A 71,048-nucleotide genomic window follows, 5' to 3' on the forward strand; every position below is an offset into this window, starting at 1 on the left:
GGGACTAATGGACAAATATTTGTGGGGGGAAAAACTTAATGGGACTTTATTTTTACATATGATAGCAGCAAGACATTTTTATGCACACAACGATCGAAAGATTTGACATCACTTACAATGGGAAGACTTGAGGGTGAAGTTGATAGAGCTGGATGAGATAGTGAAAGTAACACCTTTGATTAGAGAAAAGACAGTAATGCTGATCAAAAACCCCTTTGGGACATTTTGCATGAAACAGGAAAAAAATGAGAATGGATTTGATAATTAGATAAAATGGTAGATCAAGTGGGTCTCAAACCTTCTCTTCACCACAGAACCCCTATAAATACCTTTTGTGGCCACGGACCCCCAAGACTTAACTCAATATTTAAATCATAACATTTCTTCAAGCCTTCACGGACTCCCTGTGATGACATTGTGATTCCTCAGGGGTCTGTGGACCACAGGCTGAGAACCACTGTGGTAGATCATAAAGAAACAAAAGCTGTGTTGTAAAGACTTTTAATGTGAATTTATATTCATAGCTGCTGCAACGAAAAAGTCAGAATCACTCTTTTTGCATTTCCTTTTCTCTCTTTTTCTTTCTGCACTTTTGGCTTTGCATTCTTTTTCTCATTCTTTACCTGTTTCTTTCTTCTACCTTAATTGTTGCCAGTGTTTATCTCTATATCTGAAACCTCTCATAAAATTATCTTTTAAAAAGAGGCAACTCGATCATCCAAATGGCTTCTCTCACTCATCAACAGCTCGAAGGTATCGAGGTTTTCTGTCAGATTCCAAAGGCAAAGAGCACCAATGGTGCAAAAAACCACAAATCATTTCTCTGTCTACATAAAAGAAGAATCTGCAAAAGACTCTTAGAGCAGAGTTCATTATATACTGACTCGGGCCATCAACCACCAGGCGCTTCTGCAAAATGACTTTGAGGAAGCATTTATGGTCAAGGAACACCCTTTTATTATTATTTTTTAAGACTTTTGAGGAGAGGGGCTAAAACTGCAGGCTAATTTCCCTTCAACAGTATATAGAGCACGGGGAAACTGACAGCCAACATGGTACAGGTGAAGACTGTGCTGTAGATGGAGTTCTTCTTCATTTGGGCTTTCAACCTCCTTTCGGTGTTGCACAATTCGAGAACCACCTCTTCTGCCTCTAAAGCCTGGCTCTTCGCCTCTGAGGGAAGGCTAAGCAAACCCCTTTCCTCAGGTACGGACTGAGGTACAACTTTAACGTCCCGCACTTCACGGACCATCTGCCTTAGGTTTTTTTCCAAATTACTAAACTGCTCCTGCAAGCTTCCGAGGAATGAGCTGATTTGTTTAGAGTAGACCAGCTGCTCCTTCACAGAAACCAAGACAGGGTCTATTTTTAGTGAGGTGCTCGATCTGTCTTTGGTCAAGGAAGCCCCTTCCCCTTCCTGCGGCGACGTCACCGTTGCAAGTTGCAGGATGTTCTTCAGACTGGCAATGAGGTCACCGAGATCCTGTTTTTGGGAGCGATAGGCAGTGGCTTGATCCCGGATGGCTTCCTGAAGGCTCGCAGGGCCCTTCTGGGCCTCGAAAACTAAGGCTTTTAATTCCTGCAATCTAACTCGGTTGATGTAAGTGGAGCCCAAGACCCCAATCACGGCCCCCAACACGGAGCCAATAATGGACCAGTTCTTTGTCTTCTCAGCTCTCGTTCTCTCTTTTTCGTGACTTTCCCTCACGGCGGCAGAGAAGAGAGAGAAAGCTTCCCGCTCAGATTCTTCGGCTGTTAGGTAGTTGATCCGGTACCTTTTCTCTTCCTGTAAGAAAGCCAACAGGTCTTATGAAAAGCCATCACCCCTCCGCCGCAAGTCGTCAGCAGTTATGTTAAAAGCCTGAAGAGGCAGAATAAAAGAAACCCAATGCATCAGACGAGATGGAATGAAGTTGGCCCCGTTTTACCACTCCCTGATCATGTGCCTGTTTCAAGTATTTGCTAAAGTATTTAATATCAAGTATTTGATATTTGGAGGTGGGAATGAAATATCTCACCTGCTGGTTTCTGCAGGTCAAGCTGTTGAGAAACACACAAGAGGGACAATTTGTTTTGTTTTGTTTTTTAACTATAAGGCATGCTGATCTGCCTGCATGTGCAAATCTAGACATTCACAAAATGATGCAGGCCACTGCATTACATGGTGTTGTATCACTGGTCCACCTACATTACCAGTACTGACTGGCCCCAGCTTTTGGCATTAGGATTAGTGAATGGGATCTTGGATCTTGCAAGTGCTATAAAGTTTGTCTCTTAAAATGGGCACAGCCACATACACCTGAGGGATGTTTTTAAACCAGCTAAAGCCCATTTTGGAGCTTTTAACAATGGCACCAATGAACTTTACAGAAGACTCAACGATGATAAAAGAGTTTGGGGGCCCAACTGCAACCCTGGAACCTCAGAATCCCCCTTGTCAAAAATCTCTCTCTTTGCAGTTTCGCCAAGGATTGCCTGTCTGATTAACAGGGATGAGCGCAATCTGCTCCTCAGCATGATTTGCTCAAAAGTAAATTTCAAAAACTCTAATGGGATTTACCTCCTAGTAATTAATAGAATGCAGATTAGAGGCCACCATGGAAAAGGAGATGCCAGATATTCAAGCTAGTAAAGTGTGAGGAACACAAGACATTATTGCTGAGGGATGCTGGATAATTGGGATAGACAAAGAATACCCCAAAGAAGGCAGTTCATTGAGTATAGACAAGCTTTTAGACATGTGTTGAACATGTCAAACTGTAGAATATGTTGACTCCACTGTATGATAATCACCCTCAGCCTATTTTACATAAGGCTTTTACTACAAATAACCTCCACCTCATTCCTGCCCCTGAAACAGGATGAAATCTCATTTCCTTTCAGCCTGCAATATTTTAAGATTCCCTAAACAAGGATATGCCTCCTGAACTTAATGCAGTTTTCATGCTCTCAAGCAGGGGTGTCCAACCATGACAATTTGTGGGCTTCAAAACCTAGGATGACAACTCCTAGTCTTGGGGGCTTCAACTCCTAGGATTCCCCAGCCAGCAAGCTAGCTGGGGAATTCTGGGAGTTGAAGTCCATAGGTTTTAAAGTTGCCAAAGTTGAATATCCCTGCATTAAGGTGAGTTTTGCAGATACTTGATTATTTGTGGCAAATTCCTCATTGTACTACCAATGAAGTCTTTGTTTGTGGCACTGAATTTTGAAGGTGGACTTAAGGGGACAGATTGATCAGCTTTTGCTTACAGTCTTTAAAAGAAGTCATTTATAAAAAAATATAACATTACTAGCAAATAACAGGAAACCTGGAAGTCCACAAAGCCATTAGATTAAATCTACTGTGTAACAGAAGCCCAAGAGCAAAGGACTGAGGTCAGGAATAAGGCTATGCTTGGCCTCGTCCCTGTGATGACTAATTTTTCTCATCTTACAAATTTCAATAGTTGCCACTAAAAACAGAGCCTTAAATGCATCATTCTGCTCTTGGTCACAGAAGTGTGTAACCAAGAAATATAAACCAGGTTTTAGATTCCGTGCGGTTGTTTTTCTAACGTTGTGTGTAATCTAGGATGGTAGCATTTGCTTTGGGAAGTGCATTTGCTTTACGAGATGGTTGTCTTGCCCAATTTTTCCCTTTGGAAAGAGAATGCTTGTGCAAACACATCTGGGATGCTGGGAATCACCTCCCTCTGCTTGGCTAGAGAGCCATGTTAGCCAGACGATAGGAGCAAAGCCCCCTTCCTCGTTTCTCATGACCAGCCTCTCCCACGGGAGCAGGGCATAGTCCTGTGCTTTTTTTAATGCATCATGAAGCACATTTTGGAGGGAAGCAAAGGGAAGATGGAAACGGCTTCAGCAATGAATGCAAAGAGCAGAACAAACAGGCTGAAATTCAGTGAGTGCAAAAAGGCTCCCGTTTACAATGGGATTGTTGGGACCCAACTTTCCCAGACTGTTTGCTGAAGTCGCACGATTGAGTCCTGTTGTCCAATGGGCAGTGGGCAGATCAGAGGCTCTGATCATGCAATAGCTACCGTATTTTTCGGAGTATAAGACGCTCCGGACTATAAGACGCACCTATCTTTTGGGGGGGAGGAAAACAAGAAAAAAAATCTGCCTCTGTCTCCCAGCAATTTGCCTCCTTGCAGCAAACAGCCTGCTTTAGTTTCATTTTCATTTTCAGCACAGCCTGATTAGCACAAGAAAAAAAAATCTCCCTCCCAGCAATTTGCCTCCTTGCAGCAAGCAGCGGAGACCTGCGCGGCAATAGGCAATGGCAATCCCTGCAGCCTGAAACAGTTGTGGGTCGTGAGGCCGATCCAACCAACAATCAGGTGCTTGTATTAATCAGGCTGTGCTGAAGCTGAAACGGGCTGTTTGCTGCAAAGAGGTAAATTGCTGGGAGGCAGAGGCCAAAGGGCAGGGGACGGGGGACGGGCGGGGCTACATTCGGTGTATAAGACGCACCCAAATTTTCACCCTCTTTTAGGGGGGGAAAAGTGTGTCTTATACTCTGAAAAATACAGTAAGCCACGTTCATAATGTGTGGTGCCATCTCAGCCACGATAAGGTACCCAATACCGTAGCTCATTTCAAGGAAGTCTATGGGGAGAAAGAAGCTGAAGAGAAGAAACTGAATCTGATACTCGAAGGTATGAGGGATTGTAGCCAGAATAAATATATATATTCATTTAGGAAACAACCTGTTCCCTCCAAGCCTTCGCTCCAGCTCTTCCAAGCTCATCAATTCATTGCCAAATTGCAATTTTGCAAGGTGACAAAAGGGATAGAATCTTAAAAATTTGTGGAAAATAATCATACAAATTGCACGTAAACACATTTTCAATTATGTCAAATGAAGTTTGCATCTTTGTGCTATTCGGCTTTTGGAACATGGGGTTCAGGGAGTTGTTTTGAGGACTCCAAATGGAGAGCTGGGAGGGGTTCACGCCAGTTGGTATTTACCCTTGGTATGTTTGAGTAGAACTTAGACCTCACCATGTCCCACACAGCACTCGTTTATTTCCAGCAAGCATGCTTCGCATTGCAGCTGGAGAAGTGAATGCACTTAGCAATACAGCTGGAGAAACAAGAGGAGCCCTGGATGGTTTGATCCTAGAACATCAGCTGCTGATGTTCTAGGATCAGCAGCTGATGTTCAGTTGGCCAGCTGCTACCAGTGTTTTCCCGAAAATAAGACCTGGTCTTATTTTCTTTTGGGGCCCAAAATAAGCACTAGGGCTTATTTTCAGTGGGTGTCTTATTTCCCTCTCCCATGTACGGGAGACCCACTTGGGCTTGCTTGTGGCCACAACAGAGCAGGAAGCCGAGCGATATGCCGGTGCTGCGGCCATGTGTTGTGGCCCGTACGCGGCCTGTGCAGCTAGTAGCTGATTCAGACAGCGAGGAGGCTGGTCTGGTGCTGCGTCAGCAGCTTGTGCAGCTGGTACTCGAGTCAGGCAATGAGGAGGCTGGAGAACATGTGGTGCCAGAGGCAGGGATTCAGCCAGGGCCTTCAGAACCTCCAGAAGCTCCCTTAAGTGAAGAGGACGAAGCGGAGGAGCCTCTTCTTGATGCACGGGTGCACAGAGCTGCCAAAAGGCAGGAGTGGCTCCTCAGGAGGAGGTCTCCTCGAGAGTAAGGCTTGAGGCTAATTGGCCACTCCCTTAGCCTATTTAAGGAGGAACGCCGACTGAAGCAATTTGCAGGGAACAACTTAGTTCACATACCTTCGTGTCTTGTCTTGCTTATCTTATCAGCTTCCTGCAAATTGCTTCTGGGCATTCTGCCAACCATAGTAAGCTTTCAGTTATTATTCTTTGAATTCTTGGCGGCTGTTAATGCAATTAATTAACAACCGTTGTTGTAAAAGACTGGTTTATTCAGTAAACTAAGGCTTGAACGGACTTTGTGTGTGCTGTGTTCTTTGGGGTCCGTAGCTGGGGCAGAACACCATGAGGCAAGGTAGGGGGTGGAGCTGCCCCGCACCGACTTACCTCAGGGCCGCCACAGCCAAATTATCCACAACACCTGCCTCGCCTCGGGGCTGCAGCACCAGCATACCACTCGGCCTCCTGCTGCACATAGCGGCTGATGCTGCCACCTGAAGGCAAGTATCGGGGAGTGAATGGCCTGGCTACAGGGGCCCTGAGGTAAACTAGCGTGGGGCGTATGGGGCAGCTCCACCACCACCTTACCTTGCTTCTTGGCTGTGGCACTGCGAGCAATTAAATGGAATGGGTTGGCGGGCGGCTGTGCAGGCTCTTAAGTAGGGCTTATTTGGGGGTAAGGCTTATATTAGGCACACACGTGAAAAACATGCTAGGTCTTATTTTTGGGATAGGTCTTATTTTCGAGGAAACATGGTACATGGGAGAGGATCCCAGACTAGATAGGAATCCTGCTTGTCTGAATGGAGTTCCAAGAAATAACATTACAGGTATTCCTCGACTTGCAACGATTTCTTTAGTGACCATTCAAAATTACAACGGCAATGGAAAAAAAAGTGAGTTATGACCATTTTTCACGCTTATGACACTGCAGCATCCCCATGGTCACACGATCGAACTGGCTCATATTTATGACGGTTGCAGTGTCCCAGATCACCTTTTGCGACTTTCTGGCAAGCAAAGTCCATGTGGGGAAGCCAAGTTCACAAAAAAAGTTACTAATTGAACAGTTGCAGTACTTCGCTTAACCACTGTGGCAAGAAAGGTCGTAACATGGGGAAGAAATTCAACTGTTTAACAACCGTTTTGCTTAGCAACAGAAATTTTGGCATCAATAGCGGTCATAAGTCGAGGACTGCCTGGATTCCAGCCTGTGAAACTAGTCAATATTCTTTCCAAGAAGCACAATCCAGAGTTGCTTTCTGGGAGATGCATGAATGAATAAATTTTCTTTGTTGTGCAACCTGACCTGTATAGCAAGTCCTAACCATCCATCAGGTATGATGTAAAAAGCAGGTAACTCTGAAATTCTGTGTACACAATAGTAGGAAAAGGCGCTAAGACAGTTGCATTCTTTTACCCTGCTGAAGGGCAAAAATGGATGAAATATTTTGCTTCAACTCTTTTTCCTCCCACCCATTTATTTCTGCATCCACAAAATGAAACATGCGTATTTTTGGGAATTGAAGGAATGTCAGACCTTCTTAAAAGCACTTCCCAAAGGAAAGCTGAGTTCTAGATGGATGGCAAGTTGGCAAACAGCAAGGCATCGGAACCATGGCCAAAAGAAAAAGAAAACGAAATTACTGCTAAAAATATTACAAATCCTTAGAATGAAGAGGAAAACAGCCAGCGAAACAGCTGGATTGCTAGTCGACAAAAGATTTGCTAAAAGGGGAAGGATTGTAGGGAAGTTTCCTGGAATTTTTGTTTTGGAAAGATATCTGTGCCTGGGATGGCTTTCTTGGGAAAAGAATCTGAAGGATTAAATGAAGCAGAAGTGACGAGTGATGGAATGCAAGGACAAATTGACAGACTGGATTTTGATGAAACTCATTAAAGAATTCTTGAGAGTATTTTAAAATGTAAAATCACTGACCATCAAGAAAAACAGCAATCACACACAGACTTATATACCACTTCATAATGCTTTACAGCCCTCTCTAAGCGGTTTCCAGAGTCAGCCTATTGCCCCCAACAATCTGGTTCCTCAATTTACTGACCATGGAAGGATTGAAGGCTGAGTCAACTTTGAGCCGGTCAGAATCGAACTGTTCGCAATCAGCAGAATTAGCCTGCAATACTGCCTTCTAACCACTGCGCCACCACGGCTCTAGAAACAGGCAATTCTAATTAAAATTAGCTTTCCCTGAATGCAGTGAAAAATTCTGGACATAATGCTCAGTTTTAAAAAGACAGCCAGATCATCGTTGGCTTATCATTCTACCACCTGAGAGGTGACCGGATTTGATTTTATAACTGTTTTTACTACAGTCGTAAAGCAAGTGACTGCTGTCATTAAGTGAACATGGTTGTTAAGTGAATCCATTCTCCCACATGGGTGCTTTTCGCTGGAAGCCAGCAAAAAAACATTGCAAATTGCAGTCACATGACCACACAATGCTGCAACCAGTCTTAAATGCGAGCCAGTTACCAAGCATCTGAAATGCAATCATGTCACTGCGGGGTATATGTGTGTCCAGGAGCTGATATGGAAGAAAGAGTTCAAAGGGTAACATGTTGTCTCTGTAAGGCTTAATACATCTCTTAAAATTTCTCAGCCCCTAATTCTCAATTAAAACAAAACAAAAAAACCTACTAGAACAAAAAGAGGTGTTAGTGGACTGTAGATGACAGTAAGAGCTGTGGTGGTACAGTGGGTAGAATGCAGTAGTTTAGTTTAGTTTAGTTTATTTGATTTGTATACCGCCCTACTCCCGAAGGACTCAGGGCGGTGAACAGCTAAGCAATAAAATACATAAATACACTAAATTTAAAAACCAGATAAAATCAAATTAAATCATTTTGGCCCGGACAGATTAAAACACCCCAATAATTTAAAAACAGATTAAAATTTACATATTAAAAGAGGGAGATTAGACCAAGCCCACTTGATGGAATAAAAAGCGCAGTGGAAGGTGCGCAGATCCGGGATCCTCCGTATCTCTGGGGGGAGCTCATTCCAGACGGTAGGTGCCCCCACAGAGAAGGCTCTCCCCCTAGGGGCCGCCAGCCGACACTGTTTGGCTGACGGCACCCGCAGGAGTCCCTCTCTATGAGAGCGTACTGGCCGGTGGGAGGCTATTGGTGGTAGTAGGCGGTCCCGTAAATAACCAGGTCCTAAGCCATGGAGCACTTTAAAGGTGGTAACCAAAACCTTGAAGCGCACCCGGAAGACCACCGGGAGCCAGTGCAGCTCGCGCAGGAGAGGTGTCACATGGGAGCGCCATGACGCTCCCATTTACCACCTGCGCGGCCACACTCTGCGCCAGTTGGAGCCTCCGGGTGCTCCTCAAGGGGAGCCCCATGTAGAGAGCATTACAATAGTCCAGTACTGCAGGCTAACTCACTGCTCACTGCCAGGAGTTCGATCCTGACCAGCTCAAGGTTGTCTCAGCCTTCCATCCTTCTGAGGTTGGTAAAATAAGGACCCAGATTGTTGGGGAAAATATGCTGACTCTGTAAATTTAGAGAGGCTGTAAAGCACTGTGAAGTGGTATATAAGTCTAAGTCAAGAGCCTTGGTAGTACAGTGGTCTAAAGCACCCTGTTATTAAGACCAGCTGCCTGCAATTACTGCAGGTACGAATCTCGCCAGGCTCAAGGTTGACTCAGCCTTCCATCCTTTCAAAGGTAGGTGAAATGAGGACCCAGATTGTGGGGGCAATAAGCTGACTTTGTATAAATATACAAAAGGATGAAGGCTATTGCTTAGCACATTGTAAGCCGCCCTGAGTCTCCGGAGAAGGGCGGCATATAAATCAAATTTAAAAAAAAAAAAAGTGCTATTGCTATTTTAAATGCTGCTGTAGAATCTAGGGAAGGCTGAGTAATTTATGTTCTCTGCTTTAAGAACAGGGACAAGAGTTTTGCACAATAGCAATAGCACTTAGACTTATATTCTGCTTCATAATGCTTTACAGCCCTCTCTAAGCAGTTTACAGAGTCAGCATATTGCCCCCCAACAATCTGGGTCCTCATTTTACCCACCTCGGAAGAATGGAACAATGCTATTTGGAACATGGAAGGATGTTCCGGACAACAGAACAAGGTTGGAATATTTGGAACAACGGAAGGATGGAACAATTGCATATTAGACGGACAACAATCTCTCACTCAGCCTGCAGGATCTAAAGCATGACTTTGTGTTTGTCAAACTTGGCAACTTTAAGATGCATGAACTTCAAGTCCAAGAATTCCCCCGCCAGCCATTGAGAAGTTCTGAGAATTGAAGTCCATGTATCTTAAAAGCTGCCAAGGTTGGGAAACTCTGCCTTAGATAATCAGAAGGGATGCTTGCACCTACAAGCAGCTAGCTTGTAGGTAGCTAGCACAAAGCTTTCTGGAGCTTACATTTCACCTATATTTTGGAAACCACGTGAGAAAAGAGAGAAACACCCTCCCAGCTCCTCTAAGCAAGTCACGCAAACATTCACTACTTCATATCCAAGGGAAAGCAAGAAATAGAAATGAGGTTCAGTCCTGTTTAGCTTTTCAAGATCAACCAAAAGTAAGTGCTGCCACCTACCTGGCTAAAAGCTCCTTTAATTATTACCGTATTTTTCAGAGTATTATACACTGAATGTAGCCCTGCCCACTCACTGGCCCCACCCTTTGGCCTCTGCCTCCCAGCAGTTTACCTCCTTGCAGCAAGCAGCAAGAAGAAACAGCTTGTTTCAGCTTCAGCACAGCCTGATTAGCACAAGTTGATTGGATCGGCCTCCCGACTCTCAGCTGTTTTGCTCTCAGCTGTTTTGTGCCGGCCTCTGCTGCTTGCTACAAGGAGATAAATTGCTGGCGCAGATTTTTTTTTTCTCCTTGTGCTAATCAAGCTATGCTGAAAACGAAAAGGAAAGTAAAGCAGATTTCTTTTTCTTCTTTTCCTCACCAAAAAAGGTAGGTGCATCTTATAGTCCGGTACGTCTTATACTCCGAAAAATACGGTAGTTACTTCGTGGATCCATCCATGGATTTTTCTTGGCAACAGTATTGTTTCTGACTCCACTTACATGTTTCAACCACAATTAACTTGAAGCTGTCACCAAAGGTTTTTATACAGGTAGTCCTCGACTTACAACCGTAATAGAGCCTGCACTTCACAGTTGTAAGTCATGACGGTCGTAAAATCGATTGGTCAGGTGACTGACTCCTTCTTATCCAATTTTACAAACTTTTTTGCCGGGGTCATTAAGCAAATGCAGCAGTTGTAAAACACCATGGTTGTTAATTAACTTCCATGGTTATTAAGTGAACTACCGTATTTTTTTGGAGTATAAAACGCACCTACCTTTTTTGGTGAGGAAAAAAAGAAAAAGAAATCTGCCTCTGCCTCCCAGCAATTTTGCTTCGTTGCAGCAAACAGCAAACAACCTGCTTTACTTTCATTTTCATTTTCAACATAGCTTGATTAGCACAAGGGAAAAAAAAATCTGCTCTAGCAATTTACCTCTTTGCAGCAAGCAGCAGAGCCCTGCGCAAAACAGCTGAGAGCAAATCAGCTGAGAGTCAGGAGGCCGATCCAATCAATTTGTGCTAATTAGGCTGTGCTGAAGCTGAAAGGAGCTGTTTCTTCTTGCTGTTTGCTTGCAAGGAGGTAACTGCTGCGAGGCAGAGGCCAAAGGGTGGGGGCCAGTGGGTGGGCGGGGCTACATTCGGTGTATAAGACGCACATACATTTTCACCCCCTTTTAGGGGGAAAAAAAGGTGCGTTTTATACTCCGAAAAATACGGTAATGGTTTGCTATGGACATGGTTTAGCCAACAACCTGAGAGCCCACTTTGGTCACAACATTTGGGTCATGACCAGTAGTGGGATTCAAATCTCGTAGCTACCGGTTCACTCGTGGGTGCGTGCGCACTTATGCACAGAAGCTTCTGCACATGCGCAGAGACGTCCTGGTGGGTGGGCGGAGCCTCCTGCCGCCGCTACCAGTTTGCCTGATCTGGGGCGAACCGTAACAACCCACCACTGGTCATAATTATGCTAAGTGACCAGTCATATGTCAAGAGCAATTTGTAAACTAAGTGCCTTTATAAATTAAGTTTTAGGATTGCACATTCACTGCCCGGTACCAGTTTCTACTCTTGTATTATGGGAAAGAAACCATGGGAAGCTGTGTAGCATGTGCCCCAGCTCACATACCTCAACAAATCTAACCTTTCCTAAGCTGCCTTCAGAAATACCAAACTGAAAGGAACGCGCAATTATTCAAAATAATCAATAAAAAAAAATATCTCTCCCCAGAATAAATTTAGCAAATCCAATTATCCAAATGTGATTGGTACCTAGTTGAAAATGCTCTCTGTGTACAAAAGGTCAGCCTATTGTTAGCATTTTTGCTGATTAATTGAACGCTTCATTTCTTCCAACAAAGGCTCCAGCGGTATAGGATTTGGTTAAGCTCCCTTCTAATTAAAAGAAACACTTCCATAACCAGTCAGCGAAACTATGACAGATTTTTAATTGGAAATTCTACTTTCCATTTTCATGTTTTAACACAGAGATAGGCAACAGTGGCAAGTTCACGATCTGTGAACTTCAACTCCCAGAGTTCCTGAGCCAGCGTGGTTGGCTCAGGAATTTTGGGAGTTGAAGTCCACAGATTGTAAAGTCACCATAGTTCAGGGGTGAAATGCTCCCGGTTCAGACCAGATCGCCTGATCCAGTAGCGATGGCAGCGGTGGTTCGGAGAACCGGTAGAAAAAATCCCTGCGCCCTCTCCCCCCACCACCATGCCCAGCTGAGCCGCACGATCATCAGAGGCTTTTTTTTTTTTTAACTTTTCAAAGCATTTTTTCTACAACCTCTTCCAACGAAAAAATGCTTTTAAAAGTAAAAAATAAAAGCCTCTGATGATCGGGCAGCTCAGCTGGGATCGTCAGAGGCTTTTCAAAGCATTTTTTTCTGCAACCTCTTGGCTGAAGAGGTGGTAAAAAAATGCTTTGAAAAGTCTCTGACGATCCCAGCTGAGTTGCCTGATCGGCAGAGGCTTTTCAAAGCATTAGAAAAAATGCTTTGAAAAGTTTTTTTTTTAAAAGTTGGCCACGCCCACCCAATCACATTAACCCCCCCACCAAGCCACGCCCACAGAACCGGTAGTAACAAATTTTACATTTCACCCCTGCCATAGTTGCATATCCTTGTTTTAACATGTCAATTTGAAGCAGTTCCAAAATGAGGGGGAATAAAAGTCCAAACCTCATTCAAATTCAAAAAGGGAAAGCAGACTGATTCAAATGCCTCCAACATCTGGGGCTCTTCTTACCTGCAATAATTTGTGCTCCAAAGTTGCCAGTTCCAGATACTGAACGTCCTCACGTGAAACTCTGTCTAAACGATCCCGAATTTCCTTCAATTTCAGCTGCTGAGTCTCCCACGTGTCACGAGTTTCTCGTACAATTCCTCGAGCAAACATAAACTGTTTTTCAGCCTGGGAAGAAATCAGCCAAGAGAAAGTTGACTGTATATTTATCTGACAGCCTAAATAGGGCACAACTGAACTGCAAAAATTCAGATTGCCGCTAGATGGCAACAAAGAGTAAAGACTTGTTTTGAATCTTTCTGCCCATCTAGTGGTCGCGTTGAGTTTGCAGCCCAGATCCACAGCCCTGGCCTAATCCACCAGAATGGGGTGGATACTAGCTTACTTCAACTAGCATATTTTGGCCATGCTCGTGTGAATTCTGGAAACGACAATGCCAATTATTGAAAGGCACCAGATTGAGATAAACAAGCTTATGCTAATAATAGTAGACATGCTGCATAAAGGATGGGACACAAATGATCAGAGAAATATTATATTTCTAATAGAGATAGTCCTTAACCTTTTGTTTAGTGACCGTTTGAAGTTACAACGGCATTGAAAAAAGTGACTTAAACCTTCAATACATATTGCACATACTTACCGCAGCAAGAATCACATTAGCAAAAATTGGAAACAAAAAAATATACCGTCAGACGAAACTGTAATAAGGAAAATTTTAGAATGCGCAGAGATGGATAAAATGACTATGGAGTTGAAAGAGAGAGAAGATTCGGACTATTATGAAATATGGAATAAAATGTATAGTTGGCTCGAAAATAGAAATCAGAACAAGAAATGTTTAACCTAATATTGATGAACCTTAAAGTAACTGAACAACATTAAATAAAGTGAGATAAATATAAACGAATATAAATGTGTAGATAAGAACAAATGAATATTATAATGTGTATATATATATATATATGTTGGAGTAATGTGATTATTCTACTATTGAGTAGTAAATAGAAATGACAGAATAGAGAACTACAAAAGCAAAGTACGTAAGTTGATACGAAATGCTGTAAAATTACCATTAATGTTATGTAATGTTCAATACGTCACATTTTGACATGTTTTGTTTTTATATATGTATGATTGCTTTTTGTGTTGTTTTTAAAGACAAACTGTTTAATAAAAATTATTTTTATTAGGAAAAAAGTGACTTATGAACCATTTTTCACATTTATGACCGTTGCCACTTCCGCACTTGGACGCTTGGCAGCTGGCTCATATTTATGACGATTGCAGTGTCCTGGGGTCATGTGATCACCTTATGTGACCATCTGACAAGCAAAGCCAACGGGGGGGGAGGGGGAGCCAGGTTCACAACTATGTTACTAACTTAACAACTGCAGTTATTCACTTAACAACTATGACAAGAGAAGCCATCAAATGGGCAAAACTCACTTAACAACTGTCTTACTTAACAACAGAAATGTTGGGCTCAATTGTGGTCATAAGTCATTATGTCATCCAATATGCTTGCCAAAGACAAGGAGAAGGTTATTTACCATTTTAACAGTCTTTCATTATACTGTGAAGATTGTTGCTTTCAATTGCGACTTACAACCATTCGTTTAGTGACTGTCAGAAGTTGCAGTGGCACTGAGGACAGTGACTTATGACCGGCTTTCTCTGTTACAACCACTGCAGCATCTGCTGTGGTCACATGGTCAAAATTCAGGTGCTTGGCACCTGGCGTGTATTTATGACAGCTGCACTGTCCCGGGGTCATGTGATCAGTGGTGGGTTGCTCTCGGTTCGCACCGGTTCACAAGAACCGGTAGTAAAAATTTGTAGTAGTTCAGAGAACCGGTAATAACATTGGCTGGCCATGCCCCCAAACCGGTCCCTGTCCCGGTCGCCGCTCGCTTACCCCGCCCACCTCATCAGAGGCTTTTTTCTTTCTTTCTACTTTTAAAAGCATTTTTTCTACAACCTCTTCGGCCGAAAAAATGCTTTTAAAAGAAAAAAAAAAAGCCTCTGACAATCGCACAGCTTAACTGGGATCGTCAGAGGCTTTTAAAAGCATTTTTTCTGCAACTTCTTAAGGTTGTAGAAAAAATGCTTTTAAAAATAAAATAAAAAAAAGTTGGCCATGTCCACCCAGTCACATTACCCCCCCAAGCCATGCCCACAAAATAAGCCACGCCCACAGATCCAGTAGTAAAACATTTTAGAACCCACCCCTGCATGTGATCATCACTTCCCACCTGGCTTTCAACAAGCAAAGTCAATGGGGGAAGCCAGATTCACTTAACGACCGCATGATTCATTTAACAACAACACAGCTGAACAACCGTGGCAAAAAAAAAAAGATTGTAAAAATGGGGCAAAACTCACTTACCTGCCTCACCTAAACACAGAAATTTTGGGCTCAATTGTGGTTGTAAGTCAAGGACCACCTGTAAGCAGGCATTCCCACCAAAGAGAAAGAAATGATACCCAAACTGATCAGTTACCCCTTTCTTACCTCGGTCACATTTCCCTGGGCTTCTCGGACTTCATTAATGCCGACAAATTCCTCGTATTTTTCCCACCAGCTTTGTGTGGTTGCAGAGATTCGCTGAACGGAGTGTCTTCCCAAATCCCTTCCAGCTCCAGAGAGGCGACAAAGAAAAACTTTAGCTGTTTCCATTGTGTTGGCTGCTTCAGACTTTTTGGAGGCCGGAGAGCAGTACATCCTCACAAAAGATAACAAATGGGGACGTTGCATTTTGCGATGCGCTTACAACAAGTGAACTAGCAAGTCTGGGCACTTCACGGGAGCTGTGCACGCAGGGCCACCATGGTGGGGAAAAAATTACCTGCAAGGAGACAAAATTGAAGGCAACAAGAGTACCACGTCAGAAACCCATTAAAAAAATTAATCTACAAAGGTTTTTAAAAGGCAAGCCACAGATTGAAATGAGTGTTCAAATTAATCCAGCACTGATGATGTTCTCTAGTTTGATAATGAAAGATATGCGAGAAAGATCACGCAGCTCAGAGAGCGCCCCACACTCAAATTAATCTCTACATACAGAGCCACCCATAGAATAGCAATAGCACTTAAGACTTATATACCGCTTCACAGAGCTTTATAGCCCTCTCTAAGCAATTTACAGAGTCAGCCTATTGTCCCCCCAACAATCTAGGTCCTCATTTTACCCACCTCGGAAGGATGGAAGGCTGAGTCAACCTTGAGCCCGGTGAGATTCGAACTGCCAAATTGCAGGCAGCCAGCAGAAGTAGCCTGCAGTACGACACTCTAACCACTGCGCCACCGTGGCTCAATGGTATGACATGTCAATGGACTCCCTATACCCGTGGTGGCGAACCTATGGCACATGTGCCAGGGGTAGCACGCACAGCCCTCTCTGCTGACACATGCGCCGTCATCCCAGGTCAGATCTCTGTGGCGTTTCTTTCATGAGCTTCTGTTTCCTGCAAACGACAAAACAGAAGCTCATGAAAGAAAAAGACCTTACCTCTTGCCACGCTGTCAGTGTTGGGATGCCCCGCCAGCCAGCTGGTCTTTGGGTCTCTGCTGCGCACGCATGCATGTCCACGCATGTGCACATTCATGCATGTCCCCGCGTACGCCCCCCCCTTCAGTTTGGGCATACGCTCGCACGCCGTTTGGGCACTCTGTGTCTAAAGGTTTGCGATCACTGCTCTATACCCAAATTAACAGAAGAAAAAGAATAACAGTTGGAAATTATTCTCACTGTCAGCAAACTTCTCCTTATTTCTAGGTTGGTAGTTCACACCAGCTTCTTTTTTCTCTATAGAACTGAATGACTTTGGACAATCATTGTCTCTCTTAGCCCAACCCACCTAAAAGGGTTGTTGCTTGGGGAAAATAAGAGGAGGAAAATATCAAGGTTCCAAGTGACACCCCCAACGAAAGAAGACTCCGAGGCTTGAAGTTCCTCAAAGTTTCATTTTATTAGAGATGTCATATTGGCACATCTGGGAAAATCCAGGTTTTCCCCACCCAAAAGAAAGTCCAAGTCCCTTCCCCTGCACCCACATGTCCGTCACATGGTCCAACCAAAGCACCGTCCCAACAGGAGATGCTTCCCAGTCACACCCTTCCAGTGCAGGGCAAGATGTCCTTGACTCTCTGAGAAAAGAATGTTATTATGACTACATATCATCCATGCTCCATACAATCCCCCCTCTCAGTTTCCCACAGTAGGAAATGTGGCAGGCCTGAAGGCCCAAGGCAAAAGATGGCTTCCAGGCCTGATAAAAGGAGTATTAGGTATCTTCACTGCCTTGTCTTAACTTATAAAGTAACAAAAGCAGGATCAAAATCTAATACAGTTAGTCCTTGACTTACAATCACAATTTAGTCCAAAATGTCTGTTGTTAAGCGAGACATTTGTTAAGTGAGTTTTGCCCCATTTTACGATCTTTCTTGCCATAGTTGTTAAGTGAATTACCTCAATTGTTAGGCTAGTAACCAGGTTGTTAAGTGAATCTGGCTTCCCCGTTGACTTTGCTTGTCGGAAGGCACAAAAGATGGTCACATGACCCCTGGACACTGCAACTGTCATAAATATGAACCAGTTGCCAAGGATCTGAATTTTGATCACGTGACAATGGGGATGCTGCAATGGTTATGAGTATGAACAATGGTTAGGTCACTTTTTTCAGTGCCGATACAATTTTGAACGGTCATTAAATGAATGGTTGTAAATCAAAGACTACCCGTAAATAAATAAATACATTTCCTCCATTCATATGCATTGAAGTAGGTTTATCCTACGGAAGCTGTTTGGAGGAGATGGAATCCCATTGTTATTAGGCCTTTAGGGTGAGTGGGCTTTTCTTCAGACATAAGAAAAAAGGTGGGATATAAAATGGGAAGGGAAGGGAAGGAAAAGAGTGAATGAGAAAGGAAGGAAGGAAGGAAGGAAGGAAGGAAGGAAGGAAGGAAGGAAGGAAGGAAGGAAAGCTTTTCCTGATGAGGAAAAATTGCAGTCTCCCATACGCCATATTTTTGTATTTCCAGCTTCCACCCTGTATTCTCTCCCCTGTTTGGTGGAGAAATTCAACACGTATAGTACATGTTTTTCTGGATGAGAAATAGAAAGAAACATTGAAGACTCTTAATTTTCTTAAGCTAATTGATTGATCTGGATAAACAGATAAGAGAGGTCCATATCAGTTGTGCTCAGATTTTCATTTTTCCATGCAATAAATTTATCTGTGTTTCTATTTCAGTTTGCAAATTTAGCCAAAAGACCTCCTCAAACTTGGGGGAAAAAACCCATATTTTTGGAAGCAATTCTGATGTAGGTATTTATATATATGTACAGCATTTTCCTTTAAAATATTCAAGTTTGGCAGAGCTTACTTCTCACTTACACATTTTTGTGCACACATTTTCTTCATGTGCCTGTTTATATACAGATTTTTCTTTTGAAGTATACTACCAAATTTTTAAAAGTGTGGAAACCTGAAAGTTTGGAGGAGGAGATGGCTGTAAAAATTATTTCTAAATAAACTGGGTTTTGAACCTTGAAGAATGTCAACTACTGTTGTTTCCCCGAAAATAAGACCCTGTCTTTTTTTTTTTTTTTTTTTTTGAACCCTGAAATAAGCACTTGGTCTTATTGCCATGCGCTCAAAAGCCCGATCGGGCTTATTATCAGGGGATGTCTTATTTTAGGGGAAACAGGGTAGTTGCTAATCTTCCATTTTGAAGCAAGGATCCCAGGCAGTGGTAACTGGGATTCAATGCTAGGCAATTCTTGGATGACATGGATTTTTATTTAAGACTCTTTCTAATGTGGCCACTAGACTATATCGCAAGCAATTAAATCTCTGAGTGGTTTTTCACCATGAGATCGATTTCAGATTAGTTGTTTGGAGGGGAAATAGGGATTGTAGGACACAATTATCCAGTGGTTCCATTCCTACTTCGCTGAGTAATTCCAGATGGTTCCAATCATTGTTTCAGATTATTTTACTTTGCTTGGATTTCTAAAGGCTTTATCTGCTCCTCAGGCTTTTAATCTCTACATGAAGCCAACATCGAAGGGTGATTACTACCAAATAAAAAAAAAAATGAGAATGAGAAAAATATATTTTATAATGTGCATAATGAAAAAAAACTTGTAAACAAAGAAATGAAAGAGAGCAACGGATGTATATGATTAAAAGGCTCAAGAAAATGTAGAGCAATTTTGATAAAAACAATTTTTTTTTAATGCTATGGAAGTGAATGGAGTGGATAAAACAAGGAGCTTCCAGCAAAATGACTGGAAATTAAAATACAAATCATGAGAAGATTTGAGATGAAAGTAAAGTGAGAGGATGTGGGAAGATTTGCATGGAAGTGATAGTTATAGTGATACGACCCTTTTGTATAATGTTGTTGCCCTGAAAGCTGTCCCTAAACAAGTTACAGATGTTGGAAATGGAGGGAATCTATAAAATCAGCCATACAAATTTAGTCTAGACGTTTGGAGTCAAAAGCCATCGATGCTCCTATGACAGCATGTCATCATCCAGGCCTGTCTACCATCCTGTGGTCTACTTATCCGAGCACAGACATTGTTCTATCTTAGCTCACATTAGCTGAGGCAGAGATAAACACATTTTCTTACCCATAGTCGCTTTTTTAAAACAGAAACTTCTCTGCGCAGTTTCATGTTGTGCGTCAGTTATGCACATTTCTGGTGCAGGCGGTTCTGCTCAAGGGTACTCATGCCCATGTAACCTCTTGATTGGATTACTATAATTGTGCTCTTCATGGGGCTGCCCTTGAAGACTATTCAGGAGCTTCACCTGGTTCAAAATGGGGCAGCATGAGCAGTTACATGTGTCTCTAGAGTGGCACATGTTACACTTCTGCTCTGCAAGCGGCATTGATTGCCAGTTTGCTTCCAGGCTCAATTCAAGGTGCTGATTTGGACTTTTAGAGCCCTACATCACATCTCCTGGGATCAGGTTATTTGGGGATTTGCCTCCAGCCGAAGCAATACGATGGCTCAGCGGTTAAGACTGGGTTTGTCAGCTGAAAGGTGAAAGCCCAGGTTCGAGACCTAAGTGCCATGCGACGGGGTGAGCTCTCGTTTTTGCCCCAGCTCCTGTCAACCTAGCAGTTCGAAAGCATGCAAATGCAAGTAGAGAAATAGGTACCACTTATGCTAGCCATATGACCACGGAAAGTTCTTCAGACAGCGCTGGCTCGGTGGCCTTGAAACGGATATGAGCACCACCTCTATAGTCGACTAAAACTAGCGGAGTAAAATCTACAGGGACTCCTTTACCTTTACCTACCTCTACCCAATTACAACTGCTCATGTCAGGCAGAAGGAACCAGAAATGAGAGGAAGAGCTCATCAGAGTGACATGTTTATGGTTGCTCACCTACAGACAGGAATCTTGCCAGACTAAAGCATTTACTATATAACTACTAGATAAATGCTGTGAAGCTTTAGGGGGCCAATCTCCCTTCAGCTGCTTCTTCCCCACAAATGATTCAAAGCTAATCAGGTGTTTCACTCCTTCCCTCAACTCAGTGCCAGATTCCACCATTGGAGTCTACAGAAGGGGTACTCTATGGGTCTGGTTCATGAAGCAGTAACATCTGGCAAGACTCAGGAAATGGGCCTTTAGTCTCATGGTTCCTGCCCTGTAGAACATTATTTTCCTATAAGGTGAGACTGGAACCATCTCTGACATTTTTCCAGAAGTCCCTTAAAACAGGGTAGTGACATAAGGCTTCCTAAGAAAGGGGTGAATTAGTGAAATGGTTCTCTACCTATAATACCGGTAATAACTTTTTCAGCTAGTCTGCTACTAGTAATTTTGATTGGAGCTCCTTATGGAATGTTTTTTAATTGTTACTTTTTATGATGTAGTTTTACTGCATGCCATTCAAAGTCACGTTTTATGAGAGGGATGGTTACAATGATGTAAATAAATAAATAAACTTGGAATACTTCATTCAGTTTTGGTCACCACGATGTAAAAAAGATATTGAGAGCCTAGAAAGAGTGCAGAGAAGAGCAACAAAGATGATTAGGGGACTGGAGGCTAAAACATATGAAGAACGGTTGCAGGAACTGGGTATGTCTAGTTTAATGAAAAGAAGGACTAGGGGAAACATGATAGCAGTGTTCCAATATCTCAAGGGCTGCCACAAAGAAAAGGGAGTCAAGCTGTTCTCCAAACAAAGCACCTGAGGGCAGGACAAGAAGCAATGGGTGGAAACTAATCAAGGAGAGAAGCAACTTAGAACTAAGGAGAAATTTCCTGACAATTAGAACAATTAATCAGTGGAACAACTTGCCTCCAGAAGTTGTAAATGCTCCAATACTGGAAGTTTTTAAGAAGATGTTGGATAACCATTTGTCTGAAGTGGTGTAGGGTTTCCTGCCTGAGCAGGGGATTGGACTAGAAGACCTCCAAGGTCCCTTCCAACCTTGTTATCTGTTCTGTTCTGTTCTGTTCTGTTCTATATAGGAAAAGTGGGGGCTGACAAAGAGAAAGAAAAAAAATGGAAATTAAAGACTTCTAGAAAGAAGACGGAGCAGTGGCTAGTAGATCAAAATGGACTGTAGAGAGCCACGATTATCGAAGTCTAAAGTGTCTATCAAAGACTGAAGTGGAACAAGGGGTGGCAAGGGGACATCTTCGAATATACAGCTTCCTTAGGAGGCTGAAGAGAATATTGTCCATAAGACACTGATAGCCAACATAATTGACCCATTACATGGGGGGAAGAAACGGAATGTAGAAATACCACTGTAAACTGCATATCTATCCAACATGAGAGTGTGTGAAGTCAGCTTATGTTAAAGTTGCAAGTTTGGAAAACATAAAACGTATGATCAAATACATATAAATGAGGCTGATGTTTTATGGCCACCTTGCTATATTGTTCATCAGAAAGGGAACAACAGCAAGGAAAATGAATATGCTGTCATGAATACTGCCAAAAATGCTTTCTATGAGCAATGAGCTACCCATAAGGCAGCCACCCACAGAATATGACCGATCTCTCATAGTCCCTAGATTTTATCAGGCATATAAACTCTTTCATTCTAATGCCCAGATTAACCTTTAGAAACACTGCTATCTCTTATAGCTGTATCTTATTTAAATATCCAAATCACCACAATGGGATAAAGCAATTTCCTCAAACCCATTTCAGGATACTAGTTATGGTGTCTCCAGGCCAAAGAGCTCAGATTCTATTTCTATTTTGCTAACTTAAAATTGAGGGTCATTGGAGTAGGAGTTTTAGGAACTTCCCAGGGTCCAAGAAGTATGGCAACAAAATTGATGACTGAGTTGTAAAATATTTTTTTAAAAAAGCTCCTATGATTTCTTGTTGTTTCTGCACAACCTTCAAAATCCTGTTTTCAGTCCATCTTTCTCAAAGTCAGCTGTTACAATTCTCACTCATCCTTGCTAAGAGAGCCAACAGAGATGTTCCCTGTTGCAATTCAACATTTTCAAAATCACTGCATAGACTGCAGTGTGGCTCAATCTTGGCAACTTGAAGATGTGTGGACTTCAACTCCCAGAATTCCCTGGCTGGCTTGGGAATTCTGGGAGTTGAAGTCCACGCATCTTCAAGTTGACAAGGTTGAGCAACACTGCTATAGAGAGCATCGAGGACGGCTCGGTTAATCTCCTTATGAAAATCCTTTCATGCTCCTACATTAATATCATCTTCAGACGTCCGTTTCGCAGGTACCCTGTCGGTTTTTTTAAACCTAACCTTTAAGGTTAGTACAGTATAGTGGACTAAAGCACTGTTATTAACATCTGCTGCTTGCAATTACTGCAAGTTCGAATCTCACCAGGCTCAAGGTTGACTCAGGCTTCCATCCTTTCAAAGGTAGGTTAAATGAGGACCCAGATTGTGGGGGCAATAAGCTGACTTTGTATAAATATACAAAAGTATGAAGGCTATTGCTTAATGCATTGTAAGCCGCCCTGAGTCTCCAGAGAAGGGCGGCATATAAATTAAAGCAAAAAATAATAATAATAATTTACCATCTTTTGTTTTTTAATCACCGTCATTATTATTTCAATTATTCTGGAGAGGAATCTGATGTTCGAATTCTATAATAAAAATTTAATGTTGTAACCGCTTCCTGCTTTGTAACCATTTTTTGCTTGGGCGGCACTTTGGGAAACTTGCAAATGAACATATAGATTGCATACATTTAAGAGAAGTGGAAATCCAATTGCGATTTCAGAGGAATTAAGCCTCCTTGGCTGACCCACTGGACTTCAAAAATTAAGAGCTGCACGTATGCAGGAAGTTATTTCTTCCATCTCCCCCATCCCTGGGCTGCTTTGTTGCCCTCCATTCCTAAAGCTTCCCCACGTGCACGTTTCCCGGAATCGCATCGCACCCCGAACCCTTCTTCCCTCTGCCCCGAAGGGACCCCTTCATTCATCCATCCATCCATTCATCCACTCACTACGATGTTCTCCCTCCAGTCCGCTGCACGTTTCCTTCCTCGAGTTCACATGCCTCCGAGCCGGAAGCGGAGAAAAGTCGCGGCGGAAACAATGCAAGTCTCTCTCTCGGTGGATGGAGGGAAACGCATTCAGAGAATTTAGGACCGAAAGCGAAACTCTTCTCCAAATAGCCACGGACGTTTTCTAATGACGGTGAGGGTGGTGTCATTCTAACTTTAGTACATCTATGGAGGAGGCGAAAACCCTCCCGCGTTAGATTATGGTGAACTTTTCATTCAATCGGGTGGGAGGCGCTTCTAAAAAAAAAACACCACTGAAGAGCTATCCCTGATTGGTCATTTTCACGCATCTGATTGGCCACAGTAATTTATATAATTTAAAATAATTTTTATATAATTTATATACACACGTGCGGGAGTTTTTTCCTGTAGAACAGAAAAGAATAGATGTAGCTCTGAGTTAGTTGTGTGATCTTTACTACCGAGTCCTTAGATATACTCCCTATATCTATCTACAACTATATAAATATATAAACATGTATATGATGTGACACACATGCATGGGGTGCAGAGAGTGCATGTGTATGTATGTATTCTTGATGAACGTATCTTTCTTTTATGTACACTGAGAGCATATGCACCAGTGGTGAAATCCAATTTTTTTTACTACTGGTTCTGTGAGCGTGGCTTGGTGGGCGTGGCAGGGGAAGGATACTGCAAAATCCCCATTCCCTCGCCACTCCTGGGGGAAGGATACTGCAAAATCTCCATTCCCACCCCGCTCCTGGGGCCAGGCAGAGGTGGTATTTGCCGGTTCTCCAAAATACTCAAAATTTCTGCTAGGGGTTCTCCAGCACCTGTAAGAACCTGCTGGATTTCACCCCTGATATGCATCAAAGACAAATTCCTTGTGTGTCCAATCACACTTGGCCAATAAAAATTCTATTCTATTCTATTCTATTCTGTTCTGTTCTGTTCTGTTCTGTTCTGTTCTGTTCTGTTCTGTTCTGTTCTGTTCTGTTCTATTCTATGAATGTGTGGATCTGTGTGTATATACATTAATACATACACATGTATGATATGGATCTGTATATATATACAGTACATTAATACATACACATGTATGAATGTGAATCAGAGTGTATATACATTGATACATACACATGTACTCTGTACTCCATGCATGTGTATTACATCACATACATATAAATCTATATAGATATACGAAGTATATCTAAGTAAGGCCTCCATAGTAAAGATCACACAACTAACTCAGAGCTACATCTATTCTTTTCTGTTCTACAGGAAAAAACTCCCGCACGTGTGTATAAATTATATAAAAAATTTTTTAAAAAATAGTATAAAAATGTGTCACATCCTATACATAAATATACACTCTCTCTCTCTCCATACTCTTTTCATACACACACACTCTACTGAACACTCCACATGTACACCCCCCCCTCGACCACCAATGTGTTTGTTATGTAGGACTTGCTAACCCATGATAAAAATTTCCGGAAGTGAACCATTTGCGTCGCTCTACCCCTTTTCTATCTCTAGGGTTGCAATTTTTTTTCCCCCTTAGCGCCAATGGCTGCGCCGTCGCGGCTGCGGGCGGAAGTCGCTGTGTGAGCCCCATTCCTAGGCGGTGGGTTTCCGGGTTGTCCATCGGAGGGGGGGGGGCTTTTCTTGCGAGGCGAGCCAGACGGTAGGAAAGAAGCGCCATGTCGGGACGCGAAGGTAATGCTCGCCTCGTGATGGCTGGGTTATGCTGGCGGGTGGGAGGATTGCGGGGGAACTGATGGCAGAAGTGGAGGTGCGGGGGAGGGAAGAGTCTCTGATGTGCAAATATTTGGGAGGGGGGAACCTGCTGCAAATCCTTTTGGTGCATGCATGGGGGAGAAGGCTTCAATTGAGTCCTCTGTAATCTGGCTCCTTCCTGGTTTCTTTGACTCCAAGCCCTATCATGCCCAGCTGTTAGGGTTATGTTGAATGTGTGTCCAGTCTGATCCATCTGCAGAAGCTAAACATAATTTGGGTGTGTAAGTTTTTTGTTTAGCCCTCTTGACAGTTTGCTTTAGCACAGGTCCTCCAGGTACGCTGGGACTTCAAGCCCCAGAATTCCCAGCCACGAAGATATTCTGGGAATCCCAGCATTGACAGAAGACACCAGATTGGGAGGCTTTGCATGGTGGTCTAATTTCATATTTTCTCCTTCGGCTGTAGGTGGAAAGAAGAAGCCTTTGAAGCAACCCAAGAAGCAGTCGAAGGAATTAGATGAGGTGAGGAAAAAGTGAGAGGGAAGGGGAAGGGGGAGGTTGGGGGGCTGCTGGTGAAATTGCATGATTTAAGAAGATGGTTACATGCTTGTGTGTTCGTTTTTAACTCTGGTTGGTAAATGTCTTAACAGGAAGATAGAGCTTTCAAGGAGAAGCAGAAGGAGGAGCAAAAGAAACTGGATGAGTTGAAGGCAAAAGCTGCTGGCAAGGGCCCACTTGGTAAGCTGCTTTCTCTTAAATTCCCTGCAAATGTGGGATCTAGCTGGATCTAGAAAAGTTCAGGATAAAGAAATACCGGGAGGACTTGTCCATGAAATTAGTGGTGAATCACAAAACCTAGACACACATCATTTTAGTCTCTGCTTTTTAAAATATATAATGTTTCAATTAACCACTTTTTCATTTCGAAGAAACTCCCGAGAAGCCTATGAAAACTTAAAATGAAACAAAACTTTTTGTTAAAAATTAAACGGCTTAAATCTCATGGAACTTGAAGAGGCAGATCGATCACTGCAACATCTCAGCTTGAATGACCGAATTCCATGAGATGTTGGTCATTTAAGGGTTTTCTTGGTGCATGTAACACCAAACAGTGGTACCCAACAACTGAAGAGGTTGCAGACTCCTGATATATTGTGGGTCTTACTATTGTTCATCTTTATGTCCTTTGTATGGTATGGGATAGTATGCTGATGCTGAATATGATTTATTTATTGAATGTACGTTGGCATGCCCCATATCTTTAACTCTGCTTTTACTGCAGTTCCCTGAACTATTATGCTGCTGCTTCTTACCCCAGTACATTTTGGGAGATGGGCTAATCTCCTATTTTGAAGAGAGGAAAGATTTATTTTTCTTACATTCAAGATGGTTTTAAAACATTTAATTATATATTGAATTGAGACACAGCTGAATTAACATTTTCAGATCACTAAATTGTCTCAGCAACTTTCTTAAAAAGGGATATAGTAGAGTATACATACCCTGTTTTCCCCAAAATAAGACATCCCCTGATAATAAGCCCAATCAGGCTTTTGAGCGCATGGCAATAAGGCCAAGCGCTTATTTCAGGGTTCAAAAAAATATAAGACAGGGTCTTATTTTGGGGAAAACACAGTATATATTCTACTGGGGGTGGTGGAGATAAAGAAAATATTCCTCTTGCCACTTTTTTCAGTAGAATTTCAAGTTTGATTTTGTCTGGAATCTTAGCTGGTAGACCCTAAATTAGGCAAGCTTCATAACATATTTGTGAAACTATATTTATTCTAGTCAATGGAACTTATATGAGTAAAAATGTATAGGATAAAGTATTTTTCCCGCCCTTGCCTTTCAGATGTATTGCCTGTGTAGCTCATATAGTATTGTTGCCAATCAGTATGATGTAGTCTAACATGTCTAAATAGCACCAAGCTAAGATAGAGTAATATTATCCATTGACTGGATTGGTCATTGGAAGTTATTGGATGCTAAAGCTAAATCATGTTGTAATCTTTCTAATTGTATCTTGATAAAAATTTTCTTACCTTTTAAAGACTTCTTAGGTTCTTTTAAAGAACTTCCAGGATTCATTTTGCATATTCAAGGCATTAAGCTTGATCATTTAAGATAGAAGCATGTTTTGTCCAAATGTAATCTGGATAGTCAACACGGCATATTTTCCAAAAGTGCGGTGTTTTAATCCTAAAAGGAAAGGCGGTAGAAAACATTGCAACATTTCTAGAAATCTTTTTAAAAATTTAGGTGGATTCATAGAAAGAATCTTCTGTGTAGAGATTTATCAGATCATAAAATAATCTGACAAGAAAGCAGCAAATCACTTCTGAAATAAATTGAAGAACATTATACAATCATGTCCATGTACTCATGAGCAATTAACCTGAATTTAAGGGAGCATTTACTTTTAAACCTCAGGCTGAGAAATAAGGTCTCAGGTTTTTTTCTCTAGTGCTGTCTGTCTAAAACCATTGGTAATCTCTCTCTCCCCCCCCCCTTTTTTTTTTTTTTTTTTGCAGCTGGAGGTGGGATTAAAAAATCTGGGAAGAAGTAGAAAGTTCTCTGGGACAGCTGTGGCAAGAAAAAGAGAATGAGTTCCTTCCCCTTTGAAGCTTAGCAGTAGGAAGAATTTCCAAGCTAATGTTGTGGGAAACATTAATATAAGCACCTTTGTACATTTTGTTCAAACAAAATAAAGTATTGGTTTGTTTTAATGACTGCTCACTCTTTCAGCCATGGTTTCTTTTTTTGGTATTCAGAAAATGTAGTATATAAAAAGGGGGTCAAAGGCATGTTGGGAACTGCATATTTGGGGGTGCTAAATTAAAGGGAGACAATTGTAGCTTCTTGTTTAGAGTAAGGTTCCTCGTATCTTAATATAGTTTGAAAGAGATGTATTGATTGCACTGTGGTGATAGTGTTTACAGATAGTCCTCGACTTACAACCACAATTGACCCCAAAATTTCTGTTGTCAAGTCAGACATCGGTTAAGTGAGTTTTGCCCCATTTTACAACCTTTCTTGTCAAAGTTGTTAAGTGAATCACTGCAATTGATAAGTTAGTAACCTAGTTGTTAAATGAATCTAGCTTCCCCATTGACTTTGCTTGTCAGAAGATTGCAAAAGGGGGGGTCACATGACCCCAGGACGCTGCAACGGTCATAAGTATGAACCACTTGGCAAACATCTGAATTTTGATCAGATCTGGATGCTGCAAACATTGTAATAGTGAAAAATGGTCATAAGTCACTTTTTTTCAGTGCCGTTGTAACTTTGAACAGCCCCTAAATGAGCTGTTGTAAATTGAGGACTATCTATACTAGCAATCACTGCATGGGGTTATCGCACTTAAAGGAATGTTTGGTGATGTTTGGGTATTTAGGTTACACTTGAAATCCTGCATGGCTATAAATTGGGAAATTACTCAGAAGGCATTTTACTGAAGCCAGATAAACTTAGAAACACCTCACATGCATGTCAATACACTGCATGCATCTCAGCTTGTGTGATGCAGGCAACAGTATGTTGGCTTGCAAACTAATAAATGATGCTGGTTTGCCTAGAACAGCATGCGGATTTGAATGGCTGGCATTGTTCTTACTTTTAGCAGAAAATGTTGCATACAGAGCAGGTACGACAGATACATGCAATTTATGAAATGATACATGGACAAGGTGAAAGCCAGTGTGGTATCATGGTTAGAAAAATATGGGAAAGCATTATTATTTCAGACTTCATTTCTTTGCCTAACATTGTTTACTCCCAAAAGGGAAATATTACACAATGGGTAAACAATGTTAGGCAAAGAAATGGAGTTTGAAGAAATAGTAAAAAAAAAAAGACAGGACAGTCAAACAGGAAATATACTTCTATTCAGTTTTTCTCAGGTATCTCCTAATTTCATCTTGGTCAGCTTGTTCTGTCCCCGTCTCACACACGCACACAAACAGACAGCCGGGGGTTAAATAAACTGGCAGACAACAAATTCTTTCGATAAGAGGATTGGCAGCAACCCAATAGCTGCTTGCCAAGACTTTACTCATAAACAAGATACACACAGTTCAAGAATTGTCAAGTCCAGTCCGTAATTATATCCAAGGCAGATAATGTTGTTTCCAAAGATGCAATGTGACTCGATAGTAGTTAGTTTTATCCATCACAGAGTCTGAATGGCCACCTCACCCCCTTTTATACCCTGTGGGGTGTGGTCCAGTGACTCAGCTTAATCTCTGGCACGCCTCTTCTTCTGTTGCGTGCGCTTATCTCTGCGATGCTACCAAGGATCCAGCCAAGACTCATCTCCCTCATTACTGTCCACCTGTGGCTGCGTGGATGTGCTTGACCCCGGGCCTATCTCTTGACCTTCGGCGGACTTCCAGGACCCTCCTCTCTGGCAATGCCTTTGGTGTCCTTGCCAACTCCTCTCCTTCACTCTCGGAGTCCTCTCCTGCCGATGACACAGGCTCAGGTAACGGAGCCACAACACAGCTACAGATTTTATGGGCTTTTGGGTCGGAGAATAAATTTGAACTGATTGAACCAAGCAACCTAGCAAAGTTCAATGAGAAATACAGGATGTAATGAATGATTATTTTACACAATGGTCTAGAAATTGAGTTATTTGTTAGCTTTGGCAGAGCAATAGCAGTGCTAAATCATAAGAAGAGGAAGGCCAGCAAAAGCTGTTTGGGGGAAATCAAGAAATACAAGGATTTTATCATGCACCAGGGCACTTGGGCAGAAGAGAAACCAAGCTTGTGAATGTGGAAAGACATTCAGCCAGAACTCAAGCTTGTCAACTAACGGTGTACACAATTTGATGAAAAACCCTACAAATGACTTGACTGTGGCAAAAGCTCTGACGTCAGCTTCAGCCTGAATAGGCATCAAAGAAGCCTCCTTGGAGGGAAGCCCCATAAGGGCAGTCAGTATGTGTCAGCCCTTTGAGGTAGTCCAGACAAGAAACCAAAACCATGAAGACGTAACATTACCTTATGGTAAGTTTACAATAACAGAATCTTTTAGGCCTAAAAGCCCTTCCTGTGATGGTCAAATAAGACCGCTTAGCCTGCAACTGGATAGTGGGAATGGTAAGAAGCTCAGAAGAAACCCTCCCTAGTGTCTTGGGCTGTAAAAGAGATGGTGAGAGAATTATAATTTCAGGCTTGCAAGACTGATGCAAGCCTTACCAGGGAGAGCAAATAGGAAACGCAACCAGATAAGCTAATTTTACTTTATTGTAAAGCTACATTAATAGAATCCTGCAAGTTACCTGAGTAATGAAACATCTGCAAGCAAACCACCTTCGAGTTCATAGACCACCAAGGACTCCATAAAAATTGCATACTGTTGTCTCACTCTTTTGTACCAGAGTACAACAGCATTCCTCAACTTGTTAATGTTGGGGTGGCAAAAAAATTCCCACACTAGTCAGGAATTCTAAGAGATAAAATAATCCCAATTTATCTGGAACAGGAGTCTCCAACCACTGGGCCTTGAGCTATTCAGAACCAGTCTGCAGAAGTGATGGGCCTGCTGCTCGCTTGGAATTACCTCTCCCCACCCCGCCACTCCACAAAGCCGGAAAGGATGGGGAACTCTGATCTGGAAAACATCAAGGACAAATGAATCACCAAAAACTCTAAATAATAATAATAATAATAATAATAATAATAATAATAACAACAACAACAACAACTACTACTACTACTACTACTACTACTACTACTACTACTTTGTCATTGTATGTGTATACACAGTATACCCATACAACGAAATTCACTTAACACCCAAAGACCAGGTCCAACACACATAACAATCCCCAAACACCCCCCCACCCACCACAAATTCCCCACCCCTAAACCACCCAAACATCCACACAACAGACCAAGTAATGCTGTCCAACAGCTCACCGATGGTGGCCCTTTAGTTCATTGTTGACTGCAATTTATGTGCAAAATAATACGTTTCCTTCACCAACTGAAGCACTAAAGGTCGATACCGAGCTCTTCAGCTACTTCAGAGATTAGTTGATCAGGACCTCAGATTTTGATGTAATTATAAAGTTAGGAAAGAAAAAAAAAACAGGTGGACTACATGTTGCTTAAATGTCCATATTTTATCCTAACAATCACTTGCAAGCAAAGCAGTGCAAATTCTCCGCTTACTAGCAGTTCCATCACTGTTCAGCCTGTCTAAACAGGGGCTGGTAAATAAAAATCATGTAATTGTCTTCTTTAACCCTTAAAAATATTGTGTTAAAATTATTGTCTTTCAAATCTACAAACGTCCTTTGCTTATTAGGGCTGTCCTGCCTGGAATTTCCTATAGGAAATAGTCCTCAGATGTGAAGTCTGATCTATAAGAGGATTAAATGAAGTCCAGCCACTAGGAGGAACTGTCCAGGGAGGCTGGACTCATTCTATACCCGTCAGTCCTTGCTTCATTTCCTTGCAGCATTTAGTCATCTGCATGGCTCATCTTAAAAGGAGCCTGCTCTTTAATAGTACTTACCTTATGGTTGCATTTTTTTTTGCGTGTTCTATTTTTAAAGCAGGGCAAAATGAACATATTTTAATTGTTGCATTTACTGGAAATACTGAAGGAGTTCTTAGGTGGGGAAAGTTTTTTGTTTGCTTATATTTCATATTTCTTAATTGCCCATCTCCCTCATTACTTTTAATCTCTCTATACTCATTGTCAGACAGCATATTTGCACATGCTGAGTCCCGTATTAAATTGATCACAGGTGAACAATTTGCTGTACAATCCAAACCAAGCTGCATAGTGAGACCAATTCTGGCTTGCTGGTTCAGCATTTTGGCCAATATTTGGGGTGTCTGTAAGTTATGGCCAAAGGCAGAGTTTCAGTCTTGTTGTTGACTTTTTCAACCATACTGTATTCCAGGCTGCATCAGATCTGTTATATTGTCGGCTGCAGTAGAGAAGAAGAGACAGCATAAGTAAAACAGCATTTATTGACTCAACTGAAATTACTGAAGAACAGGCAAATTCCTGTAATTTATACTCTGGGCCTCAACCAATCATAATACTTGAAAAAGCCCACCCAAATATGAATGTTTTAAGTTTCTCTCCAAAATACTTGAAGTTAACAGTTAGGGCAGGGGTCAGCAACCTGCGGTTCTGGAGCCCCATGTGGCTCTTTCACCCCTCTACTGCGGCTCCCTGTCACTCAAAATATGCGTCACAACTGCCAATGTACGACACCCGCCGGCCTGTGATTTACTGAGCTTTTCAACCCCCAGTAGGCCAACCATGGATAAAGCCAAGAAAAGAAAAGTTTCAGAAGAAAACAGAAGGTTTAATTCAACTACATATGCTAGTTTTGTGGCCCCTTAAGAAATAGTCAGGCAGAGAAAGGGTTTTGTGGCTCCCAGGGTTTTCTTTTCTGTGGGAAACGGGTCCAAATGGCTCTTTGAGTGTTTAAGGTTGCACATCACTGAGTTAGGGTCATCTAAAGCAGAGGTGGTATTTAGCCGGTTTGGACTAGTTCGCCCAAACAGGTAGTGGAAATCACCCGCCCAGGCTCTATGCCATCCTATTTAGGCATGTTTTTGAGGTCGAGCGCATGTGTGGAAGGCACACATGTGAGCAAAGCAGATGCGCGGAAGGCAGGCGCACACGGCGAACCAGTAGTAAGATAATCCGAAACCCACCACTGATCTAAAGGTTAGTTTCACTTTAGCAGTGCTTAACAGTTTGTTTGTTTTGTTTTATTTGATTTGTATACCGCCCTACTCCCGAAGGACTCAGGGCGGTGAACAGCCACAAGATAAAAACACATAAATACAAAATTTAAAAACAGAATAAAACCGAATTAAATAATTTGGCTGAGGACAGATTTAAAACACCCCAATAAATTAAAACCAATTAAAATTTGTATTTTAAAAGGGAAAAATTAGGCCAGGCCAGCCTGATGGAATAAAAAGGTTTTAAGAGCGCGGTGGAAGGTGCGTAGATCTGGGATCCTCCGTATCTCCAGGGGGAGCTCATTCCAGATAGTAGGTGCCCTCACAGAGAAGGCTCTCCCCCTGGGGGCCGCCAGTCAACATTGTTTGGCCGACGGCACCCAGAGAAGCCCCTCTCTATGAGAGCGTACCAGCTGGTGGGAGGCTACTGGTGGCAGCAGGCGGTCTCGTAGATAACTAGGTCCTAAGCCATGGAACGCTCTAAAGGTGGTAACCAAGACCTTGAAGCGCACACGGAAGACCACCGGGAGCCAGTGCAGCTCGCGCAGGAGAGGTGTTATATGGGAACGCCATGTCGCTCCCATAACCACCCGCGCGGCCGCACTCTGCGCCAGTTGGAGCCTCCGGGTGCTCCTCAAGAGGAGCCCCATGTAGAGAGCATTGCAGTAGTCCAGGCGGGAAGTGACGGCATGAGTGACCATGATGTTACATCTTTTCTATCCTGCTCTACGGAGTTGGTCTCTGACAGAAAACCACTTGAAGAAACTAGAAGCATTTGAAATGTGGATTTACTGACAGCTGTTACATATAACCTGGGTTAACAAAATCACAAATGAGGAGGTGATAAGCCGCCTGGGAAAGTAAAGGGAAATAATCAAAGCCATTAAAAAGCTAAAGTTAGAATATTTTGGACATGTGATGTGACACCCAGAAAAATACAGCATCCTTCACTTAATCCTCCAGGGAAAAATTGAAGGCAAACGAGGCCCAGGCAGAAGAAGAACATCATGGCTTCAAAACCTAAGGGACTGGTTTGGACAAAACTCAGCAGCACTTTTTCATACGGCTGTTGTCAAAAATAGGATTACCAACATGATCGCCAACGTCTGATGACCAACATGGCACAAGAAGAAGTGCTTAACACAACTGTATGTATTCAATACATAACAAGATCATTAAAAAAAAAAAAGAACTGAGGAGACACTGCAGTGAGAGCATTTCCATTTTGTGGCTGTTCTAATTTCTCATCTGTAGCTAGAAGCCAGAAAAGTAGTGTTACTTTCCCTGAGGAAATTAAAGGGAGTTAATTAAAGGGAGGGAATGGGTTTCTTTTCCAATTTGGTACAAATTCCCAAGAGATTGAAGTAAGGAACTTTGAGTTCATATGGAATCAAGTAGGCATTAAAATGCATTAATAACGATATCTTGTTCCTTTGATTGAGAATTATGTGCCATCAGATTGGTGATGACTCTTAGCAACCACACTGGTGTGTCTTCTCCAGGATGATCTGTTCCCAGCCTAACTCTTCAGGTCTTCCAGTGGTGCACCCATCACTGCTGTAATGAAGTCCATCCATCTTGTAACTGGTTTGTCCTGTTCTTCTATTTCTTTCTTGTCTTATTCTTAAACATGCAATAAAGACATTTCCTAGTAGTTCAGTATGAACATTATGTACAAGTGGAGGATTCGTGCTGATATCAAACTCCAAGTTACTTGATTTGCTTCTCTCTGCTCAAATTTCAGAAGAATTTGGAGAGAAAAAGGCTGGCCTCTCTACAGCACTGCTGAATTCCTCGATTGTTACGCAGAAAATGACATTCAATGGGTTTTTGTCCACCGTCACACTGTATTTAGTAATGCGGCTTAATGGGAGAAAGTAGGGCAGGAGAAATGCTGCCTATCATTCTATCACCTCCACGTTCTGCTTCTTCAGAAATTGTAATTTTAGCTTAGATACAAATATGACAGGAAGAAATTCTAACAAGATGTGGCAGGTGGAAGCCCACACCTTTTGACTCCATAAATTACAGGCCTCCATATATCTCCTTAATCCTGGAAAGAGGCCATATATAACTGTTTTAAAAGTGAATTTCTGGGGCCATTATAACAGCTATCCCTTGACTTCAGTCTTTCAGTGCTGATTCCCGTCTCCCTTTTAAAGGAACAGCCTCGAGACTGGTTATTTATTTCTCTGGGCAGTTTTTAAGCCTTATTCAGTGCTTGAGTGAAATTCAATGCCTCTCCCACTTCCACAAATCACAAAAGTAAAGAAGAGGATTCCAGACATTTTTAAGGATGGGTGACTCTTTGGGGGGCAAGAATGCAAGCTTTCCCATAAAGATCTTTGATGGCCGAAGCTGCAAATGGGCAGGGAAGAAACAACAGTCTAAAGAGCCAAGAACATCTGCAAACATAGTAAAAAAAAAAGTCAAGATGGCGGCAATGATTGTGCAATTAAAAGTTCCGTCCCCTTTTTCTGAGCCATGTGGCACAGTGGTTAGAATGCAGTATTGCCTTCCATTGAGGACCTTATACTGCACGAGTCAAAAAGAGGGCTGCGAAAATATCTACAGACCCCTCACATCCTGGACATAAATTATTTCAACTTCTACCCTCAAAACAACACTATAGGGCACTGCACACCAGAACAACTAGACACAAGAACTGTTTTTTCCCGAATGCCATCACTCTGCTAAACAACTAATTCCCACAACACTGTCAAACTATTTACAAAGACTGTATTACTATTATTCTTCTCTTCCTTACTAGTATCTCTCTTCCCACTTATTACTATAACCATGTCACTTGTATCTCTCAATTTATATTGTTTTTGTTTCCTAGTACGATTTGATAGTTTATTAGTAACCTTGACTCTCACTAAGTGTTGCATCTTTTTATTCTTGATGAATGTATTTTATTCTCCTTATGTACACTGAGAGCATATACCCCAAAGACAAATTCCTTGTGTGTCCAATCACACTTGGCCAATAAAGAATTCTATTCTATTAAGGCTAACTCTGCATTCCACTGCCAGTAGTTCGATCCTGACCGGCTCAAGATTGACTCAGCATTCCATCCTTCCAAGGTTGGTAAAATGAGGACCCAGATTGTTGGGGGCAATATGCTGACGTTGTAAACCACTCAAAGAATGCTGTAAAGGACTATGCAGTGGTATATAAGTCTAAGAGCTATTGCTATTGCTACTCTATGTGCATGCCAAGCACATTAAAGAGAATACAGTTGTATAGTTGTGGCCATCTTGACTGTTGCAATCTCCCCCAACACATACTCTTAAAAGAAATGGACAAGCATTATTGTAATTAGTTTTACTTATGTTTCTTTTCTTATGTTTCTTTTCTTAGCACCAAGTCTTTTCTGACTTTTTTGCCCTCCGCATAACTTTGCTTATCCCAAAATGGAATTGTAGGATGGATGTATATCGCTTGTGAGTTTTTGCAATACCCATGGCCATTTTAAAAAAACATGCACCGAATGATGCAATATTTTATTACAAATTGTACATAGTTTTATATCCTGCTTCACATCTAGGTCTCAAGGCATAAAAGGAATAGCAAAAAACAACCCAATAAATCCACAAACTAACATGATCTGAAACAACAGAAGGAAGCTTTTTTCCCCCGATGGCTACTTAAACAGTGGCCATTTCTCCCAGAAGGCCCTTTAAAGTAGTTATGCATCAAAATACAAATGACTGTGGAATACGAAAATAGGGAGGCACAATCTTATAGCTTTTTAAAAAAGCCTGTAATTTATTGGCAGTCATTATTCGCTCACTCATTCGGTAAATACATTGCAATTCCACTTTAGTGCTGAAAAAGCACTTAAAGTAGCTAACGTAATTTAATCCATTAAAAATGCAAATAAATTAATGCATAACACTGCAATTAATGGCAATCAGAAACCAAGAACACGGAAAAAAAAGAGGGATGCAGGGAGGGAGAAGTCAAGTCATCCCATACAGTATGTAAATACTACCAATTGAAGCTAAACAATGTTTACACTGTGAAAGGTGATTGGCCATGTACAAATGGCTTCCTTACTCAGATAGAAGGAATGTATGATGCTGCAATCACATATTAATTAAACATTATGTATTAATCCCCACAATTAATCCATTTGTGGAGAATCCCAGAAACTGAATCATATCCTGTCTCCAAAGTCTCCTCCCATCCTGGACATAAACTATTTGAACTCCTACCCTCAAAACGACACTACAGAGCACTGCACAACAGAACAACTAGACACAAGAACAGTTTTTTCCCGACCGCAATCACTCTGCTAAACAAATAATTCCCTCAACACTGTCAAACTACTTATTAAGTCTGCACCACTATTAATCTTCTCATTGTTCCCACCACCCATCTCCTTCCACTTATGACTGTATGACTGTAACTTTGTTGCTTGTATCCTTACGATTTATATTGACTGTTTCCTAATGTGATTTGATTGCTTATTTGTTCCCTATGATTATCATTAAGTGTTGTAAGTGTTGTACCTTATGATTCTTGAAGAAATCCATCTTTTCTTTTATGCGCATTGAGAGCGTATGCACCAAGACAAATTCCTTGTGTGTCCAATCACACTTGGCCAATAAAGCATTCTATTCTATTCTAAAAAGTCTGTATTCACACACAAATGGCTAATTTGTGGGTTGCTGTGAACACAAAGAGGAATTTTCAAGACCTCCCTAAATCCGCTCAAATACTCTCGCAGCTGGAAGGCCTTTGATAGGAGAACCCCTACCCATCCACCTCCGCTTCCAAAGGCACTCTGCACAAGCTCAGAGACCCTCAAGCCCTCGCTCTGCCATTGAGGCAGGGAGTTCCCAGCAGGCCGCTGTGAGATCCCCCGTCGTCCAGCAGGGGGCTCTGGCGTTTGCAATCAAGAGGCTTCTTGGCTTTGTTTGAACTGGGCCGCTTGGCAGCGTTGTGTTAGTTTCCTGGGTCAGAGGTAGCTCTTGCTGCAAGCAGCCGCCTCCTCCTGCTCTTCCATTGTAAGCCAGGCGGGCGAGTTGCAGGCGCGGGGCTGGTCTCGCGCCCTTCCCCGAAGCCCGGGCGGCGCGCGGCGGCGATGTAGGCGGGCGCGTGGACCTTTTGCACCCTCCGACTTCGCGGCACAAAGCGGCTCCGCGGCTTTTCCGCACCCCGCCAACCCGTCTGTGTACCTCCGCGGGACGCGGCGCCCGCCGCTGCCGCCTTTATGAGCTCGGGCGTCCGGGAGCACAAGGTAGAGTGTCCCCGCCAAGCCCCCGGGAGTGGAATCGGGTGGAGAGCGGCGGGTCGAGTTGCAAGCCTTTGCACTTGCTACCATCATCTAGGGTGGGAAGGAAGGGCGAGGAAGCATAATGTCTCTGAGCATACGCAGAATACCTTTCCTTTCTGAACTGTTTTCCTTTCTCCCACTCCGGGCGAAATGCAAACTGTCGCTTATAGATGACTATATAGGCTTATTCATCCTGTTTTCATAGTGACAGCAGGTGTGAGTGGAAGCCTTTGTATTTTGGATGTTCCTTAATCAAAATGACCCTTGTCTGTGTAGTGAGTAAAGGAAATGTTTTGGAATAAGGTCCTTCTAGGATGTGCTTTGCTTGAGGAAGAAATGAAGTAGAGTTTATAAATGATGGCTCCTAGCAGAAGATCCGGGATGGGAGGTAGGGGGGAAAAGTGTCTCATTTTATTAGGTTTTTTTTTTTTTTTACTGTTAAAGGACATTAAGGACTGCCCAATCTAAACTTAAGCAAATATGTCTGGCTTTATAAGTATAGTAAATTGCTGCTTGCAGACATCAGAAGCTGGTTCACCTTTCCGTGTTTGCAGCACCCATTTAGTCCCTTTCTAGGGAATGCAGGATTTTAAATTCTGAATATTATTTTATGTGTAAAAAAGTGGAACAAAACCCCAAACTTTCCAACTATCACACTGAACCAAACTTGTAAGCGTGTCTAACACACACATATCGTGCTATTAATAACATTTAAGTAAGTTAATATAGTAAAATAATGGGAGGGGGATTATATAAATTAGCACATGCATTCTGAATTTCTAAATACTGTGGCCTCCCAAACAGTTTTCCTAGTGATACAATACTTAAATGCCCATTAAAAGACGGGTAAAATCCAATAAGAGAAAAAATATCTGTAGCTCTGGATTGAACTCTGTGCTCTTGGTACTCTCTGAACTTAGTTTGTTTGCAGACATTTCGTTATACAACTATGGTAAGTAACTTCATTGTGCCTTGTGATGTTACTAAATTGGGTAATGAAATGTCTGTAAGCAAATAACCAAGAACAGAGAGCACCAAGAACTCCGGAGGAAAGTTTTTAATTGATAGAGCATGGTTGTTCTTTGAACCTTGTAGCATAGATTTTCCTGCATAGAATTGGTAGAAGTCCTGCAAATTTTACTCCATTAGTTGTTCAGTGTATACTTTTCTAAGAAGTTGTTTGTGTTGCAAGTATAAATTAGATCTTTTAACAGAAAAATAGGTGAATTGGTGGAAAAATGATTAAAAAGTCAGAAGATAATTGTTCACACGGGAAATTTTCCAGGAATGCAGCTTTTCCAGATATGAGAACAACAACTTTGAACTCTGAATGCTGTGGGCTTACATTTGGGTGGTGGGGCAGGCTTAAAGTACAGATGTTTTTCCTGTTTTGTAAATTCTCCAGCCTTAACTGTACAACTGTACAATGTTGACTCCCCACCAGGTGAGAGGAGGTCACAGGATGAGCCATATGGAGGAGAACTTTAGCCCTGAAGAGGCTCGCTCTCAGCTGGTGACCAAAAGAAAATTGCTTAAGATGCTAAGCTTAAGCCCTGGACACAGCCAAGCCCGCGGGTCTGAAACAAGGGAGAAGAAGATACCATCGATGACATGGCCTGTGAAACCAGTGCATACCATCAAGAAACGCAAAGCCTTTTTGGTGCATCGGGGTACCCAGACAGAAGAGATCCCGGATATCTGCATTGAATGTGGGAAGGTCTTCATCCAGAACTCCAGCCTGATCAGCCCGTGGCCTGTCCAGAGCGACGATAAGCCGCACAAGTGTTCCGAATGCGGGAAAAGTTTTTCTGTCCGTTCCAGCCTCAACCGACATCAGAGAATTCACACCGGGGAAAAGCCATACATCTGTCTCGACTGTGGCAAGCGATTCAACGATAAGTCCAACCTTACTCAGCACCAACGGATCCACACGGGCGAGAAGCCCTACGAGTGCATTGACTGTGGAAAAAGTTACAGCCGCAGCTCTCACAAGAAGAAGCATTTGAAGGACCCGATGGAAGAGCTGCAAGAAGTCTGCGCCCCAGTGGACAGGGCCAATGCCAGTGCCGTTGATGAGAAGCCCAAAGGGAAACAGAAAGCAGAAGTGATGAACACGTGTACGGAGTGCCTGCGGAGTTTCGGCCACAACGCTGACCTGATCAAGCACATGCGCATCCACACGGGGGAGAAACCCTACAAGTGTAACATCTGCGAGAAGAGCTTCAACGTCAGTTCTAACCTCTTTCGACACCAGAGAATCCACACCGGCGAAAAGCCGTACGTGTGTTCCGAGTGTGGGAATTGCTTCACTGACAAATCGACCCTGGTCCAGCACCATCGGATCCACACCGGGGAGAAACCTTATGCTTGCCGGTTCTGTGGCAAATGTTTCAGCCACAGCTCCCACCACAAGAGACATGAGAAGATCCACAACCGAGAGAACCCCCTCTTTGCCTACCCAATCCCGTTGTTTTAACAGGTTGCTCCCATTGGAAGGGAGGATAGAGATAACTGTATCTTGGGGAAATTCCTTTATTTTTGTTTCTTTTGACTGATTTCTGCCCCAGAAAGTTTGCTTTCAGTTGAATATAATTTAGCAATGTCTAAAGATGTTATAAGAATCTAAGTGGTACAGAGCAGCCTTTTCCTGCCTGGAATATTCTATGGCTGTGTTTTTCAATCTGGGCTGATGGAAGATTTGTGGACTTCAGTTCCCAGAATTCTCCAGGTAGCTTGCTGGCTGGGGAATTCTGGGAGTTGAATTTCACACATCTTCTAGCAAGCCAAGGTTGAGGAACATTGCTCTCTAGGGGTGGTTGAATTGCAGTTTTAGTGGTGGTGCTTTTCTGGGAATTTATGAGACTACAGTTCAATACATCTAGAGCAAATTGATTTGGAGAAAACCACTGGGTAAATTAGAATGAATGCTCAGCGTGTGCTGAATTTTGGTAAAAGCCTTGGAATATTCCTAATTTCAGGTGGGTTTTCAGAATATTGATATTTGGTTGTTTCTCAAATAGGTCCTTCACAGGAATATTGGAGATACTTTGAAATCCTGTATATATCACTTCTGTTTTTGTATGGAAAGCTATCAAATTATTTATTGATAATCTCCTCATTGTATTTAATTATGAGCGAACCTCCTAGTGATTCCATTGTTTTGATTCCCTTTGTTTCTGGCTCACCTAAACAAGCCTTCCCCCCCAGCCTGGGGAACTCCAGGTATGCTGGATAGTGACTCCCATCCTCCTCCGCTTCAACCTGCGGAGGATGGGAGTTGTAATCACATACATCTGGGTAGACTGGACTGAGAGAAGCTGGATTGCACGGACCAGGCCACAAGTGAAAAAAGAGATGGGAAGGCTCCCAATCTCTATGCAAAGACACTCTGGAGTAATTTAGGCAAGGTGTAAAATTGCCTGAATAAATCTTTGGCTTTAAGGGAGAATATTTCCTGGCCATTGAACACCCTCTACAACCATCTACTAAATTAGAAGGCCCAAGTTAGTGAAACCTATATTTTGATGGACTGAGATTTTTTTTTCCAGATCTCTTGTTGTGATTAGCTGAGTGGGTTGAATTCCCTTGAGGCCTCTCTAAAAATTATGTTTGTCAAATCTTGGATCTGTTGTTCTTTGCTGCTCTTTCTCAGCATTTGGCAATTAGGAATGGACATCCAGCAGCTGAAGATGGTCATAATTCTCTAATGACAGGAAGACAAATTGTGCGTTGGCACTTTAAGAGACTATTGTGTGGCTATTGTGCTTGGACTTCTCCAGGCCAGAGACTCCCTCAGTTGCTCACCCAGGAGACTGAGGAGGTGTGTACATATATGTCTGTGTGGGTGTGTGTCACATGTACACACAGACTGGTTAAAAACCAAACTAAGCAAGGTGGGATCTGAAAGTAACTCAACACACCTGTATTACCGGACCACAAAACATATGAATGCAATATGTAATGAAATGGAGGATATTTGTAATTTTTTGTGGTGAGCAGGTCACATATAGATAGAATTTATTCCACCATGAAGAATCTTACCAAAATTCTTAGTGGACCCTGAGTCTTGTTTTCTGATAAAATTTTATTTTATTTGAAGTATTATTTGAAGTATCGCAGCCTTCAGGACAAAGTTGGAATGTCCAGAAGAGCTGCTGTCACCTTATCCCTTAATTTCTTTGTATGTTTTCATTTATTAAATCCAGTTTATGTTCAGATACATGTTCTCTCACCAGTTCTGATCCATCTACCAGTCCCTGCTACTCAGATTGGAGAAAATATTGTTGGAATCTTGGCACTTTGCAGGCAGAATTGTTCCCTCTGTGCCTCCGGTTCTTGTCAGTATTTTAAAAAAAGGGGGGGGAAATGGAGAGAAAGAAAAGTTCCATCGGGAATATGTAGTGATCTACTAACCAGAGAGTTGTGTTGATTAATTAGTGAAAAGAAGGCCAATAATGTTGATAGAAATCAGCTGGGGCTGTATATCTAGATCTAACAGAAGTAGCCAGAAAATGAAAAATAAGTAACACAGTGGAGAAGGTTTGAAATTAGCTGTCCATAGAAGAATGTTTTTTGCTGTAGCGAAATAATTTTTGTGGCTATCTTTTATCCTTTCCGTAGATATCCTTTACGAAAATATTTGTCATTTAATAGAATCCGATAGGATCTGTGACCTATTGTAGCAGTTGATTCTACAGGTTAATTAAGGCTTTTAAGTTATTACTGATGATACTGAGAAGGAAAGGGATAAGTGTTTCCTTAGTTCTACAGATAGAGGGGGGAAAGAACAAAAAACAAAAAAAAACCCACAAAGCATTCCAGTTGTTTTTGTTTGCATTTTTCTTTTTTATATTCAAGAGAGCAATGTCTTGGTTAACACGGGCATTTAGAATGTTTTCACGTTATTTGTAAGAATTTTGGTTTTGCGTTCTGTGTGAGTTTTGTTTTCTTTGTTTGTTTGCTTGTTTTTAAGTTGGCCTGGTACAACCTGACCTCAAAGGTTTCTGCTGTTTCGTCTGCAGCAGCATCTCTGAAATATCACTGCAGAGTTGCCCGCAAGTCTAACATTCATTACGTTGGTCATTGCAGCACTTGGCACAGCTCTACCCCAAAGTATTTGTGCAATGGCATAGAGAGAGTGTCTTGAGTGCCCAAAGCACCATTTCCTTTTGTGTTTTTGCATTCTTGGATAACCAAGGCAATGAACCTTTGTATCCCCAGAAGCTCATTTGAAAGAATAATGGGGTTTATCTAAGTCAGTAAACTATGAAAGGTTCCATATCTTGCCTCCTGAAGATCAGTTTCACAAGGGGGGATTGTAGCCTAGTTCAGGGGTCTCCAACCTTGGCAAACTTTCAGCTTTGCTGGCTGGGAATTCTGGGTTGAAATCCACCAGGCTTAAAGTTGCCAAGATTGGAGACCCCTGGCCTAGTTCACTTTTTTAAAAGGGTTATGCATCAGCAATAGGGAACTTTTCTCCCTCCAAATTTGGTTGGTCTCCAGTTTGTAGCAGTCCCTGCTGCTCTGTCTAGAGTAGCATTTCTCCACTTTGTCAACTTTATGAAGCCTGGACTTCAACTCCCAGAATTCCCCAGCCAACATGGGTGGGTGGGGAATTCTGGGAGTTGAAGTCCAGACTTCATAAAGTTGCTAAAATTAAGAAACTCTGGTCTGGAAGGTGACATGCTCCCATTCCTGATAGATCAGACAAGGCCTGCTAATTGTGAGAAATGGAGGGAAATTCAGGTCCAGTGCTAATATAATTAAATACCAGATGTTGAAGAACAAAGAGTTGATTATGTTCCATCCCGTAACTAATGAAAATCTCGCAGTTTCTAGATGGGTCATAATAGAATCTTGGATTATATTATTTTTCCAACTAACTAGGCTGGTCTGAAAAGATGGGAAGACAATCCAACATTCTCAGCAGATACTAAGCTCTGTCAGACTCAATGAGTCTTCAGTCTGAATTAGTAAGGTTATTGCCAAATGTTTCTTCTCACTCTCTTGCTAACCACTATACTCACACAGCGTTACCTATAATTAGTACACTAAGCTCTTAATGATGGAACTTGAATGAACTGTATCATCGGGCATCCGTGAGGTATTTATGGTCCATATGTTTCCCAGTGCACTGAGTTTTCCCACAGTCTGCCCATTGTTTTCCAAAGCAAGGTTTCACATTAATTTCAGGTATAAATACATCTATATACACCAAATAACATTCCCTTCACAGGGAGGGTTACCTTACTGGATCTCACAAGTAAACAGTGCGGGGCCCTGGGGCTTTGGATTGGTGGGTATTGAAACCTACTCCCCATTGTGACTATCATTAATTTAGAGCATATCTCGGGATGTGTATGCGTCCGTATGAGTCATTCCCCCCGCCCAAAAAAGGTAATGTATAATTTTAAAGCAATCATGCTGTTAAAGTGAATGGAGATTTATAATAATTTAATCGGCATCGTATCTAAGCATTTCCCTGGTGAATGAAAATTTAAAAAATAAAATAAAATCCAACTTATTATGTTCAGTTTGCCTTTTTCTGCTTTGCTATTCTAAATTCCACCACCGAGTGTGCTTCTAGGGCAGACCCTGGCATTTTACAGCCCCTGGGCCACATTTGGCCCTTCAGCTGTCCCTATCTGGCCCCTTCTAATTTCAATTGGAAATTAAAAATGAAATAGTGCAGGACTTTTCTCCCCCTTCACTAAACCTGGCGTGGGCATAGCCAGCGCATGACACAACCGGGCTGCAAGTTTGACATCCCTGAAATAGTATATGCTCTGCACACAATACAGTTGCATTGCCTTTTATTGTGTTTTGAAGATGACATCAAATTATTTTCAATTTTATGTATGTGTGTGCATCAGTGGTGGAATTCAAATTTTTTTACTACCAGTTCTGTGGCTTGGTGGGCATGGCAGGGGAAGGATACTGCAAAATCTCCATTCCCTCCCCACTCTGGGGCCAGCCAGAGGTGGCATTTGCCAGTTCTCCGAACTACTCAAAATTTCCGCTACCGGTTCTCCAGAACCTGTCATAACCTGCTGAATAGCACCGCTGGCGTGCTTGCATACCCACAGCCCTATTGATTTGGCCTTCCATAACAGTCTAATTTCTCATGTGGCCCCTTGGGAAAATTAATTGCCCAGCCCTGTTCTAGGGGCTCACTTCTTGGATAATTAAGCCATACATACATAACCTTCAGGCTATTCCCTTTCGTGGTAAGCAACATTACACAAAAGACCAGAAAGGATGATGTCCCTCTATGGCCCATTTGCAAGGGTTTTTCACAAATACTTCCTTGCAACCCAGAGAAATTGTAGGCAAGGGCACCAGCATCAGTCACAATTGTGCTATGGGTGCCATTTCCTCCTAATAGAAGGCAACACAAGTTTTGTAAATTTTGGCCAGGATCTCCCAAATGCAACTGAAGAACTTGTAGCTTATCCTAGGCTGAGATCTTGAATGTAGAAAGTGACCCGCAAGTTAATACACTGGTATTTGTTTGCATCGCACCAATTGTAAAGTGCATCTTGCTGACTCTGTAGTGGGCAGAAGGAACTACAGGTCTTTTAACTTACGACCAGTCATTTAGTGACCAGGAGGACATCCAAACACGTGTTACTTATGACACAGTCACAAAGTGGTGGCTGCTGCAGCACCCTTATGGTCATTCACCTTTGCATGCTCTAGAAAGGTCCACAGGAGTTTGCAGCAGTCCAGAACTCATAGAACAGAATAACAGAGTTGGAAGGGACCTTGGAGGTCTTCTAGTCCAACCCCCCAGGCAGGAAACCCTGCACCACTTCAGACAAAGGATTATCCAACATCTTAAAAACTTCCAGTATTGGAGCATTCACAACTTCTGGAGGCAAGTTGTTCCACTGATTAATTGTTCTAACTGTCAGGAAATTTCTCCTCAGTTCTAAGTTGCTTCTCTCCTTGATTAGTTTCCACCCATTGCTTCTTGTCCTGTCCTCAGGTGCTTTGGAGAATAGCTTGACTCCCTTTTCTTTGTAGCAGCCCCTGAGATATTGGCACAGTGCTATCATGTCTCCCCTAGTCATTAAACTAGAAATAAACTAGAGCCTTGGTGGCACAGCAGACTAAAGTGCTGTTAAGTAGCACTTAGCTGCCAGCTGCCTGCAATTACTGCAAGTTCAAATCTCACCAGGCTCAAGGTTGGGTCAGCCTTCCATCCTTCCGAGGTAGGTAAAATGAGGACCCAGATTGTGGGGGCAATAAGCTGACTTTGTATAAAAAAGAACACCGCTGGGGGGGGGGAAAGCCCTACTAAAGTGGTGTTAACACTTCACTCGTGTTTAAGAGAAGGTGAGCTTGTTCCCTGGGGTGCATGGCATGGTCTCAGAAGTGACCACCATTTTCCAAACACCCACAGTTCAGTGTGGCTGCCCTCAAAACAGCAGTCGCTTCTGAGATCACACCATATGGTCCAGGAACAAAGAGCTCTTCCCTAATGCCAGTGCCTGAGAAAGGTAAGTGTGTGCTGGCTAATGTAGGATGAGGCCCAGAGAGGTGGGAAACATTTTCAAGGCCTGCAGGAACCCTTGAGGGGTGGGAAGCAGAGGGTCAGTTGCCTCGGCGTGGGTAAGGCCTGGGCAGTGGTGGGTTTCAAAAATTTTTATTACTGGTTCTGTGGGTGTGGCTTGGTTCTGTGGGTGTGGCTTGGTGGGCATGGCATGGGAAGGATACTGTAAAATCTCCATTCCCACACCACTCCAGGGGAAGATTACTGCAAAATCCCCATTTCTTCCCGATCAGTGGGACCCAGGAGGCAGAGAATAGATGGGGGTGGGGCCAGTCAGAATTTTTACTACCGGTTCTCCGAACTACTCAAAATTTCCGCTACCGGTTCTCCAGAACTGGTCAGAACCCGCTGAAACCCACTTCTAGGCCTGGGGAAGGGCTGATGCCACGCCTCCCAGAGGCCTCCCTTTGAGGCACCCGATGCTCCACTTAATGACCCATGTGTTCATTTAACAACCATATCAGGGAGAGCAGGGACTGGGCTTATAAATGAGGTAATGACACACGGACACTTCACTTAGTGGCAGTCACGACTTCTGATCACAATGTGCTATTACGGTCATGAGGGCTGCCTGTTCCATGTGGGACAGGATGAAGAGCTGATACCAAGACAGGGGTCAGATAAATGAAACCTAAATTTAGCTCTTAAAATAAAAGCGTGCAAGGAAGGATTAGGGAAAATCATTGTTCAGAAATTAATAATATCCAGCCTCGGATTTGCTTTTCCCCCCCTCATTCTTGGGTTTTCTCTATGCTTTTTTTCTGATTAAAAAAAAACAAACAAAATATATAAATCTTATGTCTTCCTCAGGGATCATACAGCAAAGGTTTCTTCACTAACTTTTGGTTCTTGAAAATGCTCCTATTTTGGAGAAAGGAGTGTGGAGCTATACAGGCAGTCCTTGACTTAACAATGATAATTGAGCCCAAAATTTCTGTTGCTAAGTGAGTCACTTGTTAAGTGAGTTTCGCCCCATTTTAGGACCTTTATTGCCACAGTTGTTAAGTGAGTCACTGCTGTTGTTAAGTTAGTAACACGGTTGTTAAATGAATCTGGTTTCCCTATTGACTTTGCTTGTCAGAAGGTCGTCAAAGGTGAAGCCTGGGACACTGCCACCGTTGTCAATATGAGTCAGTTGCCAAGCATTTTAATTTTGATGACATGACAGTGGAGATGCTGCAATATTCGTAAGTCATAGTCACTTTTTTCAGTGCCGTTGTAACTTTTGAATGGTCACTAAATGAACTGTTGTAAATTGAGGATTACCTGTACTTTTTGATATTCCTTTCAAGTGATTGGTGGTCTGATGTATATCTTAAGTCTGTTTTGGATGAGCAAATGCAAAAGAATCCTTACCGGCTGCTTCCGTATTCAAAACCATGCTCAAAAACTGTGTCCAACTTCATATGCAAACAGGCTGAATTGTGTGCTTTTTTTAATCAGTCCAACTGTGAGAAGTATACTCAAACCTGGAATATTTTTCTCCCTCTCCCTGAGTGAATATTTTTATAATAAGCATGATGCTTGGTTTTATGTATACTGCTACATTGTGAGTCCCTTAACAAGCCAGAGTTGGCTATATTTACACACTGCATAAAATGTAAACCATGGTCTACAATAAGCTAAGCATTCGGCACACTAAGCCAAAATCAGCAAACTACCCATAATTTATCATGATACATGAACCGAGACAGAAGTTTTATTGTTCTTTTCCTGGTCTGGGAACTTCCTTGCTAGTATGTTCGATACTTTTCCTGATGCATTTTGGAAAGAAAAATTAAGACTCCATAACAAAATCTGGTCATAGTTCTAAGGTTCTTTCAGTGGAACCCCTGAAAAATGGTTTCTAAAAAGATAAGCAGGTAAGCAGAGTGGTGATGCTTGGCTATTATCCGTGACATTATTGTTTTGTTTAATTCTGGCTTCAGTCTGAATCCAACATTTTTAGAGCACTGGTAATGGGTTTTTTTTTGAGATCTCTTCTATGCTCTGCATTTGTAGCATTGCTGCTTTATAACCCTTTGGCTGATGCTGTTTTATGGAGAACATTAGTCCAACCATGGGAGTTATGTCTTCATGGTCTGCTGGTGACCATTAACTGTGAAAGAATTAAACCAACTCATGAATGATAGGACTTGGCAGCTCCAGGTTATAATCTTCAGATACTCAGTTGGGCTTGCAGGCTTTCTCCATAGCCCTTCAGCCACTATGAAACGCTTCAGCAAATATGTCCGATCTAATCAGGCTATACCAGATAGGTTGGTGGTCTGAAGGTGATGCAGCCAATTGAAGAAAGTTTTGCTCCTCAGAAAAGGTAGTAAGAGACTTATATCATCTTCTAGTGGCTTTATGAAATACCGTCTGGGCAAATTCCCTGAGCTTTGAGCCCCTTTGATACATTTGTTTTACCTTTTAAGATGTCTTGCACAGGATCCTTTGCCTTAATAACCAAAGCATAGAAAGGATTTGCAATTTACGTGCAAGTAGTCCTTGATTTACAACAACAACTAAGACCAGAATTTCCATTGCTAAGCAAGACACTTCTTAAGCGAATCATGCTCAATTTTATGATCTTTTTTTTTTTTGCCACAGTTCTTAAGCAAAACCCTGCAGTTCAAAGCGAATCCGGATTCCCAGATTGACTTTAAAGATTAAAAGCCAACTGGGAAGGCCATAAATAGTGATTACACAATCCGCCTGATGCTGTAAATGTTGTAAATATATGCTGGTTGCCAAGTGCCAGGATTTTGATCATGGGAATGCTATTACGATTACAAGTGCAAGGACCGGTTGTTAGTCACCTTTTTTTTAAGTTCTGTTGTAACTTTGAACAGTCGCTAAACAAATGGTTGTAAGTCAAGGACGCCAAGGTGGCACAGTGGTTAGAGTGCAGCACTGCAGGCTACTTCAGCTGACTGCTAACTGCAGTTCAGCAGTTCAAATCTCACCAGGCTCAAGGTTGACTCAGCCTTCCATCCTTCCGAGGTGGGGGGCAATAGGCTGACTCTGTAAACCGCTTAGAGAGGGCTGTAAAAGTACTATGAAGCAGTATATAAATCTTAAGTGCTATTGCTATTGCTACCTGTAATACTCACTTGAATTTAATGTTATAGAAACTATTATTCACTTTATACTTTAGGTGGGGAAATAACATTCTTGAGAGTTTTCCTTTTCCATATTCAAACTTAGTTCTCTGAGCAGAGCTAGATGCAAATACGTGTAGGGGAGAAATAACCTAACGGGCATTTTTACACAGCTGCCATTGTCCTCCCCTCAAATAATCCCCTCCTCACCCCTAAAACTGGTCTTGCAAGAAGCAGGTGAAAATGACTAGAGACAGCGTGTACTCTTGCAGTCAACCTCATTTGGCTTATTTTAAGTCAAGGAACAAAAATAATTTGTCTGTGAAATAATACTACAGTACTACAGGTAGTCCTTGACTTACAACCACAGTTGAGCCCAAAATTTATGTTGCTAAGCGAGACAATAGTTAAGTGAGTTTTGTCCCATTTTGAAATCTTTCTTGCCACTGTTGTTAAAGGGAAATTGCATTTGTTAAGTTAGTAACATGGTTGTTAAATGAATCTAGCTTCCCCGTCAAGTTCGTTTATCGGAAGGTTGCAAAAGTTGATTCCATGACTCCGGGACACCGCAACCGTCATAAATACATGCCAGTTGCCAAGCCTCTGAATTTTGGTCACATGGCCATGGGGATGCTGCAACGGTTGTGTGAAAATGGTATCAGTAACTTTCTTTTCAGTTCCGTTGTAACTTGGAATGGTCACTAAACGAATGGTTGTAAGTTGAGGACTTGCCAGTATTATCAACAATCCTACAGCATGGGGTGCGAAGATTTAAGGAAAGAGTGTGGGGAGATCCATATCAGGAGATGAAAATCGGTGGTAATTCTTGCCAAAGGGAATGTCGACTCCCTTCAGTTTAAGTGGAGCTCGACTGTTGCAGTGTGATGGAAGAGAAGCAGAGGCCAAAAGTCCCTAATTGCATAAGTAGCAAGTGTTTTGCTCCAGCAGCATCTCCCATGTACAGCAATCAGTGTCACAACTTTGAAACACATTGTACATGGCAGCACATTGAAGCCAACGTTTCACAAAAGATGCAACGGAAAATGGAGGGAGGGAAAGAGTTTTCAGGCAAAAAGTTAGGACAGATTGGACTGTATATTGTAATGTTTTGTGAGTGAAGCAATAATCTCATTATCAGGATATTACACCAACAGAAATCCATCCCCCATCACCATCACCTGATCACCTCAAGAATTTTTTTCCAATTTGAGGGGGCTGGGGAACTTTTCAATGCTATTAGAAAATTGAGACAAATGGTTGTAAGTCAAGGACTATGTGTAATTAACTCAAATCCATCTAGTGATTTTGGATGGCTGAGGATGGCCTTGAACCAGTGGTGAAATCCGAATATTTTTTACTACCGGTTCTGTGGGCATGGCTTGGTGGGCGTGGCAGGGGAAGGATACTGCAAAATCTCCATTCCCATCCCACTCTGGGGCCAGCCAGAGGTGGTATTTGCCGATTCTCCGAATTACTCAAAATTTTTGCTACCGGTTCTCCAGAAGCTGTCAGAACCTGCTGGATTTCACCCCTGCCTTGAACCCTGGCATTCAAGGGCTGCCAAGGGTTCGATCACCGTGCCACACTGGCTTGGTCAGCCAGCATACACAGCAGGTGGGCTTATTAATTGTATGGTCAGATATTAATATTGGAAGCACACTACTTAAAATTTGAAGGATATTTGCATCACACTGAAAGACACTTATGGGTGTACTCCACTCCTGATTTTAGATGGGCCCTGGAGAGAGAAAACATTCATGGAAATAATCTAAAATGAGATCAGCTACTGGCAGATCAGGAAGGTAGGCTGTGTGCTTTTATATTTAAAACATCTTGGCTCTCTTTTAAAAAATCTTGGTTCTCCTTGACCTCCACTAGACTAGAGAGTTCTCAAGCTGAAGGACTGCAAAGAATCTGAGTTTGAAGTTGCAGCCAGTTAATAGGAATAATGGATGGAAACTGATCAAGGAGAGATTCAACCTAGAAATGAGAAGGAACTTTCTGACAGTGAGAACAATCATCCAATGGAAGAGCTTGCCTTTGGAAGTTGTGGGAACTTCATCCCTTGAGACTTTCAAGAAAAGATTGGGCTGCCATTTGTCAGAAATGGTATAGGATCTCCTGCTTGAGAGGGGTTGGACTAGATGACCAATAAGGTCCCTCCCAACTCTGTTAATCTGTTAAAAATGCTGGACTAGATGAACCAAAAGCCTGGCTTGGAAAGCAGGAGGACTTGGAAGCTAAGCGGTTGGTTTCTTGATAGTTTGTAGTTTGACATTCAGATGACTGGCAGGTCTTGAAACCGATCTGAACCTTTCATATTGTCCAAGTGGCCTTCCAAGAGTCTCAAATTCCATTGGCAGTAACAGAATTACTTGCAGGATTCAACCCCAAACCTACATGTTTCACAGGTTCATGAACCTCACTTAGTCATAATGTGGTTTGCTTGGTTTGGATTTGCATATTTCCCAAAGGCACTAGGTTCCAAAGCAGGAGATGTTGAGTTCAAGTCCTGCTTTAGCCATAAAAATCACCTGGCTGACTTTGGGCTAGTCCAGGGGTGAAATCCAGCAGGTTCTGACAGGTTCTGGAGAACTGGTAGCGGAAATTTTGAGTAGTTTGGAGAACCGGCAAATACCACCTCTGGCTGGCCCCAGAGTAGGGTGGGAATGGAGATTTTGCAGTATCCTTTCCCTGCCACGCCCACCAAGCCACACCATGCCCACCAAGCTATGCCCCCAGAACTGGTAGTGAGAAAATTTGGATTTCACCACTGGGCTAGTCCTTCTCTCAGCACAACCCACCTCACAGGTGGTGGTTGTGGGGAAAATAGGAGGAAGGTGTGTCGGATATATTTGCTGCCTTGAGTCATTTGTAAAAAAATAATGGCAAGATACAAATAAGTAAGTAAATATCATAGTCAACTGGCCAAGAAATCTGGGCTGCCAAAATTCAGATTTATTTATTTATTTATTTTTAAATTTATATACTGCCCTTCTCCCTGAGGACTCAGGGCGGTGTACAGCCAGAATTAAAAAACATGAAATACAAATATTAAAAACAATTAAAATATATATAAATTTGGCCCAAAATTAAAAATACAAACCAATTAAAACATTTAAAATTTCTTCTTAAGCCAGCCCGGCTTGCTGGAAAAAGTGGGTTTTAAGGGCACGGCGGAAGGCACTAAGGTCTTGGATTCTCCTTATCTCTGGGGGCAACTGATTCCAGAGGGTGGGAGCCCCCACAGAGAAGGCCCTCCCCCTGGGGGTCACCAGCCTACATTGATTGGCTGATGGCACCCTGAGGAGGCCTTCTCTGTGGGAGCGCACGGGACGATGGGAGGTCGTCGGTAGCAGCAGGCGGTCTCGAAGATAACTAGGCCCGATGCCATGGAGCGCTTTAAAGGTGATAACCAACACCTTGAAGCGCACCCGGAAGACCACTGGGAGCCAGTGCAGCTCGCACAGGAGCGGTGTTACATGGGAGCGCCATGCTGCTCCCATCACTACCCGCGCTGCTGCATTCTGGACCAGTTGGAGCCTCCGGGTGCTCTTCAAGGGGAGCCCCATGTAGAGAGTGTTGCAGTAGTCAAGGTGAGAGGTGACGAGGGCATGAGTGACTGTGCACAGGGAATCCCGATCAAGAAAGGGCCGCAACTGGCGAATCAGGCGAACCTGACAAAAGGTCCCCCTAGTTACAGCCGTCAGATGTTCCTCCAAGGACAGCTGCATATCCAGGAGGACTCCCAGATTGCGAGCCCTTTCTGTGGGGGCCAAAGACTCGCCCCCAATAGTCAGTGATGGAATCAACTGACTATATCGGGATGCCGGGAACCACAGCCACTCAGTCTTGGAAGGGTTGAGCTTGACTGCTAGATGGCAGCAACACGCTAAAGAGAGGGTGGGACAAGAATCAGAGAGTGGAAGCTTTAAAGAGAATGATCCAACTTTGTAAGTGTATAAGCTCTCCCTCCTTCAAGCTTTCCAGAAAGTCAGCCCTGTGACTAGGATGGTCTGAGATGCAGTCTTTGGCTCAAGTAATTCAATGAATTTCTACAATGGGGAAACCTGGAAACTTAATTCAATAGGCAATTACAAAATAAGGGCTTCAAGATCTTTATGATCTTGAAAAATAGGTTTTTAATTTAGTTGAAGTCCATAAATTGAATCAGTTTGGTGTAGACTTCTTCAAATTGGAAATGGAATATTCTTTATTGGCCAAGTGTGATTGGACACACAAGGAATTTAGGCATAAGTCAGTGCCATTATGTGTTTAGCAGAGTGATGGGTGGGTGGGAATTGTGTGTCTAGTTGTTTTGGCATGCAATGCCCTATAGTGGCGTCCTGAGGAGAAATTTGGCCATTTTAAGATAGATGGACGTCAACTCCCAAACGGGAGGAATAATTGACTTTCCATATGTTAAAGTGGCCAAGTTTGAAAAACACTGGTCTAGAGATTAAGATGCTAGATTAGAAACTGGGAGACCAGGAATTCTAGGCATGCAGTCAGCCTGGTGAATTTCTTTCTCTCAGTCCAACCCGCCTCGCAGGGAGGTTGTTATGGGGATGGAAGCGGAGGTTAGTTAGAATAGAATAAGAGAGTTGGAAGGGACCTTGGAGGTCTTCTAGTCCAACCCCCTGCTTAGGCAGGAAACCCTACACCACAAATGGGTTATCCAACATGACAGTTGCACAAGATAAATGTGAGGTATAACTCCAGTAAAAAAAAATCACACTTTATTTGAACTCCACCTCCAAGTAACTAAGGACTGGACTGATGGGGGGGTTTTTTAATGGATTTTAATTGATTTTAGGGATTTTATGTGTAACTTTTAACGCGGAGTTTTTGTTTTATTTTTCTGTTTTATTGTTGTGAGGCGCCCTGAGTCCTTTCGGAGAAAGGGCGGCATATAAATCTAAATAAATAAATAAATAAATAAACTAATCGGGCCTCTCCAGAGAGGTTTGAAGGGGGCACAAGCGAACCCTTTTCCGCTAACCTCCGGCATTTCTGCTCCCCTGGGATGCCTAGGGGCTCGACCCCTCCCCAAACAGCCCTACACGATTATACTGGAAGGCGATCAGGACAAGCCTCTTCTGCCTCGCTGCAAATTTAGGGGTGTGAGGAGATTCTCCAGCGCCGAACTCGACTTAAACCCGGACTCGTGACGCATCCACAGGCCGCGCAGCCGAGCCGGAGATCGGCGGCCGCGAGAGGGCTCCCTCGGTGGAAGAAGCGGCTCGCCCTCCGCCTCGCTTGCTTCGCCTTCCTCCTTCGCCGCCGAGGTTGGGCTTCCCAGGTTAGGCGCGGGTGCCGTTTCCTGCCACTCCTCCTCCGCTGCCAGCTCCGCAGCCCCAGATCGCTTGCAGCCGGTCAGGAGCCTCGGACGCTGAGTCGGGGCAGCGCCAGCCGTTGCCGAGCGACTGACTTGCAGAGCGACGGCGCGGCCGTCTGGACTCTCGAGCGGATGCCTCTAATCCTTCCGTCCCGGTCTCCGCCGTGAGTGCAAACCGACAGGCAAGAGCCGAGCTCCCTTTTCCATCCCGAGGAAAGGAGGGATCCCGGCGCCTGGTCCTTTTTTGCTCTGCACGCCTTCCTCGCCAGCGATGCAAGTAAGCCTCGTCTCTCTCCCCCTCGGTGCATTTGTGCGCTTAACCGGCTGCTCTCTCTCCGCTGGGTGCAAATAACGAGGATGAGCAAGGCTTAACGCCACCTGCGCCCGGGAGCCTTTCAATATGGCCCTTGGGGTGCCTCTTTTGCCCTATTAAGACTTGCTTTGGCTGGGGTTTCTCCTCCTCTGGAGCTCTTAAAGGGACAGATCAAGTGAGGTACTACTAACACCACTCTATAAAGCCCTACTAAGACCACACCTAGAGTACTGCATCCAGTTTTGGTCACCAGGCTATAAAGAAAGATGTTGAGGCCAGTGGTGAAATCCATTTTATTTACTACCGGTTCTGTGGGCGTGGGCGTGGCAGGGGAAGGATACTGCAAAATCCCCATTACCTCCCCACTCCTGGGGGAAGGATACTGCAAAATCCCCATTCCCTCCCCACTCCTGGGGGAAGGATACTGCAAAATCCCCATTCCCTCCCCACTCCTGGGGGAAGGAGATTGCAAAATCTCCATTCCCACCCCACTCTGGAACCAGCCAGAGGTGGTATTTGCCGGTTCTCCAAACTACTCAAAATTTCCACTATCGGTTCTCCAGAACCTGTCAGAACCTGCTGGATTTCACCCCTGGTCTGCACCACTCCTGTGAGGGAAATTTGGAGCAGCCTTCCAACTTTTGAAAAAGCAGGATTTAACTTCAAGAAGTTGAAGAGCTGCAGATAATGCAATGGCCTTTTGTTTGCCCAGAAGAACCTTGAAATGGCAGCATCTAGAAAAAGTGCAGAGGAGAGCAACCAGGGACTGGAGGCTAAAACATACAATACGATGAACGGTTGCAGGAACTGGGCATGGCTAAGTCTAGTGAAGAGAAGGACCAGGGGAGACATGATAGCAGTCTTCCAATATTTGAGGGGCTGCCACAGAGAGGAGGGTGGTCAACCTATTTTCCAAAGCACCTGAAGGCCAGACAAGGAAATAATGGATGAAAACTGACCAAGGAGAGATTCAGCCTAGAAATGAGGAGGGATTTTCTGACAGTGAGAACAATCAACCAATGGAACAGTAGTTGCCTTCGGAAGTTGTGGGAGCTTCATCACTGGAAGCTTTCAAGAAGAGACTGGGCTGCCATCTGTCAGAAATGGTGTAGGTAGGATCTCCTGCTTGGGCAGGGGGTTGGACTAGATGACCTATAAGGTCCCTTCCAACTCTGTTAATCTGTTAGAAGCTTCTCAGGGTCTCCTTCAATGCACATGTGTTGGGACAAAGACCCCTGAGAATTGTGGGGGTCAAGGCAGTTGGCGGAGTCCAGATCAGGAAGGCAGCTCTACGCAGAAGTGGCAGCCCTGCTAGAGGAAATGGCCAGTGGCATAGAAAGAGTCTGAAAAACCATTAAAAGAGAGTGTGGGTGTGTACTTGACGGAGGAAAATTTTGTCAATGTGCAGATTTTCTAATATGATCACAGCTAGTCCTCGACGTACGACCGCAATTGAGCCCCAAATTTCCATTGCTAAGCAAGGCAGCTGTTAAATGGGTTTTGTCACATTTTGCAACATTTTTGCCAGAGTTGTTAAGCAGATCATGTGGTTGTTAAGTGAATCTGCCCTCCCACATTGACTTTGCTTGTTGGAAGCCAACTGGAAAGGTTAGAAATGATGATCACATGACCACCACCCCCAGGACAATGCACCTGTCATAAACACATGCCAGTTGCTGAGGGCCTGAATAATTTTACCATGTACTAGGGCACGGGTGTCAAACATGCGGCGTCATGTGACATTTCTTCACTTTGCGGAGCTGGGATGGGCGTGGCCTGTGCATGATACATCTGGCCCACGGGCAGCCAGTTTGACACCCCTGTAACTAGGGGAGTGCTGCAATGGTTGTAAGTGTAAGTGTAAAGTCACTTTTTCCAGTGCTATTGAAACTTCGAACAGTCACTAAACAAATGGTTGTTAAATCGAGGATTACCTGCATTGTTTTTGACCCAAATGCTTCTTTGGAACTTATATGGCTTTGTGATTTGTTGTTGTTGTCGTCGTCTTTGAACAGGTTATGGAAATACAGGTGTGACCTGGAAGAAGAACTCTCCGTTTCATGATGCCTCCAAAAAGGTCCAGAGGGAAACTTCCTCAGGTCTCCACTCATAAAAGACGCCTGAAGAGTCGGTGGAAGTTGGAAGAGCAGCAGAAGAGCCTGCTTTTGGGAGAAGAGAAAGGGAAAGCAGGGACCCCCAACAAAAGGGCCAGGAAGCGAAAGGGCACCACCGCCCCCCAGAGAAGCTACTCGGGGGAGAATCCTAACATCTGCACGGAGTGCGGGCAAACCTTTGCGCAGACTTTGGATTTGGTGAGCCACCAGAGACTCCATGCTGGAGAAAAGCCCCATAAATGCTCCGACTGTGGGAAAGCCTTCAGCCTCAGTTCCAACCTGAGCAGGCACCGGAGGATTCACACCAGGGAGCGCAAGCCCTATCTTTGCTCAGAGTGCGGGAAAAGGTTCACAGACAAGTCGTCTTTGGAGCAACATGCACGAACCCACTCGGGGGAGACCCCCTTCCAGTGCATTGATTGTGGGAAAATGTTCGGCCAGAGTTCCCATGAGAAGAGGCCTCTGAAGAGCCCCCCGGGGAAACGGCAGAGCAGTTGCGCTGCCCCAGAGACTGCCGTGGTCACCCCCAGCTCAGCTCAGCTCAGCCGTGCTCAAAGACCCAGAGTTTCTAAGAAGCAAGACTCGTCCTTTGAAATCCCCCACACCTGTGCTGAATGCTGGCAGAGTTTCAACCAGACCTCGGACCTGGTCAAACACATGCGCATCCACACGGGCGAAAAGCCCTTTGAGTGCAGCCACTGTGGGAAGTGCTTCAACGTCAGCTCCAACCTCATCCGGCACAAGAGGATCCACACAGGGGAGAAACCTTACACCTGCTCCGTCTGCGGGAAGAGCTTCACCGACAAATCCACCCTCACCCAGCATAACCGCATCCATACGGGAGAGAAGCCGTACACCTGTAGTTACTGCGGGAAAAGCTTCAGCCGGAGTTCTCACCACAAGAGGCACCAGCGGATCCATGCGGGAGAAAATCCGGTCTCTCTCCTGCCTCTGTGGCCTTATCCTAACCAAATGTACTGAGGGCCCTTTTATTGGATGAGACAGAATTTCTACTGGACATTTGCAGCTGATGATTCAACCTGGTTTTTACATGGGTGGTGTTTGGGATCCAGGGCAGGAATGGTGTTTCGGATCTGGTGTGGGGCACACTCACCCTACTTATCAGTTACTCTTTAAAGAAAAGCGTCAAACTGTGAGACTTGGAAAAGATGTAGTCGTTTCTTCTAAGATATTGTTGACTGGCATGCGAGTGGTGCGGTGGCCTAGAGGTGGAGCTTTCGCCTCACAATCGGGAGGCTGTGTGTTCGATCCTGCGTAGAGGCAGATATTTCTCTCTCTAGGCACATTGGGAATATATCTGCTGAACACAGCTCCGCATTGGCAACAGGAAGAGCATCCGGCCAGTAAACACTCAGCTCCATTCATTTGCCCAGACTCCACTCAGCAAGGGATTATTAAAGATGATAATTGTTGACCGGCATGCCACAGCAGACCTAAAACACCTTTCCCATTTTAGATGGGAAGGCTATACAGGTAATCCTCGTTTAGCATCTACCTTGCTTAGTATCCATTTGCAGTTATGACAGTGATGAAAAAAATAACCAGTCATGACCAATCCTTGCATTTAAAACCTTTGCAAGTCAGTAAAGCAAAGGAAAACTGAAGTAAGATCACAAGCACAGTGGTATTTCACAACCGCATTGCTTAACAACTAGGTTGCCGGTCTCAATTGTGGTTTCTAAATTAAGAGCCGTGATGGCGCAGTGGTTAGAATGCAGCATTGTAGGCTAATCCTGCCGACTGCCAGGAGTTCGATCCCAACCGGCTCAAGGTTGACTCAGCCTTCCATCCTTCTGAGGTGGGTAAAATGAAGACCCAGATTGTTGGGAGCAATATGCTGACTCTGTAAACTGCTTAGATAGTAAAGCACTATGAAGCGGTATATAAGTTTAGGTGATATTGCTATTGCTAAACAAGGATTACCTGTACATTCTGTTATTTACTTCACATGCATCTAAATGGCCTAAGACAAATACATTCCATGACAGACGAGAGAAAAAGGTTTGAATTTTCATCTGCCAAAATCAAGAGCCTTTCCATGAATGGGATTGCAGCTCTTTCACCAAAACTCTGTTTTGCTTCTCTTTTGCAGGGATTCCTGCTCTATCTGGATTTTTCCTTCCAGAAGTTCTCTTGTTTTGTCAAAGGCACCTCAAATATGCAGACAGATTTTGTAACTGTTAATAGAATATTATTGTAATTTAATAAACAGGTTTAATGCATGATGTTTATAGATCTAATTGGCGCTGTTGCACTGAGTATGTGATGGAGCCTGTTTGGTGTAGTAACTAAAGCACCATGCTAGAAACCAGGAGATTGTGAATTCTAGTCCTGCCTGAGGCCAGATGAGTATCTCTCAGACTTTGGAGGAGGTAAGGGCAAAATACTTCTGAAAAAACCTTGCCAAGAAATCTGCAGGGATTTGTCCAGCCAATCGCCAGGAGTCAACTGCACACTTACATACATGCATATCAGGGGTGAAATCCAGCAGGTTCTAACAGATTCTGGAGAAACGGTTCTGAGTAGTTCAGAGAACCAGGAAATGCCACCTCTGGCTGGCCCCAGAGTGGGGTAGGAATGGAGATTTTGCAATATCCTTACCCCAGGAGGGGAGGGAATGGAGATTTTGCAGTATCCTTCCCCTGCCACACCCACCAAGCCACGCCCACAGAACCGGTAGTAAAAAAAAATTGGATTTCACCCCTGATGCACATACACAGAGGACCTGAGTATATGAACGGTGTTTTCTCCTGGTGAATGTATTAACAGTGGGGTCCTTGCTTGTCTTTCTCCCAAGCTTCCATATGATTTGTTATCTGCTCAGAAGATTTCCTGCAAATTGGTTGACTGAATGGTTTTTAGTCTGCCCAACCACAAGAAGTGTGAAGGAAAAAAAAAAAAAGGACAAAGCACTATTTTTTCTGGCAACGAAAGGAAAAGTTATCCTATAGCCGTGATGGCGAACTTATAGCACGCGTGCCCGAGGTGCCACGCAGAGCCATCGCCCAACTCACCTGCAGCTGTGCATGCACAAGCTCCCCTGCTAGTGTTCAAGCCTCTGGTGCACATGTGTGCAATTCAGGGGACCCAGCTGGTCTTCAGAGCTCTCCTGCGCATGCATGTACATTTGTGCATGCATGCGAAAGTACTTGCATGTGTAGACGGCATTCGTGCATGTGCATTGCGTGTGTGAAAGCCGTGCGCATCCGCAGATGGTCCTATAGGCATGGAGCTCCATGGCAGGATGGGAGGGGTCAATAACACTTGAGCAGCTGGAATAATTCCAGAGACTGCAATTGTCCCAAAATGGAAGTCTCTGATTTCCTGAAACCACAGAAATACAGCACATTTAGACTTTGTGCATTTACAAGCCCCAAATCATATTGTTGGATCATCAGATTCACCTGGTACCAAAACAGAACTGCACCTTCACCTAGATCAATGCACCTGCACCTTCACCTAGATCAATGTTTCTCAACATTGGCAACTTTAAGGCATGTGAACTTCACGTACTGTGAACTTCCAACAGGCTGATCAGGGAATTCAGACCCACGCCTCTTAAAGTTGCCAATGTTGAGAAACACTCTTGATAGCTCTATCTTTCCTACCATCATAGAAACTTGTACAAATAGTCCTTGACTTACGACCATTTGTTTAACAATCTAAGTTATGACAGCATTGAAAAAAAGTAGCGAATGACACGTCCTCGTACTTGCGACCATCATAGCATCCATGTGGTCATGTGTTTGTGATTTGAGTGCTTGGCAACCAGCATGCATGTGTGATAATTGCAGACGCCTTTTGACAAGGAGAGAGGCACATTTGCTTAAGGATCATGGTGATGGCCACAGCAAAAGAATTGTAAAATCAGGTGCAACTCACTTAACAGCTGTATCACTTAGTGGTGGAAGTTCCAGTCCCAATTATTGTTGTAAGCTGAGGTCTACCTATAATGCTGAATAAATCAAGTGTCTGGGAGGAACTTTTGTGACTAACAAATTTTAGCAAGTGGCATTAGCTTTTGTGAATTTACAGCTTTTATAATAACATTTGGTTAACAAATTTTATTAAAACCTGTAAGTTCACAAAAGTTAATGCCACTTGCTAAAATTTGTTAACCAAATTTTATTAGTACAGGTAGTCTTTGACTTAACAACAATTGAGCCCCAAATTTATGCTGCTAAGTGAAACATTTGTTAAGTGAATGTTGCCCCATTTTACGATTTTTCTTGCCACACTTGTTAAGTGAATTACTGCAGTTAAGTTAGTAAGATGGTTATTAAGTGAACCTGGCTTCCCCATTGGCTTGGCTTGTCAGAAGGTCGCAAAAGTTGATCTGCAACCATCCTAAATATGAATCAGTTGCCAAGCATCTGAATTTTGATTGCATGATCTTGGGGATGCTGCAATGGTCATAAGTGTGAAAAATGGTCATAAGTCACTTTTTTCAGTACTATTGTCACTTCAAAGGGTCACTAAATGTTGTAAGTCGAGGACTACCTGTAGTTAGTAATTAACTAATTTTATTAGTAATAAAATTTGTAATTAATTACAATATTAATTTATTAATTTATGTAATTTATTTGTAATTAACTAATTTTATTAGAAATAAAATTTGGCTAAATTGTATTTATTAGTACCAAAAGGTGCTCCCATACTCCTGATGTTTTGCTCCCATAAACCAACATGGCTATCCTTCAATACTAACGAGGAATTGCATCACACCTTTCCTTCATCGGAAAGGTTGCCTCTGTCCTGAATAGATCTGGAATGGAAGAGAGAAACAAGATCATTCAAGGAGAACAGAATGACCATCTTGCTTGAACTTGGGGAGAATCTATGTGGACTATGGGTCTCACCTTTTCTATCTTCTCCCAAGTCTTACAAGATGCACCATTTCTGATGTTTCTGGATGCCTCTGGTGATGAAGCATCAGGGGCTGGAATCAGTCCAGCTTCTACTGATCACTTTACACACTCCCTTCTTATCCAGTGTTATTTTGCTTTCTACTGCTGGCCTGATATTTAATTACGGGTTGTCCTCAACTTACCAATACAACTGAGCCCAGAATTTCTGTTGCTAAGTGAAACAGTTGTTAAGTGAGTTTTGTCCCATTTTACGATGTGTAGACCCTTCAAATGTCCTCAAGGCTCAAACCCAGACACATGCAGGTAAAAAAAGTAGAATATTAGCTCCGTTCACTCCAGGTGACTTGAGGGAGGCATAGCTAGAGTAGTGGAGAACTCAACCACTGCATTTTATGAGTTCTTCACTCCTGCCTTAGATCAAGAAGGCCACCATAATTTACATTTTATGGAGCAAACTCTAGCTAAAGTTGTCCTGAGTGCCAAATTATTTGCTATTGAGCTGAGACAAATTTCATAACCGAATAAACAAATGATATGGGAGTAGACTAAGCTCAAGAGAACAATTCATCTCAAGAGAACAATAATTTCTCTTAAGAACACCTACACAAAAACACTAAGATCCAAAGATGCCTCTTCAGATCTGGAGGCAATTTGCAGCAAGCTCAAAATTCTTTCATCTTGCCTCCTGCTTCCTCTTCCTCCTCTTCCTCCTCCTGCCCCCTCCCCCAACACTTCTTCTGGATGTAAGGATTGAACAACAGAGAGTTTCCCATTCTTAGGCTTGGTCTGGACCTGCTGATGACCTAGGAAGTTCATCTCCTAATATCCTGGTCAAAGGACAGAGAGAGAGAGAGAGAGAGAGGAATATACCAAAAATCGCCTTTTTTTTCTTTCCAGCAGTAATAATAGCCAGAGCCCCCTGGTGGTTACAGCTCCCCCTTTGTCCAGGTTCACACATCCTTCCTAACCCTTGTAAACACTCTCCCCTAATTTGAATGGGGATGCCTTACTTAATGCCGGTCCCTGCTTGAGTTTTCAGTTGCTGCTGCCACAGAAGGAGAAAAATGTCTCTCTGACAATGTCAGAATTTGTGGCAGAAAAGCATCTAGGCCTAGGCCAGGGGTCAGCAACCTGCGGCTCTGGAGCCGCATGTGGCTCTTTCACCCCTCTGCTGCGGCTTCCTGTCACTCAAAATATGAGTCACAACCGCCAGTGTGCGACACCCGCCAGCACACGATTTATTGAGCTTTTCAACCCCTGGTAGGCCAACCATGGATAAATCCAAGAAAAGAAAAGTTTCAGAAGAAAACAGAACATTTAATTCAACTACATATGCTAGTTTTGTGGCCGCTGAAGAAATAGTCAGGCACGGGAAGGGTTTTGTGGCTCCCGGTGTTTTCTTTTCTGTGGGAAACGGAATGGCTCTTTGAGTGTTTAAAGTTGCAGACCCCTGGTCTAGACAGACTTATTTAATTCAAAATAAGCCCCCCACTCCTCCCATTCAAATTCTTGCATGTTGTGGGCAAACAGAGCCAGTTTAGCGGTTAAGGCACTAAGCTACAAACCAGGAGACCGTGAGTTCAGGCCTGCTGGGCGATTTGGGGCCAATCACCCCCTTTCAGCCCAACCCACCTCACAGGATTGTTGTTGTGTGGACAATAAGAGGAAGAAGGTGCGTGGGATATGTTCACTGTGTCGAGTTACGTGTAAAAATAATAAAGGCGGGAAACAAAGAAAGAAACAAATAGTGTAATTTACACTTGGCCTTCTAAAAATGGTTTAACAGATTAACAGTTGGAAGGGACCTTGGAGGTCTTCTAGCCCAACCCCCTGCTCAAGACAGGAGACCCCATATCATTTCAGACAAATGATTGTCCAAATGTCCAATCTCTTCTTAAAAATCTCCAGTGTTGGAGCACCTACAACTTCTGGAGGCAACTTGTTTGGCTTATTGTTCTGTCAGGAAATTTCTTCTTAGTTTTCGGTTGGTTTTCTCCTTGGTTAGTTTCCATCCATCGCTTCTTGTCTTGCCTTCAGGTGCTTTGGAGAATAGCTTGACTCCCTCCTCTCTGTGGCAGCTCCTCAAATATTGGAACACTGCTATCATGTCATCCCTGGTCCTTCTTTTCATTAAACTAGACCAGTGATGGCTAACCTTTTTGCCATTGTGTGCCAAAAGCAGGGGGAGCGTGGGGGGGTGAACCCATAATTCAATGACCCCCCCCGCCCCCGCACATGCGCGTGTGACACCCCCCATTTCCCCCGCTTTGGGCACGGTGAGCCCAGGAGGCCTGTTTTTCACCCTCCCCAAGCTCCAGAGGCTTTCTAGGAGCCTGGGGAGGGCAAAAACGGCCTTCCCTACCCCCCCCCCGGAGGCCCTCTGGAGGCCGGAAACAGCTCGTTTCCCGACTTCCGGTGGGCCCGGAAGGCCTGAAAATCAGCTGGCCAGCGTGCACGTGCTCACTGGAGCTGAACTAGGGCAACACTCACGTGCCCACAGATATGGCTCCACGTGCCACCTGTGGCACGCATGCCATAGGTTCGCCATCATGGAACTAGACATAGCCAATTCCTGCACCCATTCTTCATATGTTTTAGCCTCCAGTCCTCTAATCATCAAGATCTTTTTCAGATCACGATGACCAAAACTGGATGCAATATATTACAAGTGTAACCTTAACCAAAGCATTATAAAGTGGTACTAACACTTCGTGCGATCTTGATTCTATCCCCCTGTAAATGCAGCCTAGGACAGCGTTGGCTTGCGCTCTGCCTGTTCCTTCTTGTCTCCAACAGCATCTTTATAGCCGGGATGGGCCCCACCAGATTTCTGCAGCCATGGCCTTATGGTCATTACAGTCAACAGCAGAATGCAACTGTATTGTAAAATACAAGCCAAATCCAAACCTACCCTACCCCAATCCTCTGCAATTACATCTATGGATTTCTCCTTTTATGTAATAATATTTTTTTTTCTGTGCGGTTTTGGGTATGGTAAATTTTTATTTTATATTATTTTACATTTTTTTTAAATGGATTAATAAAAACTATTTGGAGTGGGGGAAGGAGCTCATTTCACAGGCATTTGGAGCACAGGAACTGTCTTACTGCAAGTGTACCAACCAGAGAAACTGAACCCTTCCCCCACACCTCACGTCAGGTGGGCTATCTGGGATAGTGGCTAATAACCATTGAAAGGCTTGTTTAGCATGTGAAAAGCTTCTGCTGTAAAATGCATCTCTCTCCTAAAATCTACTTATGGAGTTGAGGAGGTTAGCTGGAGGCCACAAACTTCTCTTCAAAGAAGGAGGGGGTTGCTGAAATTTTGCCAGTTTCTTTACTCAGAGCCAAGTATTGCTTTTGTCAAACTTTACCTTCATGCCTTTTTTGTGCTATAGGCTTGATTTGCCAATACCTGCATTATTATTTAGTTATTTGTTAGATGTAGGTACTGCCCATCTCATTCTTAGAGTGACTCTGGGCAGTTTACAGGAGAAAATGTAAAAGCCATATAAAAATACCTCAGTTAAATGGGAGCCAAGTTGAAAAACCAAGATAGATTAAGTTAAATGGAGGGAGCGCCTTTAAGATACTAACCATCCCCATGATTGCATGCCATGCTTTGAGTCCCAGAGACATGTCTTCATTCCCTCCTTGAAAAGTCAGGAGCTCGCTTCACCTGTGGAGGTTGGGGGGACGGGGGAGAGTATTCCAGAGGATGGGGGCAATGGCACATCAGGTCCTCTTCCTAGACTCTACCGGTCAAAATTCATTAACTGATCAGGTCCCTAACATACCTTCCTTGCCTGACCGGGTGGGATGGATTGATTTGATGGGCATAAGGTGGTTCCTAGATAAAGCCATGTAGAACTATTAGGGTAATACCTTGAATTGGACCCAGAAGCAAATTGGCACCCAATGCAATTCACACAGCAAAGGTATTAAATTATTGTGCAAATATCAGTATTGGAATGGTTTTACTCACATTATTGTTCAAATATTATCAGTATTGGAACAATTTGTGTCTTCTGGGTACTTTCTATGTGAAAAGTTACATATATCGCTTGTCTCCATTTCTGGAGGGGGTGGGATCCCTGTGCACACATTTTCGTCCTGTTTCCTTATTTATTGACATGTTGCCAGAAAAACAAATATTTTAGGGTGCAGAGGATAAAATGTGCCTGATGCCCATCTTCTTTCCCTTCAATGTTTTAAGTGCTATTTTTGCTGCTGCTTCACTTTATTTTGAATTTTTTCTTACATCTGCTTGAAGCTCTATTGGGGTTTTGTTTCATTTGATGGCTCTTCTATCCCTCCTTTTGGACAAAAGTTACAAGATTGTACAAAGTTTCCCTTCCCTCCAAGTGTTTATATACGTAAACCACAATTCAAGGGATAAAATATTTTTTTTACCTATTGTGAGCGGTCCACTTAGATGATATGAGCAGCTATACAGATCAAATAAATGATCATACTGTAAGCCACTAGGAGTTATTTGCTCAAGTGGGGTGGCCATGTACATTTTTGAAATATAGTAAGTAAATAAATACCATAAACGCATACATAAATGGAAGAAGAGAGAAAGAATAATATAGATGTGGATTATCTAACTTGGTTAGCTCCAGTTGTTTTGATTTAGACAGGGTGACCAATCCACAACTACATGCAACTTTCAACCACTCCATTTGTGGTCCAAAGACCACTAAGCAGGCAAAGTTAGTTAATATTTTTTTCTTGGATTTTGGAATAGAGGGGACAAAGGAAAAAAATAGGTGCTCTAAGCGTTGCTAGGGATTAAGGCATTGACTAGACTCCCTAAAATTGGAGTAATCTTGCTGTTTGGGAGCGTGAGATTAACAGACGCAATATGAACAATTTACCAAAAATCAAGACATTTAAATTTTGATTTGATTTGATTTGATTGAACTTCTATACCTCCCTTCTCCTAAAGGACTCAGGGTGGTGTACAGCCATATTAAAACACATATATACTCACAAAATATAAAAACAATTTAAAACGAATATATAAAATTTGGCCCACAAAGTTAAAAACTAACAAACACCCAATTTAAAATTCCTATTAAGCCAGCCCGGCCTGTTGGAACAAAAGGGTCTTAAGGGCGCGGCGAAAGGTACGCAGGTTGGGGATCATACGAACCTCTAGGGGCAGCTCATTCCAGAGGGCTGGTGCCCCCACAGAGAAGGCTCTCCCCCTGGGTGTCGCCAGTCGACATTGTTTGGCTGACGGCACTCTGAGGAGCCCCTCTCTGTGGGAGCGTATTGGCCGGTGGGAGGCTATCGGTGGCAGAAGGCGATCTCGTATATACCCAGGTAAATAAACACTCTTGCCAAACCCACAAATCTGACCTGAATTTTTTAGACCCTCTCATCCACCAGTTTCACTGGAAGGTATCTTTCAAGCAGCCAGCTATATGGAAATGTAGAGTAATGATCAATATCTGATGGGATGAATCTACATATTAACATACATGTTTGGCAGAGGAAATCCATTTGGTGTTTTTAAAGCTGTGCTTTCTATCTTGCTAAGCTTCAGAAAGTCACTGAATGTGTTTCACCCAAGATTAATCCTTCTCATAAAAAGTGGCCAGTAGACATTTTTCAAAGCAGGGTAGTGGTAGGAACAGCAGGATAAAGTCTCGTAGGAAAGGAGAGGAACAGGAAGAGAATATAACAGCGGTTCTGAAAGCAGACCAAAGACCTGTATGGATTCTGATTTTGACAAATTCTGGCTTTTCCAGGTTCCTTAGAACTGCAAAATTTTAAGGAACGCACAGGGCAGTAAATGACAGAAATTTTTAAGAACACCAGGAAGGAAATCTATTGATCTAAGAATTTTGGTTATAATATATAGATGGCTCAATGGGAAAAGTATGTGGTAAAAAGGGTTGAAATTTACATTATATTATGATCTCAATTTTTTTGAAATAAAATGATGGATCGGTGGTATATGACGCCAGAGAAATATCTAGAATGAATAAAGACATGCCAATTGTGTGTTGAAAATGTGAACAAAATAAAAGGGAATTTTATGCGTAGTGGGTATGTTAAAAAAGTGGCTGGATTTATTCAAGGCATTAAACTCAAATATGATTGCATGTGGCAATTCAGCCACTGTCTTAGCATGCCATGGGAACTAGGCTGAACTATCATATTCAGTCATTCTGGATATTTGTTTGAGAACACAATTGTTTTGGGAATATGGGTTTAAAATCTTAGCACTTTATGTGAATCCAGCACAGCTGCCTCTCATGCACTCAGTGTGCACAATAGCACTTTGTTTCTCTTTAAAAAGGAAGTCCATTGGCACATTTTGTAAAAGACCTAGTGGTAACTATTTTACTTACATCAACCCCACATGGATAAAAGTGCCTTCTAAAACTTTGGATCAGTTTCTCCTTCAGCCATTTTGGATCCTGAAAAGTAATTTCATGAGCTCTGCCTTCTTCCTTGTTGTTTTTGTCAAGTGTTGAGCGGGCAACTCAAACACAATTCCTATTTCAAACTCTCTTGCTCAATGTCAGTTCAGACATCTTTGCGAGAGTTATTCCTTGCTTCCCTGCATTTGGGAGTGGCAGAGAAGGGGACGCAGAGAAAAAGACCTGTTACCAAAAGAATGGCATCCTTATCAACTCGTGCTTCTTCGCTTTTCAATTCCAAAGAAGTTTTAATCTTCATGAAAACAATAAAGTAACAATTACTGAATTATTATTCTCTCCAAAGAGATTTTCATTCCAAAATGGGGGTTAAACACACACACATACATACAAATATGGCAGCTATGTAGTGAACACGCAAGCCCAACCTCTGGGAAATTGTTTTGTGAAAGCACTGTAACCTAAGTATAAGTATTTATTTCGTCAATCATGTATAAGATAACAGATATAAGTATAAACATGATTATGAATACAGGAAATGGATACGAATAAAAAGGGACAGTAGGACAGGGATGGTAGGCACGTTGGTGCGCTTATGCACGCCCCTAACCTTAACCCTTACAGATCTCTTAGGAATGGGGTGAGGTCATCAGTAGACAGTCTAAGGTTAAAGTTGTGGGGGTTTGGGGAAGTAACCACAGAGTCAGGTAGTGCGTTCCAGGCATTGACCACTCTGTTGCTGAAGTCATATTTTCTGCAATCGAGTTTGGAGCGGTTTACCTTGAGTTTGTATCTATTATTTGCTCGTGTATTATTGCAGTTGAAGCTGAAGTAGTCACTGACAGGTAGGACGTTGTTGCAGATAATTTTATGTACATATTCCGCAGATTTTGAAAGCGCCCTGTCCATAAAAGTGCACTTTTTTCACCTCTTCATTATAACAGAACAACAGGGATGGAAGGGATCTTGGAGGTCTTCTAGACCAACTCCCAGCTCAAGCAGAAAATCCTATAGTATATCATTTCAGACAAATGGTTGTTCAACCTCTTCTTAAAAACCTCCTGTGCTGGAGCAGCCACAACTTCTGGAGGCAAGTTGTTCCACCGATTAGTGGTTCTAACTATCTGGAAATTTCTCCTTAGTTCTAGGTCAGTGATGGCTAACTTTTTTGCTATCGCGTGCCAAAAAAGGGGGTCGTGTGGGGGGTCGCATGTGTGTGTGGCCACACCCATATTTCAATGAGCTCTGCCCCTCCCCGCTTCCCCTGCTTTTGGCACGCAATGGCCCGGTGGGCCTGTTTTTTGCCCTCCTCAGGATCCAGAGGTTTTCTTGGAGCCTGGGGAGGGCGAAAACGGCCTTCCCCACTCCCCTGGAGGCCCTCCAGAGACCGGAAACGGCCCATTTGCCAACTTCTGGTGGGACTGGAAGGCCCGTTTTTCGCTCTCCCCAGACTCCAGAGCCTTTCTAGGAGCCTAGGGAGGGTGAAAACGGCCTCCCCCCCTTCGAGGCCCTCCAGAGGCCGGAAACAGCCTGTTTCCTGACTTGGTGGGCCCAGAAGGGCTGAAAATCAGCTGGCCGGCGTGCGCATGTGCGCCGGAGCTGAGCTAGGGCAAAGCTTACATGCCCACCAATATGACTCTGCATGCCACCTGTGGCACGCATGCCATAGGTTCGCCATCACAGTTCTAGGTCCTTCATTAGTTTCCATCCATTTATAAGCTGTGCTGATGGCTTTGCACAAGTTGTCCTAAATTCAGTTTTTCTTGGAAGCCAATTGTTCAGCCGCTTCTCAAAAGGAGTTCAGAACGTGATGCGACAAAGTGTTACTTGTTGTAACATATGATAATAAATCTAATATAAATGAAGACAAAGGACTTGTGTGTTTGTGAAGGTAAAAAAACCTACTTACTGTACTTAGATATGCTTTCAATATATAATATCAGGTTGCCAAAATCCAGAGGCCTTTTTTTTTAGGTTTTGCCTTTGAGTCAGTTTTGACTCCTCACAGGGCAAGTCCCTGCAGTGTTCTTGGCTAGATGAAGAAGTGGTTTGCCTTGCCGTATTTTTCCTAGTGTTGAGAGAGGGCTGAGATTGGTCCAAGGTCATCCAGCTGGCTTCGTGCTTAAGGAGGGACTAGAACTCATGTTTCCCCACCTCCCCCAATGAATAAAACA

General features: G+C 43.1%; 3 protein-coding genes and 2 long non-coding RNA genes across 9 annotated transcripts; 3 read left to right on the forward strand and 2 right to left on the reverse strand.

Annotated features, from left to right (window-relative positions):
* Positions 1-485: 485 nt before the first annotated feature.
* On the reverse strand, positions 486-23,716 carry CCDC51 (coiled-coil domain containing 51). Of its 5 annotated transcripts, none has more exons than XM_087888047.1 (5): positions 23,418-23,716; positions 17,406-17,573; positions 15,449-15,782; positions 12,937-13,101; positions 486-1,786 (listed from the first exon to the last, which is right to left on the reverse strand). In XM_087888047.1, the coding sequence occupies exons 3-5, from the start codon at positions 15,689-15,691 to the stop codon at positions 1,004-1,006; spliced, it is 1,191 nt and encodes a 396-aa protein (XP_087744173.1). In that variant the 5' UTR covers positions 15,692-15,782; positions 17,406-17,573; positions 23,418-23,716; the 3' UTR covers positions 486-1,003. The 5 variants fall into 5 exon arrangements, with proteins under 5 accessions (XP_087744173.1, XP_034287661.2, XP_034287660.2 ...); XM_034431770.3 differs by lacking the exon at positions 17,406-17,573 and adding an exon at positions 16,130-16,401 and having other exon boundaries at positions 23,418-23,694; XM_034431769.3 differs by lacking the exon at positions 17,406-17,573 and having other exon boundaries at positions 23,418-23,705.
* Positions 23,717-25,006: 1,290 nt separating this feature from the next.
* LOC117674003 (uncharacterized) lies at positions 25,007-27,909 on the forward strand. The gene is made up of 4 exons (XR_004593639.3): positions 25,007-25,160; positions 25,647-25,702; positions 25,831-25,918; positions 27,715-27,909. It is a non-coding gene; the product is annotated as an uncharacterized LOC117674003 (long non-coding RNA).
* Positions 27,910-29,183: 1,274 nt separating this feature from the next.
* LOC148115584 (uncharacterized) lies at positions 29,184-37,755 on the reverse strand. Its single transcript, XR_015732698.1, has 3 exons — positions 37,422-37,755; positions 31,108-32,129; positions 29,184-30,799 (listed from the first exon to the last, which is right to left on the reverse strand). It is a non-coding gene; the product is annotated as an uncharacterized LOC148115584 (long non-coding RNA).
* A 24-nt stretch (positions 37,756-37,779) lies between these two features.
* Positions 37,780-44,711, forward strand: LOC117674004 (uncharacterized). The gene is made up of 2 exons (XM_034431771.3): positions 37,780-38,152; positions 39,633-44,711. The coding sequence occupies exons 1-2, from the start codon at positions 38,126-38,128 to the stop codon at positions 40,662-40,664; spliced, it is 1,059 nt and encodes a 352-aa protein (XP_034287662.1). The 5' UTR covers positions 37,780-38,125; the 3' UTR covers positions 40,665-44,711.
* A 10,064-nt stretch (positions 44,712-54,775) lies between these two features.
* On the forward strand, positions 54,776-59,833 carry LOC117674005 (uncharacterized). The gene is made up of 2 exons (XM_034431772.3): positions 54,776-55,440; positions 57,492-59,833. The coding sequence occupies exon 2, from the start codon at positions 57,537-57,539 to the stop codon at positions 58,569-58,571; it is 1,035 nt and encodes a 344-aa protein (XP_034287663.3). The 5' UTR covers positions 54,776-55,440; positions 57,492-57,536; the 3' UTR covers positions 58,572-59,833.
* Positions 59,834-71,048: the final 11,215 nt, after the last annotated feature.

Source organism: Pantherophis guttatus, chromosome 2 (assembly GCF_059756535.1).
Source record: "Pantherophis guttatus breed Tessera chromosome 2, ASM5975653v1, whole genome shotgun sequence".
NCBI lineage: Eukaryota > Metazoa > Chordata > Lepidosauria > Squamata > Colubridae > Pantherophis > Pantherophis guttatus.

Coding starts and splice junctions, on each gene's coding strand:
- CCDC51 (XM_087888047.1), bottom strand. CDS start 15,691: ATGCAACGTCCCCATTTGTTATCTTTTGTGAGGATGTACTGCTCTCCG. Junction 13,102..15,448: donor CCCAGGGAAATGTGACCGAG/GTAAGAAAGGGG, acceptor ATTTCTTCCCAG/GCTGAAAAACAGTTTATGTT. Junction 1,787..12,936: donor TGGAGCACAAATTATTGCAG/GTAAGAAGAGCC, acceptor GCTTTCTTACAG/GAAGAGAAAAGGTACCGGAT.
- LOC117674005 (XM_034431772.3), top strand. CDS start 57,537: ATGATGCCTCCAAAAAGGTCCAGAGGGAAACTTCCTCAGGTCTCCACT.
- LOC117674004 (XM_034431771.3), top strand. CDS start 38,126: ATGAGCTCGGGCGTCCGGGAGCACAAG. Junction 38,153..39,632: donor CGGGCGTCCGGGAGCACAAG/GTAGAGTGTCCC, acceptor ACTCCCCACCAG/GTGAGAGGAGGTCACAGGAT.